General features: G+C 34.9%; 1 long non-coding RNA gene across 1 annotated transcript; it reads left to right on the forward strand.

Annotated features, from left to right (window-relative positions):
• The first annotated feature begins 20,033 nt into the window (after positions 1 to 20,033).
• Positions 20,034 to 33,244, forward strand: LOC124885585. The gene is made up of 2 exons (XR_007042768.1): positions 20,034 to 20,767; positions 32,941 to 33,244. It is a non-coding gene; the product is annotated as an uncharacterized LOC124885585 (long non-coding RNA).
• The last annotated feature ends 38,845 nt before the right edge of the window (positions 33,245 to 72,089 follow it).

A 72,089-nucleotide genomic window follows, 5' to 3' on the forward strand; every position in this document is an offset into this window, starting at 1 on the left:
AAAAGGTTCTTGTTAATAATGTTGTGGATGGATTCTTGTGATATTCGGTCAATGAGATCGTATTTTGAATTTTTGTGCAGTTTTATTATTGAAATTATAAAGGGATCCTTGTGAGGACTAGCTAAGTGACATTATCTTTGAGTTCCTTGTATGAATGAATTCTTAATGCTTGGCAAAATAATGAGTATTAAATAAAAGTGACAAAACTAGTAGAAGTTGTTGATACCTATAGAATTTGATCGATGACTTATCTAGAATGTGATATTAGTGATGAGACTGTCAATGACCTATGATCGATTTATTTTATTTGGCATTTCCTATGTGCTAGTGGTGTGAGGAGCACTCTTGAGGTAATTAAGAGTTAAGTAAAGCTGGTAATAAAAATATTGTCAGGTAGAAATAAGAATGAATCTATATATATTAAATTGGTGTTAGTGATATAAGAGAGGTTTGACTTGACCATGAAGTGATTGTCGTTGAAAAATATTTAGTTAGTGATTGTACGGACATAAATTGTAACTGTGGATTTATGCGTGAGGAAAAATTTTGAGAAGACAAATTATTATTGATTTGGCCTTGTGGTTGAATTATACCTTTGCATGTCCCACAAAGTTGGATGATATATGACACTTTTAAAGGATCGTAATTTCCATGATAGTGGTAATGCAAAATTAAATGGCTTAGTTACATTCATAAAATAATTAAGTATGATCCTGAATGGAAGAATAAATAAATTATTAAATGGCATGATTGATCTTTCCTTGAGTGATACTTGGTAGATATTTCTTGTCGACTGGTTAAGTTATGATGATTAGATAGATATTAACAATGTTGTAGAGGATAATGTGTTGTAGGCTCTAATTTTATGGGACCCGTAATATGGCGTGTTTATAGCCCTTTTTAATCCTATTGCTTTTCCTCTCTAGTTTAGATTAGTTGTAGCATGGTTATGATGTAAACTTATGTTTGGGATGTGGTTTGTATTTGAAGCATGATTTGTATATTTAGCTTTATTGGGCTAATGTGATTGTCTTGAAACTGTAACTTGGGTAGAGTTGACTTGAGTACCTTGTTTCTAGTCAAAGATGCTATCTTAGGCTTGAAAATGATTTACTTGACATCTAGAAGATGAACTAGATACCTTATCCTAGTTTGGGGCATTGTATACCTAATTATGGAAATTGAGGATTAAAAGTAGGATCGTTTGGCCCACTTAGGCCTAAACTTTTATTAAGTCTTGTGGACTTAGTTGCGGATGTTAGAAATATATTAGGCTAGAAAATATTAGAATAAGGTTACTTCATAACTTGGTAACTCGTATTGATGTTTTTAGATTATGGATTTTGAGTTATAGTTATGATACTTCCTATGGAAGTGATATTGGGCATTTAGAGATGATATTCCTCCTAGATACATTATGTGGCCTATAGAGATGCTATTTCCTCTTAAACTTGATAATTGGCCCATAGAGATGTTATTTCCTCTTATATATACAAATTGGCCTAGAAAGGTAATATTCCTCATAGTCATGATGTATGACCTATCGACATAAGATATTCTATAGATAATTATATGTTTATGTATGTTACGCCTCCAATATATGAGATACCTCTTATATATGAGACAATTAGAGATATGCTACGACTTACAAAAATAATTATCGATATGAGTTCCCGACATGATTATGGGCATAAGGCCATAAATATGATGATGTAAATAATTTGGATAAATTTATGGGCCTAGGGTTTTGTTATGATAATGATTGAATATCTGAGTAATGTTTGTCAATGTAAAGGATACGATTACAGTTTATGAATACATATAGGTTTGTATACATATCTCTCCTGTATGGCACGGAGAAAGATGTGGTATGTTGCTTACGACTTTATTGATTGGATATTGGTGATGGCTAGGAATCTAATGTATTAGTTAATGAATTTTGCTTAGTTGAAAACAGGTATTTAGCGATGGTTAATGCGTGACTTATGGTGAAGTTGGTTCTAGCATAGGTGAAATTAGATGGTATTGATGACTGAGTTGTGATATTGATTATTTGATAAACGAAGAGTTGTGTGTTAATGAGGCTAGATAATAAGAGATGTTGGTAATAAGAGGTGACTAGTTAATAACTTTGAATAGTTTCTAAATGGTTAACTAATGAATAGTTAAGCAAGGATTAGTTGATAAATGATGGCTAGATAATGAATGGTTTCAGTTAATAAAAGATGGTTAGGTAACAAGCTGTATTGTGTGTCTAGTAATGATTAACAGATATGGGATAATTAGTTCATAATAATGAATGGTGGATAAATGACGGTTTTGGTCTAGTGATGAACCTTAACTGATGTTAGATGTTGGTTGTTAAATAAATAGTAGTTAGTTTCTATCCTGTGAATAAGCATTATGTGAAGGATAATGTTTAGGCTAATAACTAGAGGTTATGTGACGACTAGCGAACTAGTGATTCTATTATAATAAATGTTGGTTAACTAATAACGAGTAGTTGGTAAGTATTGACTATATAGATATTCTATGGTGATATGATAATTTTTTTATAAATATTTTGGTGTATGTTATTCGGTAATAATTATTATGATGATATATTGATATCCAGCAAGGCCAAAGGTTGATTACGATGATAATGGTTTTGATGAGGACAGTTATGGTGAGTTGTGATATTGATTGTGTATTTTGCATTCATTCCTATATGTGCATCGTCTATCACTAGTATACACCTATATTTATCAATCGGTATAGGACGGTTGCATATATATGGGTGAAGAAAATTCTTTGTGTTGTTGTATACTGATTAAACCTTCCAAATCTGGGGCGATGGGGATACGCATAGGCTCGGCGAGGTATTTAGTTGTTTGTAAGTTGAGGACTAAGGAGATTGTGTCTGTGAAGGTCCAGTGAAAGATTCTTCCTTTTGAGGAGGCCACTTGGGAGATCGAAGCAGACATGCATAGTATGTATCCATATCTTTTTTACGATTCAGTTAATTCCTTGTTTTCCCTTCTTGTCTTGTGTTGTCGTTCGAGGACGAACGGTTGTTTAATTGGTATCTGATGTAACAACCCTCCCGGTCATTTGTAAAATCTTCTCACCTTTCTTATGTTAGTTCTACCCATAGTTTGTGTACATAAATTATGACTCAAAAAATGATTAGTATCATTCTCAAGGGTTCAAATAAATTTTGATGAGTTATTTGAAGTTTTGAGTGTTTTAAATAATTAGTTTGGTTAGTGATTTAATGAGTCAAAGTCTTAATTTATTTTCTTATAGGGTCAATACTAGAATAAATTAAGTAGAGGGTCGACAATAAATATAACAACATCAGTAAAGAACAAAAGTAGAGAGGAAAAGGGTTACGAGAATTACAGTTTCAATTGTGCCATCGTGGGAGAAAGCTGGTCGAAGGTTACAGGTGAGATTTAGTTGGTATATACGTGATATGAGTATATTCATTTATTTAAGTTGGCAGCTAACCTTAGACTGGCTTGAAAATTTGTGTAAGGGCAATGTTTTCTTAGGATAAATACTCATATATATAGATATAATAGGAGAAGAGAATAGAATCATGCTCTAATGATTGGAATTGATTAGATTATGTTTGTACAAATGGAATTAGGCCACTATTTCACTGGCTTCCAGCAAATGGAATTTGGCGCAGCCACTGTTCCTCGTACTTTAGATTGAATCATTCTTTTTTACGGAATTAGTTACCACTTTTGGATAGTTTAGGTTCCCGATCTAAATATTTAGAGTAAGAATTTATAAATGGGTGTTATTAAATTTTTATTCTTAAGAGGATTATATGTTAGGACAAATTGTGAACATTCCAAAAATTTGAGGAATGAAAAGAAGCTTGCGGACTAGCTACACTTAAATTTGTTGGTTGAGGTAGGTTACCGTTTAATTGGAGTTTAGTCTCGACTTAATTATGTGTATGCTCCTAAATTAGATACTTCAGGATTGGTATTCGGACATGCTTAAAATCGTTGATGTTTGGATTGTTGATTCGTATATAAATGTTTATTGAAAAATTGACTTGATGGAATTATCTTATGACTTTAAGTGTACTTGTAAACTTGGTACATTATGTTGTATGCTGTGAGGTTGTGGAAATTGATATTGATAATAGGTGTTTATGTTTATGTTGGATCAGGTATCACGTCGGTACGTTTATATTTATGTTGGATCGTGTACCACACTGGTACGGATATATTTATGTTGGATCAGGTACCACGCCGGTATGGATATGTATATGTTGGATTTGATACCACGCCGGTATGGATATATTTATTTTGGATCGGGTACCATGTCGGTATGGATATATTTATGTTGGATTGGATACCACGCCAGTAAGGATATATTTATGTTGGATCGGGTACCATGTCGGTACGGATATATTTATGTTGGATCGGGTACCATGCCGATATGGATATATTTATGTTGGATCGGGTACCACACCGGTACAAATATGTATATGTTGGATCGGGTACCACGCTGGTACGGATATATTTATGTTGGATCGGATACCACGCCGGTACGGATATATTTATGTTGGATCAGGTACCACGCCGGTATGGATATGTATATGTTAGATCGGGTACCATGCCGGTATAGTACATGAACATAGATCGTTTCCTGCAGGTCATGACTATTTGGTCAAAAATAAGTTCCATAGCATGTGTGTACATATTTGTGTTGATTATGTGGATGTTTATAGTATGGTTGATACTCTTGATGATTATGTGGCTTGTTGTGAGCATTGTTTGACCTGTTATTTTTGTATTGTTGATTCACTGAGTATTTATTATGTCATGATGTCTGTCTACTTATTATTTGATTTATGTTATGTACATGTTATTAAGTTAAGTTGGCCTATGATACCTACTAGTACATAGTGGTTTGTACTGATACTATCCTGTACTCTTCTTTTGTTGAGTGCAGAAAGGTTTCCAGAGGCTCAGACACAACCTCACCTTTAGAGTTTGATAGCAGATCTTGATCCAAGGGTGAGCACTCCGTCTCCACGCTGCCATGGGTCATCTTATTAGTTCTTGTCCATCTTTCGGACAATGAAATATTCTTTCTTTACTTTATTTTTAAATATTTCTTTAGACATGATCTTTGTTAGTAGTTCTTGTACAGTGACTTTTGGGTCTTGGAGATTTTAGTAAGTAATTTATCTCACTTCCATATTAATAATGATTAGCCTTGGATTATTGTTATTATGTTAATTTAATAATAATATCATCTTAATACCAACTAAGTGAATATGTAATGGTTCAATTTAGATGATTCTCCCACAGGAAGATTAGTGTGGGTGTCACTCATGGCCCTTTGGGTCATGACAAAACCTTTCGTAGAGGTGAGTTTTGTATTATTAAACCATACAAGAGCATCTTTTTGTTCAAAAAGTTTTATCACACATTCATTTTCAAGAAGGGCCGAACATATTTTATGCTTGCCGAAGCAAGTCTCATTCTCTTCAATAAATTAACTATAACTATATGTACATGCTTCATCGATCAATTCTCATTAGAAGCTTATTTTCATGCCTTGAAATTTACCATATTTATATGACCCACTTCAATATCACTTTGAAAAAATCAAGTGCATCTTCACTTTTTGTTCTTTTCTTTTTCATGGAGGATTATAAAACCTCTCAAATTAGGTTGCACAACAATTGTGAGCCCAATATCTTTCATACCAAATTAATGGTAAAAATAGCACTCACCTTTTGAAGGATCATTTCAAGAACCCATAATGTTCTTTATTTTATGATTATTATAATGATGATTATTGATATTTTGTTCCTCTACGCCCACATATATTTTTAACCACTTGTCTTCTTTCAGACTTATATGTACTACTATCACTTTCACATCAAAGAATGGAGCAAATCAATATGGTGGGTTCATTATTTTCACCAAAAGTACATTTACACTGGTCATCATTATCATCAATATATTATGTTGGGACTTGAACCTAATATATTACACTTAAAAAGACGTGTTAGGTCATAATTTGGTGGCACATGAACCTAGTATTATATTATCATAGTGTATCAGGATTTTAATCCTAATTCTTCTTTTGTTGGTGCGATGTGTCTTTAAAGTCTAAAGAGAAATGAAATTCTCCCAAAAGCCTTTGAAATGTTATCATTTTACAATTATATGCTAATTTAATTAGAACAGAACAAACAATATAACCATGCTATTAAATATAGGGTGAAAATCATTTACATCCCCTAACATTGCTTTAAAAATCAAATATCCTCTTTAACTTTGAACAATAATCAAGCTATCTCTTTTATCCTATATAATATCTATTTTACCCTTAACATTTTTAATCTTTCATTTGTTAATATATTTTTTATGTTATATATATTCACGTTTTGTAACCTATATATTTACCATTTTTATTTAAATTCATTAACATTACTAGCAAAATAATCTTTTAGAAATTAATCACAAATTCCAATGTAATTGTGCATATAGGTAACTGTTTTAATTCTCTCTTATTAATGATTCATAGAAAACGAGTTTTGATTGTGAATAATGAAAGATTTTCTAAAATTATAATTTAAAATTCATTAACAATAATCAATTAATTTGTTATAAATATATCTCTTTATTTTTATTAATTATTTTTGTTTTTCCTACATTGAAATATATTTATAAAGTTATAATTACCTTATATTTTCATTTAAATATATAGATATTAGATTTTTGGCTATTATTAATAAATTCATTATTTTTTATTTTTCTCGTTTCTTTCATTATAGAACGTCATTAACTTATATATTTAATTATTTTTTCTCACTTTTCTTTTAATCTAAAAGATACTCCCTCCTTTTTAATTGTCGTGTATACTAAAAATAGTTATTCCCAAATACTTATTAATTTGAAAATTCAATGGAGAATTAATTACTTTTTTTCCAACTTTGCTCTTGATATTAATTTTTCTAGAATCAAGAGGCGCGTAATATAAAAAAATTAAAGAACTTATAAAGGATATATTAGTCAAATTATATTCTTATTTAATTTTCTTGAAGGGTTGTGCAATAATCTTATCCTGGCAATTAAAAAAGAATGATGGAGTGATATTTATTTTTTCACAGAAAATATGTTATATAGATTTAAAAAGAAAAAATTGTAATTATAAAGAAGTTTTCTATATATATATATATATATATATATATATATATATATATATATAATTCATAATGTAAGGATAAAATAGATATTCCGAAAAATCAATTAGGATAAAAGGGGGGATATGATTAATGTTCAAAGTTGAGAAGGGTATTTGATTTTTAATGAAAAGTTGGGTAAAACTGATTTTCATCCATTAAATATAACATAAACATATCTGGTAAAAGACCTTCTACAGAGAAGCTTTTAGAAAAATTAAAGAATCTGTAATTAGTAATTATTCAAAATATATAAGTCTAAATAAAACAAAAGAAAATCCACAAAGATTAGCCTACCTAATTATCTTAATATCTAGTATTGAAGTGAAATTAATAATCCATTTAAAATCTAGAAGAATGAGACACATACCACCTAATTATGATAAAATTAGATTTAGATACCTACCAAGATATTATAAATAAGGTTTAAATGAATAAAGTGCAGAAATACAAAGAATTAAAATAAATTATTTCTGAAAAACGTAAAGAATTAAAAATAAGAATAGAAAGACTACATTATAATATATTTGCCGGAGTTAGTAAAAATTCAATAAATACACAAAAAGATGAAATATCAAAATTAGAATCACAAATAGATAGTTTAGAATATATATATCAACATGAACTATTCACAATAAAATGAACAAAGAAGAATTTATAATAGATGAAAAAATATATGAAAACCACGAAGGATTAAAAATAAAAATAGTATTTTCTAATCTAGGACGAAGATATAAGAAAATAGGTGAACATTTATATCTAATGTTAGAAAAAGAAGAATTGAAATTAGAAGATAAATTGACACCAATGGTAAGAATTGAAAGAGAAAATGAAGAAATAGATAGGAAAAAGGAAATAGAAAAAATAAGACAACAAACTACAGAAGAAATACGAAAAATAGAAGAAACTAAAAATAGTAGGATTGCTGAATTAGGAAAAGAACTACAAATGTTAAAAGAGCTGTATGAACAAAGACAAAAAAAAAAGAAGAAAAAGATAGAGAACAAAAATTACTGAACGAGATAAATCAATTTAAGGAAAAATTGGAAATAAAAAACAAAGAATTAGAAATAAATAATATAGATGTTGAAGAGACAGATAATTATGATTCAGAAGATAGTGAAACATATACAGAAATATTAACAAATACAAAAAATTTAGAAATCAATAAAAAACAAAAAGAAATTAATGAGGAAAACTTAGAAAGTACCCACACAGAAATAAATACTCTTGATAAAAAAAAAGATGAAAATATAATACCTAAAACAGCAGAAATAAGAAAACCTATATATTATAAGAGTAAGTTTAAAAAATATAATAAATATGACAAATGGACACCGAAACAAATAGTTAATAAAAATTATAACTTTTTAGACCTAGATTGTGTAATAGATACAGAAAAAACAATACAATTATGGATAGGATATATGACAAAACAATTATTAGATAATAATATAAACATAACAGATACACCAGAATATATAGAAAGAACACTAATAGGATAAGTAAAACTATGGTTTTCAAATTTAACTGAAAATAGCAAGAAAGTATTAAGAACTAATAAACCTATAAAAGGAACATCATCAACAACAACTAAACTAACGCCTATAGAATTATTAAAAAAATATGAAACAACTATAAAAGATGAATTTGGTAGTACGACAACAATCGAAGAAGAACAAGATGAAGAAAAAGATACAAATAGGAATTTAATGTTAAAATTAGCAATATGTAATATGTGTTATATAGATGAATATACTTGCGCATTTAAAGAATATTATTATAAAGGAGCATATAGTATAGAAGAAAGTAAAGAGATAAGAAAATTATATTTTAATAAATTACCCGAGCCATTTAGTTCAAAGATAATAAAAAGTTGGGAAGAAGTAAAATAGTAGATACGTTAGGAGCAAGAATAAAATTTTTACAACAATGGTATAGAAACTTATGTGAAAAATATAGAGAAGAATTAAAAATGGAAAAAATATTAATAAGAAATTTAGCATGTTGCAAAAATAAAATAGCACCCCAATTTGGATGTGAAGAAAGATATTATAAGAAAAGAAAAAGACATAAGAAATATAAAAAATATAAAAAATCAAAATATAAATATAAGAAACCGAGAAAAAGATATTATGTAAAAAATTATAAATACAAAAGACCATATAGAAAGAAGAAATCTATAAAAGAATGTACTTGTTATTATTGTGGAAAGATAGGTCATTTAGCTAGAGATTGTAAATTACCTAAAAATTCAAAAAATAAACAAATATCAGAAATAAAAATAGATAATATAGAATATATGCAGATAGATTATATAGATTATGAATTAGAAAGTGAGGATAGTATATATGAAACTTCAGAAAACGAAACAGATAATGAAATAGATAGTGAAATAGATGAATCAAATGACTGAAGAAGATATAAAAATAATAACAAAGGAAGAATATTTAAATGATGAAGGAACGGAACAAAAAATAATATTTGACAGTAACATATTTGATGAAATAAAAGGAAAAGAATTAGATTTAAGTATAGAAAAAATATTTAAAATACCAACAATAAAAAATATGTTTACTAGAAAAAAGGACGAATATTATGTAGTATGCCAAAAAGAACATGTAATAGACTGCAGATATGTAAAAGGCAAAGCTAGTATACCACTAGTAACAAAAAGAATAATTAATAAAGAGATAAATGATATAAAAAATAAAGGAGATCCAATAAAATATGTACACCTTGGAGGTACAGAGATACTAATAAAAGCATGTTTTAGAGAAGGAATAGATACACCAATAGAATTATATTTAGCAGATGATAGAATTATAAAACCTATAGAAAAAAGTATAATAACTGCCGTAAAAGGAAATTTAATATACCAAAAATTTAAATTTATAATAAGTGCAAATTATTCAATAGCAGTAACAGATAAAAATATAGATAAATCACTCGTATTATATTGGAAAATATCAGGAATAGAATTAACCACAGGAAGTAAAATATTTACAGCAAGATGCAAAAATCTATATGTATTAACAACAAAACATAAAATAACAGGAAAAAATAAGATTAACAAAATACGAATAGAAAGCCCATTCGAACAAATTGTAAAAACAATAGATTATAATGATTATAGCTATAGAGACATAGATATAGAAGAAAATTTAGAAATAGTAAATGATAGAATAAATACAACGAAAAGAATAGCTGATGAAAAACCAGAATCATCAAGCTCGTCAAAAAGAACAAGTTATGAAACAAATTCAATAAGTAATTTAAGCCAATATTACATAACAGGAAAAATAAATGAAAAAGAATATCTAATACTTTTGAATACGGGACAAGAAGAAAATTATATAGCAAAATATCTAGTAAAAAATGAAGAAATAAAAACTGATAATGATATGTGCCCAGATTTACCAAGAAGTTTAATAAATAGTAAAAATATAGCAGAAAAAGAAATAATAATAGGAGTTAGGAAAATAAAAATAGAATTCGAAGTAAAGGAAGAAATGCAAAAAGCAGATATAATATTAGGAATAAAATGGTTAGAACAAGTAAAACCATATAATATAGAACATACACAATTAACCTTAACATATAACAAAGAGAAGTTATTCTTAAGAAGAGCCTTAACATAAAATGAAAATACATGTTTTAATGAAAATAGTAGTAGAAGGATATTATAGTAGATATTATACGCCTATGATAGATACAGGAGCAGAAGCTAATTTATGTAGATATAATTGCTTACCAGAAAGTAAATGGGATAAATTAAAAACACCAATAATAGTTAAAGAATTTAATAATGAAGGAAGTTTAATTACTTATAAAGCTAGGAATGTAAAAATACAAGTATGGGATAAGATATTAACAATAGAAGAAATTTATAATTATGAACTAACATCAAAAGATATACTTTTAGGAATGCCGTTCTTAGATAAATTATACCCACATATAATAACTAGAACAGACTGATGGTTTACAACACCATGTAAACAGAAAGTAAGAGCAAAAAGAGTTACTAATAAAATAAGAAAGAAAACTGATTGGATAAAAGGAAGTGAAAAAATTACACAAAAGTTAGAAAATATAAAAAATACTGAAGATACAATAGAATTAGTAGTATTTTCGATAAATAAAACAGAAATAACTATATTTTCAATAAATAAAATAGAAATAATTAAGAAAAAATTAGAACAATTATATAGTGAAGATCCATTAAAAGGATGGGAAAAACATAAAACTACTATAAAAATTGAATTAATAGATAAAAATAGCATAATAACCAAGAAACCATTAACATATAATTTTGACGATTTAAAAGAATTTAAAATGCATATAGATGAATTATTAGAAAAACAATATATACAAAAAAGTAATAGTAAACATAATAATCCAACATTTATAGTAAATAAACATAGTGAACAAAAAAGAGGAAAAAGTAGGATGGTTATTGACTATAGAAATTTAAATGCAAAAACTATAACATATAATTATCCAATACCAAATAAGATATTAAAAATAAGGCAACTACAAGGATATAATTATTTTAGCAAATTCGATTGTAAATCAGGATTTTACCATCTAAAGTTAGAAGAAGAATCTAAAGAATTAACCGCATTTACGGTACCACAAGGATTTTATGAATGGCACGTACTACCATTTGGATATAAAAATGCACCAGGTAGATATCAACATTTTATGGATAGTTATTTTAAACAATTATCTAATTGTATAGTATACATAGATGATATATTATTATATACAAAAACCAAAGAAGAACATTTAAAATTATTGGAACAGTTTACAGATATAATAGAAAATTCGAGAATAAGTCTAAGCGAAAAGAAAGCTGAAATTATGAAAAATCAGATAGAATTTTTAGGAATACAAATAGATAAAAGTGGAGTAAAAATGCAACAACATATAGTACAAAAAATAATAAATTCGAAAGAAGAATTAGATAAAAAAAAGAAATTACAATCATTTTTAGGATTAGTACACCAAGTAAGAGAATATATTCCAAAATTAGCAGAAACCTTAAAACCACTATAGAAAAAATTGAAAAAGGATGTAGAATATAACTATAATGAAGAAGATAAAAAACAAGTTCAAAAAATAAAATTACTTTGTAAAGAATTACCAAAATTACAATTTTCAGATGAAAATAGAAAATTTATATATATAATAGAAGCAGATGCTAGTGAATATAGTTACGGAGGAGTACTTAAATATCGATATGAAGCAGAAAAAATAGAACACCATTGTAGATACTACTCAGGTACGTTCAATGAGACAGAAATAAAATGGGAAATAAATAGGAAGGAATTATGTTCATTATATAAATGTTTGTTAGCATTTGAGCCATATATTATATATAACAAATTTATTGTACGAACAGATAATACACAGGTACTCTGGTGGTTAACAAAGAAAATACAAAATTCAGTTACAACAAAAGAGATTCGAAGATTAGTCTTGAATATATTGAATTTCACATTTATAATTGAAGTAATCAGTACTAACAAAAATGTTATTGCAGATTACATATCAAGACAAAGCTACACAGACTGAAATAATAGAAGAAGATACTCTAGAAAAAATACTCAACACCCTAACTACGCTTTCAATGAAAGTGGACAGTATGGGTAATGAGATAGAAAAGCTAAAGACTAATGAAGATAAACTGAAGTCTATAGCTACAAATCAGCTAACTCAGCAGTGTGTAGAGCTATGTCGATCGAAAGACATTAAAGTTCCAGAGCTAGAAGGAGACGTTGGGACACTCCATAAAACCCATAACATTTATCAATCTACTTCTGCAGGTACAAGCAAAGGAGTTAGTCGACCAAGATACCAGAATATGAATATGAATAAAATATTTGAAAAACCATTTACACCAAAAACATAAAAAGACCACTTGTTCATACCCCCACAAGTTACCACATACCGAGATAGCCTAAACCAAGATAAAAAAGTTTACAACTACACAGCCCAGAAATACATAGAAAATATCTACAGAGTACAAACTTTTCTAAACCATAACCCCAGAGCTACAAACATCAAAGAACCAAACACCAACTATATAACCCAAAAATTATAAGGATATAACAAACTAATTGCACTACCCAAAACTAACCCAAGCCTAGTAAAAACTTGTTTGACTATGGACTATTAAACACCATATACACCCAAGACGGAGAAGAATTAATAGCTATGGAAGAATTACACAAGATATTCACCACCTACAAAAAGATAGCGAAAGGAAATCTATTTTACATAAAGTGTTATACTGCACCGGCAGAGATACTATATGACGAAATAAAACCAGTTATACAAGTTGTAAAAATAGGACTAACTAGAGATATGATCATACCAGAAGATATTACACAGCAACCGGAGATATCCAGAATTGAGATACCCGACTTCTACGCAAATAAACGACTTATTGGACTAGCTACGATTATCCAAGAACTAGCAAATAATTATACTAATGGAAACCCAATATGGAGCTATTATTCGAGAGATCATCAAATGATTTACTCTAATTCAAAAGAGCTACGACAAGCAGATATGGAAGATGTCAGACAATGGATAATGACATTACTTAACCCAGAAAAATAATCTACCGCAAGAGCAATCAAAAAAGGATTTATTTCAGACGGACTACTGACAAGATATTGTAAAATAATTGAACACAAATATCCAGATCATCAATGTTCAAGATGCAATGGAGAAGATAACATTATTCCAGAAGTACATCTAGAATAAAAGAAGACAAAACGCCAGCTGCAAAGATAAGATAAGAAGCAATAATGGAGATATAGCAGATACGACAACATCAATGGAATATAGCAGATACGACAACATCAATGGAAGACAAGATATTGGATCATTTATGAAGCATTGTATAGATTTTTACGTAGAATTGTTAAGATTGTAAATTATGTAGACTTATAGACTTGGACTTTTTTCTTTAGCCTTTAAAGGCTATGTATAGACTTTTTAGGTTTAGGTAACCTTTAGTAGCCTTTTTGACTTATAGGATAACATTTAAAAAACGTGTAAAGTTTGATGCTTGTAAAGTTTTTCGTTCTATAAATGAAGGCAACTGAAGGCATTGCAAAAAAAGCCTTTATGCGTTGAAGCAAATACTCTCTCCGTTCCACAACAAATATTTTACCCAGTTAATTAAAAAACAGACATATTTCAATGGAAAAAGCTATGGAGGAACAAACTTCAGAAATATCAAATCTACCCGAACAGGTATATTTATTTATGATTATGAATAGCTAAATTCATAATTCCCAACAATCATGATATGATAAAATGAATTCATATTAGTTACTTTATAGTAGAATTATTCGAAGAATAATATGTTAAGAAGTTTATTAACAAAGTGGAAACGGAGAAAGATCCCTAAGAACTATGACATCCTAAAGGTGAAACCAATGAGGCAAGAAGCCGTGGCGGGGAGTAACCAGAGTAGAGGCGCTGTTTAAGGGGAAAAATATCCGGATTACCATGTTAATAGTGACCGAAGAACATATTATTTAAGAATAATCTAGTATATAGTAATCTAAGATGACCATATTTTGTTATGTACATGGTTGAAGGGAATATTTTGAAAAAAGCAATTTTATGAAAATGAATAATTATTTATCTAATGTGATGGTAGATAAATTTAAAATACTTATTTTGTATGCACTTAAAGATATAAAAGTAGTAGATATAAGAAAAATCATATTAGAAAAAGCATTTGGTAAATATTACATGACTAGAGTAAATTATATACCATACCTACCTAACTACTCTTACAAATACTTACCATGATAAATTACATAGGATTTTTAGAAAAAGATATGCGAAACATACAGTTACTAGAAAAACAGATGAAAATAAATATAGACAAATACATGGAAAATAAAGATATAAAATACATAGAATTTCTTGATAAAAATATGCAAGAACTACTAAGGCTAAAACAAACAACTACAAAATATTATAATAAAACCAATTTTAAAAGATAGATCATCTAGATTATCTTAAAGTCTTAATCTTATATATACTTAAAGATATAGAAATTATAGATATTAAGAGAATAATATTAGAAAAAGTAATAGACTATGAAATTGAAACCATAAATTGGATAGAACAGTTATACCAAGAAATTTACCGAGAAGGATATTATTCAGATTAAGAGATGTTAGAATATATTAAAAAAACTAGAGAAAATAAGATAATCTAAATAAAGAAATTAATTATAAAAATCGAATTAGAAAAATAATGGAGAAGCTAAAAGAAAAATTAATATGGATAGAAGAAACCTTAGAAAATTTAGAAAAAAGCACATGTGATAGTTTATATAATTTTAAAAAACTCACTACGAGAAGAACAACACAAGATAATAAATAACATTGAAAATCTAGAATTAGATATACATTACAGTACAGTTACGATAAATTATTATACAAAAATCTGTAACTCTGCAATTACTACAGGATAAAATAATAAACCAAACAAATTAATGAATATATCTTACGAAAAAAGTAAATCATTAAAAGATATTGAAACAAAATTTAAGAAATATCCACGCACAAAGGAAAATAGATTCACTAGATACCTAATAAATCTATTTCACACGTCACGTATCCGCACCCTACAATCTTAACAATTCTACGTAAAAATCTATACAATGCTTCATAAATGATCCAATATTTTGTCTTCCATTGATGTTGTCGTATCTGTTATATCTCCATTTAGACCTCAACGCATAGATCACACTCTCTAATAAAACCTTACAAACTTTTATTGTGATCACATACATAACTGTGGGTATTAACACATGTAGAAACCTCATAAGGAAAAGCAGAAAGTGTGGTCTAAATGATTCATGAAACATATACGACTTAAGAAAATTAGAAGAATATAATTAATTAGATATACATCGGGATGACGAACCAATACAACAAAGCTAATTTGGAGCCTTGTAATTAGTATTATATCATACCTTATCACGGATTGAAAATAAAGTTGAAACTTAACTTTGGAAAGATTAAAGTTTGTGTTGATAATGTGTTAAAATTAATCTTAAAGAGTAGCAGCATGAAAGAAAAAAATAGATAATAAAATAAGGAGACAAGATGAGATGAGAGATTTTCATTCTTTCAAATCTCAAGCTACCAATCTTTCAAATCTATACAATATGAGATCATATGCCTCTATTTATAGTCTTCATAGAGGCATACAAAAGATTGTCATAACATCACATTAAATAAGAAGATTATGGGAAGGTTAAAGGATGAGAATTATAACCATAATAGTGGTTGTGGAATAGTAGAGGATTAACTATAAATTAAGAAGAAGAATGGTGGGAGCAACTTCTAAGGAGTTATGAACATCCATATAAATATTATTTTATAACAGAATGAATACCCATAATTTTTTTTTTATTTGCATTCAACTAAATTGAATAAAAATAAAATTCTTTTTTAAAATTTTCTAATAAAAAATAAGCTCTAAATTGGAGGCAACGAAATCATTTGCCTCCAAAAATTTCTACTACTTGAATTACTAAAGAAAAAAGACGGACGAACTACTCAATATAAAATGTGTGGATATCCATAAAACAATTACTTCTTTGAAGTTGGAACTTTATAGGCTATAATAATATGTTTGGGACTTTGGTTCGAACTATTGAAATTAATCATCAATTAATAAAGGTAATCTAATTAAATCATTATGTTAATTATTGATTTAATTTCTTAACGGATGTATTAAATTAAAAAGTGACATAATTTTTAATGGAGGAAGTACTTGTTTGATTTAATAATAAACTGTAAATATTATCATAAACGACAAAAGAACAATACACCTAAGGGGTGATTTGGTTGTGAAAAAAGTTATGCAGAGATTAATTATGCTGTGATTAGTTATACTGGAATTAGTTATTCTGATATTATTTTTTAATGGTTGTTTGATTTACGGTACTAGAAATAATAAACATAATTTTGAACGGAGGAAGTTATTGTTTCATTTCATAGTAAACTATAAATATTAACATAAACAATAAAAGAACAATACACCTAAAGGGTCGTTTGGTTGGGAAATAAATTATTCGGGATTAGTTATGTTGTGATTAGTTATATTGGGATTAGTTGTCCTGGAATTAGTTATTCCGATATTATTTTTTAGTGGTTGTTTGATTTGTGGTACTAAAAATAATATGCATTGCATTCTTTCTAAAAATAAATAGTTTGTTTACAAAAATACTCTTCACCTTATTTAGCTTAATTATTTTTGTTCATATTAAACCATACAAAAGAAATTGAAAAGTTACTAATTATTTTTTAACTTTATTTTTTTCTTTTTTCTAAAAATACATGTTAAGAAATTTATGTTGGTATTTCTTATATGCTATGAAGCTTTAATATTCCATGTTAAATTACCTAATTTGTCCTAAATTCTATAAAATGTTGATAATCCCATTTTTTGTTAAAAAAATTTCATCATCAAAAAAATGAAAAAAAATTACTTTCATTTTTCATTATTTAGTATGATTAATATTTGGAGAGTTAAATTATATTTTTTTTAAAATTAAATTTTAAAATATTTTTAACTGTATATATAAAATAATTTTTTATATAATAATTAAGCATGTACTAAGTTAGAAAGGGGATGTCAAAATACTTTAATTACTTGTCTATGATAAATTTGTTGGAAAAAATGAAAATTTGAAGTAAGATTACTAAACATTTCTATAAAATAAAAAGAAAATAAATTCTTGAATCAATTTTGAATTTGATTATGTAAATAGTTTTTATGGTGTCACTATCATTTTTCCATGACTCGCCACTTTTGTAGCATTTAATAAGTCCATATAATTGTTCAAATTTACCAAAATAGATGAAAATTTGTTGAATAATTAAAATTTAAATTAGTGATAAAATTGATTAAAAAAATGATTTGAGGACTACCAAAATCTTACATTTTCTCTTATATATAGTAGTAAAGTAATCTCTCTCTCTATGTATATGTATATGTATATGTATATGTATATGTATATGTATATGTATATGTATATATATATGTATATGAATATGTATAAAAAGATAATCAAAGAATATGGAGGGTGTTTTTATTTTTTTATAACTTTATTCCTAGGTAAATTATATTGAGATTATTTATACCACCCAAAGGATGAAATAACTTATTCCGGTACTATTTGTTAATCTCGAAATAAGTTATTCCTAACTTGACAACCAAACAAGGCACTAAAATTTTTATTCCGAAAGTATTATTTTATCCCAAGACTATGTATTTTAACACATTACACCAAACAACCCCTAAGAACACACAGATAATCCAGCCCCCACAAACTATATATTGCATCCTATTTATATATACTTCTATCATTTATTAACTGCATAAAACTATAAGCCTTTTTTTTATATTTCTAATTCCCTTATCTTTCCTAAACTTCCTTTTGAATCCGTTGCAGTGGCAGACCCAGAATTTAAGGATAATGGGTGCTTAAAAAATTAAAAAGCTGAGAAAAAAATAAAAAATGACCTCAACGAGGTTCGAACCCGAGTCAACACTTTCAGTGAAGCACATTAAGATCAACTTAAATATCAATGCACCCAACCAACTTTTTATTAGAGTGGGTGCTTTTATATGTTTTATACCTATTTTCGTATATTTTATATGTAATTATACCTATTTTGCGCCGAGTTTAGTGGGTGCCATAGCACCCCAAATTATAACGTAGGTCCGGCCCTGATCAGCTGCATAACTACTGCTGCTTGCAGCATAAAATTCTGAAATTGCATCAAGTTCCTGACCTTCCAGGTGTGGTTGATCAATGTTCCCAAAATAGCAACTGCAACCTCCTTATGAAACAACTTCCATTTCATCTTCCTGGTGATTCCAAAATCTGCTTAGTTGTGAGGTCTCTAAAGGCAATACTCAACCAACTATACAAGGCTTGTTGCACTTCTTTAGTCCATACACATTTGACAAACAGGTACATTTATTTTTTCATCCTATTTCTCTGCACAAAGATTGCATTTATTATCACCATGTAACATGTTAAGCTTCTGAAGTCTGGCCTTTATGAGTAGACTCGCTTAGTAGGCTAACCATACTATAAAGGCCTTTATGAGTATTCTCGCTTAGTAGGCTAACCATACTATAAACCAATGTCTAGGCATCATAAGTGAGTTCCCAACAGCCTAGCCGCCTTCATTATTTCCTGCCTAATTTGCAAGGCATCATAACTCTTTGTGATTGAATATTTACCCTTTCCTGTCAACAGATAAACTCTGTTGGTGTACCATTGTGCCATAGTACTTTTTATTTTATTGGATTTTGACTTTACATAAATTTAAGAAAATAGACAAGAATTTTCGATATTGTGATTTTAAAATAAATTATATAAAATATACTAAAACATTTTTTTAATCATGTGGACTTAAATATTTTATTTTCAAATTGAAATTAAAAAATTATCAAAAAAGAAATGAGATTAGATTTAAAAAAAATAAAAATCAATAAATTGAAATGATGGGAGTAATTTTTTGCAGGCAAAAATTTATATTTTGACATTTTAATAATCAATAAATTGATGAATTCAATTCCTAAACAACTTATGTTCTACTAATAATAAATATCAGTAGAAGGCAAAAATTAAATACCAACACATTTATTTATAGGACAAAAGTATAAAATCATCCGATATAAGGAGCAAAATACTTAATTTTATGATAAGTTTTTGAAAATGATTAATGACAGAGACCAATATTTTGGGAGGGGTATAAATGTAAACTGAAAAAGAAAATGATTGAAAGTTATCTGCTTTTCTTAGTATTATGATTTTTAATTTATGAAGCATTTATATTCTCTTCCTCCACTAAAAAATCAGGGAGGAGTGCTCTTCTTCTCTATAACGGAGAATCAGAAAAGTAAAGAGAGAATTTCTGCTTTGCTTTTCCCTTAATCCACTAAACCACAAAATCCCCTAAAAATTCAAATTTTTGTGTTTGGAAATGGGTGAAGTGAAGAGAAACAAGAAGAGACTGTCTATAAATCTTTCCCTTTTGCCCTCACTGATCATAGCAGCAACAACAATAAATTTCCTAAAAAGTTTAAGGACCCAAATGGTGCTGTTGTTGGGCTAGGAATTGTGGCATCTATGAATAAAAACAATGGAAATAGTAGAGCTGTAATTCTTGCAATATCTCCAAGATCAACTACTTCAAACCCAATTTTCACTAAGAAAAGTAGTAGTCCTAAGAAGAAGAAGCAGAGGCCTAGTATTCAAGAAATGGAGATGTGTGAAGAGTACACTTGTGTGATTTCTCATGTGGGTACTAATTTGATTAAGAAAAGGGAATATTTTGATGCTGAATTTATAGGAAACACCAACTCTGATAAACCTGCTATTCCTGCTGGGGTGATCAATCATGGTGGTGATACAGTAAAGTTTCGAATGGCTCATTTCCTGAATTCTTGCTTTCTTTGCAAGAAGCAGCTTTAGGGGTTGGACATTTTCATCTATAGGTTACAATTCCAAATTCTTGTTTTTACTTTTTTGGTTATTGAAATGATTATACGTTGCTGATTTCCTTGGTAATACTTTATTTAAAGTCTCTAACTGCTGATTAGTTTAAATTCTGGTTAAATTTCCATTTTATGTTTCATATCTATGTATGTTTCTAGAAAGGAGTCTTGCATTAACTGATAAAGTTGTTTTCATATGACTAGAAGATCACGGGTTCAAGCCGTGGGACAATCTCTTGGAAAAATTTAAGGTAAGGTTGCATAAAATATTCTTTTATGGTTTGACCCTTTCCCAAACCGTGCGCATTGCGGGAGCTTTAGTCAGCAAGGCAGCCTTTTCGTATTTAAGTATGCTACTACCTTTTTTGTATATAGGGCCGCTTGCAGCTGTAATTATTTTTGCATATAGGGCCACTTGCTGCTTTAACTTTGACGAGAGGATCTAATTAAGAGGCTTTACAGTCAATTTTTCTCTTAATGATTTAATCGTATTTATCAAAAGAATGAAATAGTAGTGATTTTATATTGTGTGATATAATACTTTAGATGCGGGTCGTATTCACTTTTGCCATCAGAAAGTGAATTGATACCATTTTTCATTCTGGAATATAAGAACAGTAGTTTGAAACAGAGTCTCAATGATCTTTTATTGGTTCTTGGTGTTTGAGCAAAATGGTTGAATGAACTAGTCATTTCATACAACAACAATAACAAACCCAGTGTATTCCCACCAAGTGGGGTCTGGGGAGGGTAAAATGTACGCAGTCCATACCGCTACTTCCGAAGAGGTAGAGAGGCTATTTCCGATAGATCCCCGGCTAAAGATAATGAATAGTCAACAAGGTCATAGTAATATATGACACGGAATGGGTGGCATAAACGAAATAAGAAATGAGAACTAATAACAGTACAGCTAAGCGAGCCATGAGAAAGAGCAATACAAAAATTAAAAAAAAACAGGAAATAAGAAATAAGAAAAGGGAAAGGAAGAGAAAAGAAGAAAAGGGCGCCCCCTAGTAGTAGCATACACTAGTGGCTCCTATCAATGTACACAGTCGTAGGCTTACTAACCCGGCTACATCAGAGCTTCCTAACTACTAGTTAGAACCCACCCACGCACTAGCCTTCTACCCTTATTCGCGACCTCCACACCTTCCTATCTCGGGTCATGTCTTCAGACAGCTGTAACAGCCCCATGTCCTGTCGAATCACTTCTCTTCAGTACTTCTTCGTCCTACCTCTACCTCTCCTAACACCATCCAAAGCTAGCCGCTCACACCTATGCACTGGGGCATCCGTGCCCCTCCTCATCACATGCCCAAACCATCTCAGCCTTCTTTCCCGCATCTTGTCCTCCACCGAAGCACTCCCACCTTCTCCCGAATAATCTCATTCTTAACTCTATCTCCTCTAGTAAGTCCACACATCCAACACAACATTCTCATTTTCTCTACCTTCAATTTTTAAATATGGGAGTTCTTTACTGGCCAATACTCCACACCATATAATATAGCCGGACGGACTGCCACTTTGTAGAACTTGCCTGCAAGCTTTAAGGGTACCTTTTTATCACACAGCACTCCCGAGGCGAGCTTCCACTTACAAACATAGACCTAAGATACTTAAAACTGTCCCTCTTACAAACATCCTGGGAATCCAACCTCACCACCACTCCGTCCTCTTGCTTCGATTTACTAAACTTGCATTCCAAATACTCCGTCTTGGATCTACTCAACCTAAACCCCTTAGATTCAAGGGTTTGCCTCCAAACCTCCAATTTATCATTGACACCCCTCCCCCCGGACGTCTCATCAATTAGCACCACGTCATCTGCAAATAACATACACCAAGGCACCTCATCTTGAATACTCTATATTAACACGTCCATCACCAGCCCAAACAAAAATAGGCTGAGTCGATCCCTGATGCAACCCTGTTTCAACCGGAAAATGATCTGAGTCTCCCACCACTGACCGCACCCGAGTCTTTCCTCCATCATACATGTCCTTAATAGCTCTGATGTACGCCGTCGGGACCCCTCTCACCTCCAAGCATCTCCAAACCACCTCCCTCGGGAATTTGTTATAAGCTTTCTCCAGGTCGATGAACACCATGTGTAAGTCCCTTTTCCTTTCCCTATACTTCTCCACCAATCTTCTCACCAGGTGGATTGCCTCTGTCGTCGAGCGACCAGGCATAAATCCAAACTGATTCTCCGAAATGGACACGACCCTCCTTAATCTTCGTTCAACCACCCTCTCCCAAATCTTCATAGTGTGACTCAACAGCTTAATGCCCCTATAGTTGTTGCAACTCTGAATGTCACCCTTGTTTTTATACAACGGAATCAGTGTATACCATCTCCATGCCTCAGGCATTTTCATAGTCTTGAAAATGCCGTTAAATAAATTTGTCGACTAGCTCAAACCCGCTTTACCAGTAAACTTCCAAAATCCACCAGAATTTCGTCGGGCGCTGTCGCCCTGCCCCTCCGTATCCTACGAATAGCCTTTCTGACCTCCTCTACCTTAAAACGTCTACAGTAATTGAAATCCTGATTCTTCTCCGAGTGCTCCAGCTCCCCTAGCTCAAAGCTTCTGTCCCCCTCCTCGTTCAATAAGCCACGAAAATAATCCTGCCATCTGTTTTTAATGTAGACATCCTTCACCAAAACTCTCTCGTCCTTCCCCTTTATGCATTTCACTTGGTCAAGGTCATGCCCTTTTTGCTTCCTAGCTTTAGCCAGTATATACAATCGTTTTTCCCCACCTTTTTTCTCTAACCTCGTATACAAGCTCTCAAACACTGCTGTCTTAGCAGCTATAACTGCTAACTTAGCCTCCTTTCTTGCTACTTTGTACGCCTCCCTATTCACCCATTTCTCCTCTTCATCCTTACTCTCAATTAACTTTACATACACCCCCTTCTTACTCTCCACTTTCTTTTTAACTTCTTCATTCCACCACCAGTCCCCCCTCGAAACACCCAACACTTCTCTTGCAGTCTTCGTGATGCAGCTAGCAGCCCTATCCCACATAATATCCATGTCCCCCTGCACTCCCACACCCCCATTTCCGCCACCTTCTGTCCTATCTCCAGCGCACTATGATAGCCTAAAGGACTATCAAACACGAAATGGACACTAAAGGAACAAAAATCAGCAAGTTCACGAAGAGAAAACAACACACTAGAAGGAGATGAAGAAGAAGAATTGCATGAAATTAAAGATAGATAGAGAGACCCTCACTTCCACCGATGAATAGCACTAGAAGGTGTATCAAACCTTCAAACACACATCACCAATGTAAGATCAATCACTTCCACCAATGAATAGCACTAGAAGGTGTATCAAACCTTCAAACACACATCACCAATGTAAGATCAAACCACACTCTTAGGTGACACAAAGGAAACACTCTTCCTCAAGCACACCTTTCTTGCCAAATTTCCCAATACAAGTGAAACCCTAACTTCAAATGTATTCAAGGAACCAATTTTGGGTTTGAGAGCTAAAACTACAACACTAAGGCTACAATCTATTAATAATACCAATTTCTTCAAAGTCTAATGAAAAATAAGCCTAAGGAGTCTATTTATACTTATTACATTAAATACCAAAATACTCTTAATGAAAAGGGGCTCCTATGGAGTGTAAAAAAAAAACATAAAAAGACCATTACATCCTTAATGAATGGGTGATCATGTAGTGTTTTGATGTGGTCTTCTTCACACTTCAACATATGACTTTCCTTGAGTCTTTTTGGTCTTCACAATTATTCTTCAACACTTGGACCTCTAGGCATCTCATCAAGGCAAGCTTCCAAGCAATCTTCCATACACAGGATTGTTCTATTGTGGGCTTAAAATGGGTCTCCCATGCGTGCTCCCGTGCCCTCAATATGACCACAATTGGGTTCTTCTTGTGTTGGCCTCGCAGGATGTCTTCAAAAGATAAGGTGGCCATTTGACTTGTATTATCCTCCCCTTCTTATAAAGGATTCAACCTCGAATCCAAACCTAGCAAAACCAAAGAGAGGGCAAACAAATAAGAACTCCTCATGGCATGAGGGTTAGGGTTAGAACAACAAATCATTTCAACATGCCAAGGTTGCACATATTTGCAATATAACCAAGAATTCTTTAAATTAATTATTAAAAGTTCAATGAAAGATGCACAAAGGATTTGGTTATGGAATTTGCCAAAACTAATACTTTGCTTGTCATGTAGACCAAGAAACAAGTTGGGCGCATCAACATCATCAATTCTATATTTGACGTCGGGGTCAAACGGGAAGAGTGGCCATAGACACGGGTCTAGACAACACTCCCATTTCCCATAGGCTTTACTCAAACTACACGACATACTTTCTATAATGGCATACATGTTATCAAAAGTAAGGAGAGAGTAAAGAAAGGTATCACTCAAGTCAACTTCTACTAAGGTATCTTCATGTGCGTACTCACCACTAGTTTCAACATCATCGCCATAAGTACTCTCAACAATAAGATCACACGTAGTAGAAGAAGAAGTAATTTCAAAGAAATGGACACCTTCCCTTTCTATAGAAGTACCCTCAAGTATACACATACCACCACCAAAGTCAAAGAAATTATTACTTAAGTCTTCACAAGAAGCAAGTAATTCATCCTCATAATCATCAAACATGGGTGGGGTGTCATACAAAGGATCACAACCACAATCAATTTTCAAGGAACAATCACTTATTGGGTTTTTTAAGAATTCAAGAAAGTCAAAATTATCATCACCCAATTGATCATTCCTTTCCAAGACCTCACATTCCATTCCCTTAAGAGTACTCTCATCTTCCAAGAAGAGATTGTCATTTTTAAGAGGAATGTTGTCACACCATAGTGGGTTGGCATATAGGCTATAGCTTTCAAGACAAGCTATACCTTCAACTTCATTCTCACCACTAGGTTCATTAGGACTGAACTCATCATCTCCAAACAAGATATTATCCTTAAAGAGAGAAGGATCTATCCATAAGAGGATATATAATATGCAAATCCATTCTCTAAAAGATCGTTATCAAGCATCAAAGATATTTCAAGCAAATGGTTATCCCTATGAGCAAAATCGAGAGTAGAACATTTACTAGTGGTTATGCTAAAAAGGTTACTCCTATTTATTTGATCAATATTTTCAACATCATCACTCACTTGAGATCCATTAAACATATCACATACATCCTTAAGTGGTGGACAAATTTCACACATAAGTTGATCAACACAATTCCCACAAGATGATGTACTATCATTCAACACATTAGCTTCAACACTAGGTGGACATAAATTGATCTTACAAGAAGAGTCAATTCGGTCATCAATAGGATCAACTAGTGTATCCACATTCACAATCTGTACATTATCATCAAGGGGCAAAGAATCAATAGATAATGTATTATCATTCAACACAATGGCTTCAACACTAGGTGGACTTAAATTGATCTTGGAAGAAGAGTCAATTCGGTCATCAATAGGATCAAATAGTGTATCCATACTCATAATAAGTACATCATCAACAAGAGCCAAAGAATCAATAGACTCACAAATAGATAAGCTACCACTCATGCTCAATGGGCTACTATCCACACAATCATCATCCACATGTACAAAAGTGTATGAGTTTGCTATTTTACCTTTATGTTCTTGAGTACATTCTTCTTTGCCTTGGTTCGGATCATGGAAGCCCACTTTTTTCTTTGAGAATCTCACATCACAAGGGAGTTTGTCAAGTCTTCTCCCTTGTTTCACCTCTTCATCTCTTTTTCCCAAATTGGGATTTAGTGTACTAAGCATTTGGCGCATATCTTCAACGAAGCTATTAATATTGTCATTGATACGATCAAACGTGGCATCAAAACTATAGGCATCCATGGAACCTCTACCATAATCCTCAATTTGGATGGGTGGGTTTCGGATTTGAGGTCTTTGGGGAGGTGGGTTTGGCCTTTGGTTATTTGGTACTTGAACTTGTGGTATTGGAGGTGGTTGATGGTACGGTATTTGGTCCATGGGATTTGGAATTTGGTAAGTGGTATGTTGCGGGGGTATTAGGTTCGGATTTGGTGGTGGAGTTTGAGTTCCAAGTCCCTCTTATTGGACATGATGTAACAGTCTTTGTAGGGTCCGGTTAGGGGATGTTTGGGGTGGGTTTAGTGGCTGGTTTTGTGAAGTATAGGATCCTTGGACTTGAGGTGTTTGGAATTGTGGAGATTTTGGTGGACATAGTCTATCAACCCTCGCTCTAATTCTAATCATGTCACCCCTCATTGAATCTGTATCACTCCTTATAGCATCATTTCCGCTCTTCATTTCTCGACTCAAGGCCTCCATTTGGGCCATCAAAGCTCCCATAACATCATTTCCCAAAGGTTGGGAAGTAGTACCTTTGGTTTCCATGAAAAATGTACCTACGAAGTGTAAAAAAAGCAAGCAACATAACCTACAAAACGAGCAAACGAGTTAGTTCAAAAGCCTCACTTCACTCACACTCAACCTCACCTCACACTTGGCTTCACAAGTGTTGGAGAACCGACAATACTTGGCAAGTTACTTGAGAGGTGAGAAGCTTTGAATCGGAATGGATCTTCGTTTGAAACGACTCAAAATAAGTGATGCACGAACTTGAACCAACAAAAATACTCCGACTTGAAAACGAGAAAAGCACACAAAAATCGAAGACGCGAAACAACGGACTCTAATCTAATTACCAAACTAGTAGGTAATTACTAGCTTACTAATTAGGGATAGAATTGACTTATAAGAAACTAAAATAATAAAAAAAAAAACTAGAAACTAGAAAAATCTAATTTTAGGGTTGAACTTTGGTTGAGCACAAGTGATGACGTGGCACTACGTGGTTGGTTGTCACCATTCGAAATTTCAACTTTTCCAAAAATTATTTTCGGCCAAACACCCTTAGGAAAGAAGAGAATTCAGTTTTGGGAGGGAAAATGTTCAAGTTTGAAGCCCTCTCAAGCTTTAAAATGGATGAGAAATGAATTGGTCCCCTCCTAATAAATGCACTTGTACTTTGTTTGTCCTCTTGTCCCCTCCTCTTTTTGGAAGATTGAAATATTCTTTGAATATGTTTTTGGACAAACAACTTTTTCACACTTTTTCTTCCTTTTTTTGGATCAAACAAGAACCTTGAATACTCTTCTTCACTAAGTTATGAAGATCATGGATGAACAAGATGAATATTCAAGCATTGACCAAGTTTGACCACCTAGCAAATGAGCTCCAAATCTGATTTTTTTTGTACCCCTAGGTTCCTTATGTCAAAACAACTTAAACCAACCAAAAATCAGCTACAAATCAAGCCTAAATCACCAAGACAAAAACGTGTATAGCACAAAAAGCTTCGGAACTCCATAGCCATGGTGGATCTAAGCTCAAACTCAACCAAACTTCAATCTAAAAGTAGATCTAGACTCCCTAGGTGTTAGAGAACAAGAATCTGTTAGAGAACAAGAATCTAACACAAGAAACCTTCAAAACAAAGTAAAAATTTGTAGATCTAAGACGCTAAATTCGGATCTAACACAAGACAACACAACACCCTTTTTTTTGTATTTTTGACTTTTTGACTCTTTTTTGATAAGATTTTCTATATAAGAACACTAAAACCAAGATTTAGGGATGTTGGAACAACCCTAACCAAGGATTTGATACCAAATGATAGCCTAAAGGACTATCAAACACGAAATGGACACTAAAGGAACAAAAAAATCAGCAAGTTCACAAAGAGAAAAACAACACAAAGAAAGGGGATGAAGAAGAAGAATTGCATGAAATTAATAATAGATAGAGAGACCCTCACTTCCACCAATGAATAGCACTAGAAAGTGTATCAAACCTTCAAACACACATCAGCAATGTAAGATCAAACCACTCTTTTAGGTGACCCAAAGGAAACACTCTTCCTCAAGCACACCTTTCTTGCCAAATTTCCCAATACAAGTGAAACCCTAACTTCAAATGTATTCAAGGAACCAAATTCGGGTTTGAGAGCTAAAACTACAACACTAAAGCTACAATCTAAGAATAATATCCAATTTCATCAAAGTCTAATGAAAAATAAGCCTAAGGAGTCTATTTATACTTATTACATTAAAGACCAAAATACCCTTAATGAAAAGAGGCTCTTATGGAGTGTAAAGAAAAGGCATAAAAAGACCATTACACCCTTAATGAATGGGTGATCCTGTAGTGTTTTAATGTGGTCTTCTTCACACTTCAACATATGACTTTCCTTGAGTCTTTTTGGTCTTCACAATTATTCTTCAACACTTGGACCTCTCGGGCATCTCATCAAGGCAAGCTTCCAAGCAATCTTCCATACACGGGATTGTTCTATTGTGGGCTTAAAATGGGTCCCCCATGCGTGCTCCCTTGCCCTTAATGTGACCACAATTGGGTTCTTCTTGTGTTGGCCTCGCAGGATGTCTTCAAAAGATAAGGTGGCCATTTGACTTGTATCACAGGCGTCAAGCATCCCCACTTAATGCTAGGGCGGCCTTCCACGGCCCTACTCTTCTTGATTATCAAGTCCAACACCAGAAGCCTGTGCTGGGTCGAAAGATGTTCACTCGGGATGACTTTACAGTCCTTACAAAGGGCCTTATCCCCTTTCCTTAGCAGCAAAAAGTCAATCTGGGTCTTGGTGATCGCGCTTCGAAAAGAAATCAAGTGATCCTCTTTCTTCGCGAAACTCGAGTTCACAACCACCAGCCCAAAGCCCTCGCAAACTCCAACAGAGAAGCTCCTTCCCCATTTCTATCACCGAAACCAAACCCTCTGTGCACATCGTCATAGCCTTCCGGTAAGAACCCAATATGCCCATTGAAGTCCCCTGCAATAATAATTTTCTCCGAGCTAGGCACGCTTCTTACCATTTCGTCTAAAGCCTCCCAAAAACTCGCTTTCACCTCTACATCCAAGCCCGCCTGCGGTGCATAAACACTACACATCTGCAGTGCAAACCCCCCAATGACCAACTTAATCGTCATCAGCCTATCACTGACCCTCCTGACCTCCACCACTTTCCCTCTAAGCTCCTCGTCCACTAAGATGCCCACTCCATTCTAGTGCTTGTCACTCCCTGAGTACCATAGCTTGTACCCATCTACACCCCTGGCCTTAGACCCTACCCACTTAGTCTCCTGAACGCACGCAATATTAATTCTCCTCTTCTTAAAGATCTTCACCAGCTCCATGGCCTAACCCTGGAGGGTCCTATATTCCAAGACTCAACCCTGAACCTATCCTCTCTCGCCTCTCGCCTACTTCTACCATCCCTCACCAAACCAGCCCTATCGCCCGGCCTCGACCCTACACCCACCCCTGACCTTCCTTAATCACCTCCTCCCAAAATGACCCCCCGCTCCAGCCCCCTCGGACATGACCCTATTCCACCATCAACCCCCAAAGCCACTACACACAAGCCAAAAATAGAGCCCCAAACAGACAAACAAACAAACAAGGCACTAGCAAGACAAAAAGCAGTCACGCACAAAACACCCTAACCGCTCTAGCAGCTTGAGCAACACACAATATCCAACAAAGCAAAACAACCAGTCACAGTTCTAGTCACCGTAGAGAATAATACGCAATAAAAGGATAATATATAAACTAAATTTTAGGCAGTAACTAAAAGTCAAGTTTAGATATCACCCGCTACTGCTGCGTGTTGCTGGTTCCGACAAATTCAGTTGACGAAAATTGGTTGCCGGAGAAGTGTCACTGGATCAGACCCGCCGGAGCTTCGCCTGAAATAATGCTGGCGCCTCCCGTGAAAACTTTTTGAAAGCTGTACGTTGGGTTGCACTCGTACCGACCTTCTCCGACCAGTGAGCCGCCCGTACCCGTCACCCCAAAACAAATCATGCCGGTGAGACCCTAAACCTGCCGGTGATAGCCGCAGATAGGTGGGGACAGTGGGGAAGGGAGAGGAGAAGGGGTAGAAAGGGGGGCGGAAAGAACTGGGGAGAGAGAAAGACGAGGGAGAGAGAGCCCACTTACCTTATTCCGGCGTTATCTACGTCGTCGCCGGCGTCCTGACAAAGGTGGTCAGTGACCGTTAAATAAAGGTGAGCTTTTGAGAGAGGAGCGTTTTCCCACAAAGTTGAGGCTGATACTCAAAGTGATTCCAGCTTTTCCCAAGTCATTTCATAAATTGCCTGTATTCTAATAAGAAAAATGTTTCTTTTATTGTGGACCTGCAGAGCCTTTATATTTGAATATCTTATCTTGTTTAATTTTTCATTTGTTATCATTGATCTATGCAAGGAGGAACATGTAGAAGAACTTAGTCTTTTGATTTCTCTTTACTTTTAATTGTAGTTTTGCCCTCGTGAATCTGTTCTGAAATTTGTGGTCGTACAAATTTGATTTCAGCAAGCCTCTAGTGGTGGAAGATAATGTTATTTCTTTATGGAATTGTACAGTTTGTAGAAAAGATGCTCTGGTATTAATGAGTTCATTGGTTAAGAGAATTCTCTTCATTTTGGAGGAGTTAGCTTGGGGTGGCGTGCATAATAGTTTCAAAATAGAGATCTTAGGCATGAAAAGATAATCAAGTATTTGAGAACTGAGCTTGGGAAATTAAAAGTTTAAGATTGTGTGAGGCATCTCATCTAAACTTTAAATTGTTAAGAGACAAGATACACCTAATCAATTATTTGTAGATCCGCAACACGTTCTTCATGTCAAGAATGGACCTTGGGCCTAACTCAACCTTGCAACACATTCTTCATGTCAAGAATAGACCTTGGGCCTAACTCACCCTCAAAAGTTAGTTCAAGAGCTGAGGATTACCCAAGTCCATATAAGCAAACCAGTAGTCCATTCCCCAACCAATGTGGGACTTTTACCCACTCTAACACCCCCACTCACGCCCAGGCCCAACCGGCACTGGCGCGTGGACCGGGAGCCCAAAACGGGGATGGACCTGAATCTGATACCATGTCAAGAATGAACCTTGGGCCTAACTCAACCTCAAAAGCTAGCTCAAGAGGTGAGGATTACCCAAGTCTATATAAGCAAACCACTAGTCCATTCCCCAACCAATGTGGAACTTTTACCCACTCTAACACTTCATGGGGTTCTTAAACACAAAGAAATATTTGTCATTTCTTTTAGGCCTTCTGGTAAGACCCAAAAACTATTAATATCCATTATTCTGTACTTGTGGGTGCTGAATAGCTCTGCTAAATGTGCTAAGTTCTTGATATCTCTCTATAACAGGGATATTCAGGATTTGTGTCTAATTTTTCCACCGCCACCTTAAGTGATAAACCTATATGTGTACTTCTTGCAGCTGTTTCTTTCTTGATCAATCATAAATCTTGCTGCTGTTTATGCATCAGTTGCAAATTCTGTAATATTGATGACAAACTCTAACATCCCATAGTAAATTGGATCCTTATCTACCTCCCATCCTGCTTTCTAGTTTCTATTGTGTTGTTTATCTTTATTAATCAGCAGTTGTCTTGGTCTGTTGGATTCTTTTTCCAACATGCATAATGTTGTACATCATCTTTTCATACTTAATATTATAACAAGAAGAATCTTTCTCGTACGTTTTGGATTAGGGCATGTTTGCTTGAATTACACACTCAAGTCATGTCTCTCTGATAGTTAGCTGATTAATAATATTAGTGTTTAAATTACTAGTAACAATATTTTAATAGCCGAAATAAACCAATTGCACCAGCGCCTTATATTATATTCAGGAGTCTCCTTTGTTGCTTCCTGTGAGGAGCCACAGAGTTTGCATTACTTAATTTGCTAGGAGAAGTTGATTCTAAGTTTTACATATTAGATCATCATTCCTATAATCTTAAGCAACTTCTGTTGAATTGTGACCACCAGATGGTTTTGCGGGCAACATATTGATTACGTTCACGTAATGTAAGCTGGGTATTTTAGTTAACTGTGTCTTTGTTTGCAATTAATTCTCCCACCTTATATTTTCCTTGCTAGTTGTAGACTTGTTGCTGTATTACTAAGTTGGCCTTGCTGGAAATCTTTTAGTTAGCTTTCTTTGTCAACACAATTTGTAAAATGTTTTTAATGTGTGACACTTTTAGTTAGGAAAATTCCATATGATTTTTGTTTGTTCACTAAATTTGGGCAGTTTCCTCCAGGTAATATGTGGCAGGAATCTGTAATACATCTTGTTTCTGCATATGGTCAGTATTACCTTATGTAAGGAATATCTTAGCTAAAATCCATCTTTCTCTTTTAACCTGTTGTAGGAAAAATCTTTCTTGTATGAACAAAGATCTATTTTTTTCTTTCGAGCTTGAAATAAGTTATTCCGTGTACCATTCACAGACGGGAGAAGGCATTTTGTAGTGCAGAGTGTCATTGCACACAGATAGCCATAGATGAACACAAACAGAAATGTGGTTCTGGAGCCATGAAATCGCTTAGCGACTATTCTGTTTCTCCTTGCTCGGGTACCATGCAGTTTTTCCTTGGCGTAGCTGTGGCATAACTCAATCCCGTGTGATGTACATCCAACATTGCATAATACATAAATAAAAAGGAATGATATGTATAGGTTTTGAAAGGTAGCCGAATAATAATTAGTACGCACGGCTTAGGAAAGATTCTTGATATTTATGTTAAGGACATCCTAAGTAGGCAATCTTTGCAACTCAAAAATAGTATGAACGAACATTCTGGGAAAATATGAACGAACATTCTGGGAAAACATGTAATGAAGTTTTTTATAAACTAGTAAAAGAGGGTAATCTGTCAAAAGGTCCATGGAAACATTAGTTGGAAATCAATAACACACTTTTTTGAGTATTAAGTTTTCTTATTCACCTTAGTGCATCGAAATTTTACTGCTCTTTTCACATGACCTACTTACAGCAGCAGGTAACTCTGTATTTGGTAACCTAATAACGCAGTTAAACATGACTTATAGCTAAGTGTTTATTGTTATTCTAATTTGGTAACCTAATAATGAAGTAAATAACTTGCTATAATCGATTAAAATATATTAATAAGTAAAAATATTTTTATACGTGTATATTCGCTAATAATTCTTTCTTTTGAAATTGTTTTGCTAAATTTATTACTCGCTCCGTCCCAAATTACCCGTCACAAATTGAGATGAGACATTGCTTAAGAAAAATAATTAATAATATGGCTAGTTTACCATAGTGTCCCTATTAAATGACGTTTATATTTTAATTTGAAGAAAAAGTAATTAATGCAAAGGGTAAACATGACAAAAAAAATTTCTCTCTTCTTGATTAATGAAAAAAGACAACTAAATGGGAAATCAAATTAGAAAATTTGAGACAGGAAATTTGGAACGGGTAATTTGGGACGGAGGAAGTAGTACATTGGGGGTTTTATTTAGCAAAGATGTGATTTAGCACCTATATGTCACATAGCATATAGTGTTCACTACTTCTGCCGAATAGTTTTTGCACAAGCCACTCACAATCGCATGGTCCTCGTAATATCTTCAAGAGTCCTATTCTTTATTTCCATAACTCTATTCTGCTGAGGAGTTCGAGGAGATGAGAAATTATGACTGATATCATTTTCAGCAGAAAACTGTTCAGATTTGGCATTCTCATATTCAGCCCCATGATCAGATCATATGCTTCCTATCTTGTTGCCCATCATGACTTGCACTTGTTTAGTAAAGACAATGACACCTGAAGTGTCTCATCATTACTTCTTAGGAACAAAAATATATTTGTTTCCTTCTCGACTAGCATTTCTCATAGTTCCACAAAGATATATGTAATGAAATAATCTTTGGTGATTTTTGTAAATTATTTATTTTTTTGTGATTTGATCATTTTATTCCTCTTCGTGATTGCTTTGTGATATTTCTATGGTGTGTGGATGAGTATCATGGTTTTCAATGTATTTCAGTGTGATTTGTGTGAGTTTATGGTTTTTATAGGTTAAAAAGTATTTGTAGGTGAGTTAGGTCAATATTTATTTATCTATGTGTCGGATGAAAAAATAGATCATGCCAACATATCCAAACATCGATTTCAGGTTGGTAATATGGTTGGTGTGATTTTATGTCTTTTACATCTCATTTCGGTCCTTGATTTAGAAAGTGATGAAATTGGGTCTAGAGGGCCAATTTGGTGAAAATGATGTTTTTTTCAAAAAAGCTGATATCGAGTCTGGAGCGTCAAATTTGGTACGGTAGCATAGTTTATTTGCGTTCACAGGATTTCATATGAATCTCGAGGGGTCCACGATAACTTGAAATTCTACAAGTCTCGAGCTGATGCACCACTCAGCTGGTGCATCCACTTAAGCAACACTTGGATCAATTAAGCGGCCAGTTGGTCTCTTAAGCTACCTGGCTTAACTAGCTGAGTGTCACTTAAGTGAGACCAGCTCGCTTAAATAAGTATCTCTTAAGTGGCATTAGGTCTGCTTAAGCGATGCGTACAAATGGGGGCGGTGTCGCAAAAGCGACCCTTGGCCGCTTAAGAGATGGCTACTTAAGAGACACCTGGGTAATATATATACCCTGTTCTCGATTTTTTTTCCACCATTCTTGATACTTTGAACTTTGGATTTTAGAGTTTTTGGGCAATTTCTTCGATTTTCAATCTTGGGTATGTTCCAAATTTCTATTTCAATTATTTTTCTCCGATTCTTGTCATTTAAAGCTTGTTAAAACTCAATTTCAAAAGTGAAATTTGGGGATTTTGACCAAAAAGGTCTAAATCAGTATTTTTTTCAATTTAAACCCAAGTTTTAATTTGTTTTCACTTGGATTTTGTTCTATCAGTTCCTTCAATCATGGGTAATATATTTTTGAACTGAAATTTCAATTTTACCCTTCTTTTTAGAAGAGATGTTTTAGGGTCCATTTTGTCTCCGACACGAAAATAGGTAATATGAGCATCGTTGGTTTTATTTTGACAGATAGATTCCATATTATTATGTTTTAGTTGATTCTGCACCATTCGTGAGGTGAAGACTTTGTTACTGGAGCTTTTTGGATCGAGTTTTATTTATTTGAGATACGTTATGGCTTAACTTACTTCAGGTTGAGCTGAGTAGTTTATACTAATATAAAAGCATGTAATGGGTGTGGAAACTAATCATGAAAATAATTTTATTATTGTTTTGTACTCGTGTGGGGGCCTATGCTATTGTTATTTAGTGGTTTTGAGACATTATTTGCTATGTAGGACCGTGTGGTGTATTATATGATGTTGTTGGCCTGGTATTTATGTAATTGATTGTTTTGTTCTTGGTGAAAATTGTGTAAGTTGGGATTTATGTGGTATCGATAGCATATTCTGATATATCTTACTCTATTGGTACATGGACTATGTTGGATCATGGATGGTTGACTTATTGAGTGAATTTTGGCTCACGTACTTAGTATATTGTTTGGAATTGAAAATTCTCATTCTGGTTGGTTGTGTGCATAAATCCTCATATCATATTCCTTCATGAAATATTAGTACTACTGTGGAAATACTGGTTTTCAGACAGAAAATATGACATCTTTAAAAATTCTCTGCTAATTTTAAGTAAACAGGCTTCCCTAAGCTTGAAGCCTCCTTTCTTAGAAAAAGGGCCTTTAACCAAAGTAAAAGTATGTGCCAGAGAAGAGTTATGGATATTGGATTGTTATTGATTATTGGATTGTATATGGGTTGACGAACTCCCCATGGTCCCTACCTCGAGATCACAACTTAGAAGGTGTATATAGAGGTTGTTCGACAATCTCAGACATATCACTTCATCATCATATCTACATCTTCATTGCATTTCATACATTATCTACATTCTATTTGTATTTTCGTGCTTGATTTGTTGTAATGACCCTCTAGGTGTCATGACCTGAACCAGGGCTTGGCCGTGAAGGACATCTCAAGTCTGCCGAGGACCGAAGACCACCCCCATTTCCTAGTCAACAGAACAACACTATCATAGACTAAAGTCCAAACATATAACAAGATAGAGTAACATAAGTTCAAAGATTCTAAGTTATATCAATAACCACCAATCGATACCGATAACTAATACCAACTACTAACACAACACGCAAGTCCATATTACCTATAAAGCCTCTAACAAAATCGAATACCAATAAAGTGTTGGGACATGCCCCCAACCATAACCAAAAATAAGTCCAAAACAAAGTCTAAGTTATAAGAAACCCAAACATGAAATGAAATCTTTCGAAAGATGGAATCTCACTATTTCAAGTCAACTCACTAACTATCTATGACTACCTGACCACTGCATAGAAAAGATAGAAGAATTTGCAGCGCTTGCATCGCATGATGATACAACCTCCAGAGATGGTTAGCAGTTGGAGCGCTAGCATGCAACTCAAGGATAAGGGATAAAATAATGCCATGAGCAATAATTTAAAACCAGCCAAATCCAATGCACATCATCCAATATAAATGCATATATATATATATATTACATGTCGCGATGGGAAACACGGCTTAGCATGAACTTTTAAAATCTTAACCTAGATTATGAATGATAACCATCATAGTCAAGGCACCTACGGGCTATATGAGCCTAGCTCTCCCTAGTTGGAAGGACCCCAGTGCATGTAGCCACACAAACAAAGGATAATCATATGTCATATGCCTGATGGGGGACTCGAATCTCCCGGCATAAATCAAAGGTGACCTAAGCACCAATTTATATAACATAGGGGACTCAAACCTCCTAATCATATAATAATAATAAGGAGAACTCGAACCTTCCGTTCATTTAGAGCCCCGCATCGGCTTGTGTGGTTTCTGGTGTTGGTCCCTTAGGACCTCCACTTTCATGGCCCGGCTACACAACCTGCTTTTATGCCCGATTAAAATATTTAACACATATTCCTTATTTATTGAATCAATTATGCATTTAGGCATCCCATTGGTATCGTGATACCAACCCACTTGTAAGTTCATTATCATGCCACAATCCATCAACCATCACACATTAAAAATTCATTACCCCTTAGGTTCAATAAACATTCACAAGAGGAATCCACATACCCCAAAGTTCAACAAAATAATACTATGGTTCATTAACCTCTTATGCCAATGCATTAATTCACGTGAGCAAGTCAAAACATGTGACAATGCCGTGTGTCATTATCATTTCACATTTAGGCTGAGGGAACTCAATTTCCAAAAAAATATATCAAAGCAAAATTCATCACAATTGGGAAAAACATAGCCCCTTTGATTATTCACAAATCCCATGCACCTCACAAGTTCAAAATTATTAACAAAGCATGAATAATCCATAATAAACCAAGGGAAATCAATTTAAGAACCATTCATGTCAAAGCCCTCAACCATATCAAAACCCTTATTTCAAATCCATATAATTAACCATATAAATTCATGCATTAGATAAATGAGTTTAAGGGTAGAGTTATATGCCCGAAATACCCTAGATTATGGAAAGAATTCAACCCTTGAAGCTATACTTGACTCATTTCTTGAAAACCATAAGTATTGATGCTTGAGATGATTTGACAGAGAAGAAAGTGTATTTGATGTGTATTATGGATAAAAATAGAGTACCAAGTATGTTTATAGGTCGTGGGTTATTATTAGAATAAGAGAGAAATGTCTAAAATACCCTCATTATATAAATCTGGAAAATAAGCCACCAATCGTTACAGGTGACCTCACGACTCGTAGGGTCAACCAACAAATCGTTTCCCCTCAGTTATATTCTGGACAATGCCCCAATCCACCAACATTGGTATGGTTACAGATAGGATCTTACGACTCGTAATAAGTCCATACAACTTGTTACATCCTATTCGTACTCAGGACATAATACTTTGGGCATCACACTGGTTTCCTTATGGAAAGGACTACACGAGTTGTTTAGAGTCCTTATGACTCGTAACATGGTAGTCATAGTCAAAATAGTGACTTAGACAAATCTCACTTGGCATGTTGCGACTGGGACTATGACCCGCAATGACTCCCTATGACTCGTAAGGAGAGTCGTAGTCAGGGCAGTAAGCTCAGAACTCAAAATTTTCCAGGGACCAATACATGGGGTGTTTCATTCTCCTCCTTAGAATCATTCGTCCTCGATGATGGATCAACCCATATATTACCAAAATTTAATATAGAAACACAGCCACACTTACCTTTAACAAAGTTAGAAAACAAAGAAGTCAAGGAATCTATAATTTTCTTTAACAAAGCCAAAAAAACAAAGATGTTAAGATCATACATACCTTAAGCATGATTTTTAGGAATATGGAATAGGAACGAATACTTGAACTTCATGTCTTTCTCGGCTTCCTAAGTAGCTTCCTCAAACTTTTGGTTATGGAAGCAACGTCCTTCGTCCATAACCGATGGACTTACCGATTCAAGATCTCCACTGAAACTTCCTCATAAGACAAGGAATTGAAAATGCCCACACCTTCCAAAGGAACAACCAACGAAGGAACTTCCTCAACATCGAGACATGGATGACCGAATGAATAGAGCCCAAGCTAGAAGTCAACTCCAATTCATACGCAACATTTCCAACCCTCCTCAAAACAAAATACGAACTAACATAACGAGGACTAAGATTTACCTTCTTCCCAAACTGCATCACTTATTTCATGGGAAACACCTTTAAGAATACTTAGTCACCAATATTAAACTCGAACTCCTTTCATCTCACATTTGCGTAGGACTTTTGGCGAATTTTGGCAGTCTTAATCCTATCCTAAATCACCTTCACCTTCTCCATGGCTTGGTGAACCAAATTAGGACCAAATAACTCAGCCTCACCAACTTTGAACCACCCACTAAGAGAACGACACCTCCTACTAGACAAATCCTCAGATGGAGCCATACCAATGCTAGAGTGATAGCTGTTGTTGTAGGTAAATTCTATGAGAGGAAAGTGGTCAAACCAACTACCGCCAAAGTCAATCACATAAGATCTAAGCATATCCTCCAATATCTGAATTGTTCTCACTGCTTGCCCATATGTCTGTGGGTGGAAGGTAGTACTAAGGCTTACTTAGTCCCTAAACCTCTCTGAAATGTGCGCCAAAATACGATGAGAACTGAGTACCTCGATCAAAGATAATAGAAACAAGAACACCATGCAACTTAATGATTTCTTTAATAAATAATTTCACATAGTCTTTGCCAAAGTAATTAGTTCTTATCGACAAAAAGTGAGTAGACTTAGTCATCCTATCCACGATGACCCAAATAGAATCAAACTGATTTTGAGATCGCAGTATATCGATAGCAAAATCCATATTAATAATTTTGTATTTCCACACAAATAGCTCAATTTCTTGATTCACTGGGCCTCAAGTGCTCCACCTTTACTTGCTGACACACCATGCACTTATCCATGAAATTGGCCATATCTCTTTTCGTGTTATTCTACCAATATATCTCCTTAAGATCATGATACATCTTTGTTGAACTAGGATGAACTGTATAACGCGACTCATGAGCTTCAGCCAAAATTCTTCCTCGCAACTCATAAATGTCGGGAACACAATCTCCTTTGGTACCTCAAGATACCATCACCACCAATCTCCAAATACATCACTTTCTGCCAACCTACATCCTCCTTAATTTGCATCAAGATATGGTCCAACACCTATTTCTCCTTTACCTCAGTACCAAGAGATAATTTTGCTACCTCATGCACCAACACACCACCATCCTCATAATCTAAGAGATGAACTCCAAGACTAGCCAAATGGTGAATATCCTTTACCAAGTCATGCTTTTTCTTAGCCATATGAGATAAGCTTCTCATGGATAACCTGTAAAGAGCATCAACAACCACGTTAGCTTTACCTGGGTGATAGTGTGAGACTCATGTCATAGTTCTTTAGCAACTCAAGCCACCTTCTTTGCCTGAGATTTAGCTCCTTCTGAGAACACGTATTGCAGGATCTTATGATCTAAATAAATATCTATATGGATCCCATACAAATAATGTCTCTCGATCTTCAAAGCGAACACCATAACTAAAAATTCTAAATCACGAGTCAGATAATTATTTTCATGATCAACTATCTAGAAGCAATGCCACAACTCTACCATGCTGCATCAAGAGACAACCAAGTCCCACTTGGGATGCATCAAAATAGACAACAAAGCCATAAGCACCCTTGAGCAGAGTCAAAATCGAAGCAGAAGTCAACCTATTTTTTAGCTTCTCAAAACTCCCCTCACAAGCATCTGACCACAGAAATTTCACCATTTTCTAGGTTATCTTAGTCAACGAAGCCACAATAGATAAGAAGCCCTACAAAAACCCTCTATAATAATCAGCTAAGCCTAAGAAGTTCTTAATATCAGTTGGAGTCGTGGGTCTAGGCCACTTCTTAACCACCCCCGCCTTCAGTGGATCTACCATGATCCCTTCACTAGATAAAACATGACCCAGAAAAGTAACAACGTTTAACCAAAATTCACACTTTAAAAACTTAGCATACAAATATTGATCCTTTTGGATCTACAACACAATACGTAGGTGATCAACATGATCCGTCTTACTCTTTTAATAAACCAGAATATCATCAATAAACACAATGACAAACAAATCTAGAAACTAACGGAATAACTGATTCATGAGATCCATAAATCCCATCGAAGAATTGGTTAATCCAAAAGACATGACCAGGAACTCAAAATAACCATAACGGGTACAAAAGGCAGTCTTAGGGATATCCTCCTCCTTAATCTTTAGTTGATGATAGCTCGAACAAATATCAATCTTGGAGAAATACTTAGCACCCTGAAGCTGGTCAAACAAGTTATCTATCTCAGGAAGAGAGTACTTATTCTTCACTGTCATCTTATTCAACTAGCGGAAATCAATGCACATCTTAAGGGAACCATCCTTCTTATGCACAAAAAGAATAGGATCACTCCATGGAGATACACTAGGTTGAATGAAACCATTATTAAGGAGATCTTTCAACTACTCCTTAAGCTCCTTCAACTCAGTTAAAGCCATCCTTTATAGAGGGATAAAGATGGGATGATTGTATGGAAAAAGATCTATCCCAAAATCAATTTCCCTATCGGGAGGAACACTAGGAAGATCATCAGGGAAAACCTCAAAAAATTCACTAACCATGAGTACAGACTGTAAGGAAGGACCCTTCAAGTTAGAATCTTTAACTCAGAACAAATGATAAAGACACCCCTTAGAAATCAATTTCTGGGTTCTAAGATATGATATGAACCTCTCTTTAGGAACTAGGGAACTCCCTTCCCACTTAATAACCAGCCCATTTGGAAATTTAAAAATAACCTTACGGGTCCAACAGTCCGAAGAGGCATAGCACGAGTGCAATCAATCCATTCCCAAGATGACATCAAAATCAACAATGTTTAATTTAATTAAATCTACCAAAGTTTCCCGACCACAAACATATACCACACAACCCATATATACTCTTCTAGCAACCACAGAGTCACCCCTTAGGGTAGAAACAACAAAGGAGTTTGAAATACATGCACGACTAAAACCAAAATGCATAGTCACAAATGGGGTCACATAAGAAAGAGTAGACCCCAGATCAAGCAAGCAATAAACATCATGAGAGAAGAGTTTCAACATACCAGTAATGACTTCATGAGATGCCTCAGACTCCTAACGGGTAGTAAGAGCATAAAGATGATTTCAACCAATATCGGAGCTAGAAGTGGCACTCTTTGGTGCAGTTACTAATGAAGTAGCAATAGGAACCTTGTTGGCCCCAAAAGCAAACCTTTGAAGGACAATCCCGCTGCATATGACCAATCTGGCCACAACTAAATCACCGGTTCTTTCCCTTCTCACACGGACTACAGTGCAATGACTACAAAATCTGCAAGAAAGATATATTGGTGCTAACTAGGCCCCACTGGCCCCTGAGATTAGGCACCTTGTGCCCTAGAACCATCACCACTCTACAAATTTCAATAACCAAACGACTTTGGGTAAGGAGCACTAGCCATCGAATAGGAGTTAGGACTCCCACAATTCTTTTTTTAAGACCATTTCCCACATCTCTACCACTCTACTGCTGGCATCCACCCTAATCTAAATGTCTAAATCTTTTATTCTATCTTTTCTCTATCTCAACTTGCTTCTTCTTTTCCTCTTTGACTTATTACATATATGCCAAAAGTCTAGAAATGTCCATATCCTTGATCAACAAGGTAGCCTTACTATCCAGAATCAAATCATGGGATAATCCAGAAACAAATTTCCTTCTTCTAGCCCTCATACTAGGCACTAACGCAGGAGCATATCATGACAACTTATGGAATTTCAAGGCATACTCCTTTACCGTCATTCTTTCTTGTTTTAGATTTATGAGCTTCTTAGCTTTTGCCTCCCTAAATCCTAAGGAAAGAAGCAATAAAAAAAGGCACCCAAAAAATCATCCCTCAAAGCTGACTTAGCATCATCACCCCTAGAATGATCCCACTCTTCATACCACTAATATGCCACATCATTTAACTTATAAGTGGTGAACTCCACACCCTCTACATCAGTAGCATGTATCACTCAAAATATCTTTTATATTTCATCTATAAACCCTTAAGAATCCTCCTCAATTTTAGTACCAGTGAAAGTCGGAGGGTGAAACCTTATAAATTGGCCAACTCTAGTTTCCTCAGAAGAACTCACAATAATACCAATAGAATTCAACTGTTGTGACTGAGTTGAATTGGGTCAAAAAAATAAATTGAGCGGTGGAACTCAGCACTGGTAATATTATCCTATGGTGATTGAGCATGAGTGTCACCCTCTAGAGTAGGATCAGCATAGACCGATGGGACTCTACAGGGGTAATCAGAAAAAGCATCCCTATATCAGGTTTGTACCCCAAAAGTAGGATAAGCTCTATCCATATCATCCTCAGACGAGATAAAAGGGTTTCCATGAATATCAGATCTTCATAGAGGCATGATCTAAAAGGCGAGCAAATTGGAATTAGAGAGATTCAAGTCCTTCGACTCTATATCCCAAAAATAAGATAATAAGAAAGAGAAACATTATTGAATGCCTCATAGCCTTTCCCTAATAAGTGTGGTACACTACAGACCCATAAAAGAGATTCTACTTAACATGGCTTTGTGGACACCTAATTGACCATGAACCTAAGCTCTGATACCAACTTTGCCATGACCCAAACCAGGTTCTAGCCATGATGGGCAACTAAAGTCCATCGAGGATTGAAGACCACCCCCATTTTCTAGTCAATAGAACACAACACACACTAACGTAGACTGAAGTACTCCATACATATAATAAGATATAGTAACGTAAGTGCCAAGATTCTAAGTTATATCAGTATCCACCAACCAATATCAATAACCAATACCAATTTCTAAAACAACACCTAAGTACACAGTACCCATAAAGCCTCTAACAAAACTGAATACCAATAAAGTGACAGTACATGCCCTGGACCATAGCCAAAACAAGTCTGAAACAAAGTCTAAGACATAAGTAACCAAAATATGAAATGAAGTCTTCTGAAGAAAGGAAGCTCTCCACTTTAAGTCAACTCGTGAGCTATCCATGAACACCTGATCACTGCATAGGAAAGATAGATGAATTTTTGGTGCCTACATCTCATGGGGATACAACGTCCGAAGACAGTTGGCAGTTGGAGCGTTAGCATGTAACTCAGGAATAAGTGATAAAATAATGCCATGAGTAATAATTTAAAACCAGTCAAATCCAATGATACGCCCAAATTACACCTCTCTTACGAGAGAGTAAGCGGTCATTGTCAAATATATAACCCAACTAGGTTGGGATCGAATCACACAGAAAATATTGTTTTCACTAAGTATTGTGGTTGTTACTAGACTATTGATCAAAGGTTCCAAATTAAAGGGGGGATTTGATTTGTAAATTTTATCTCGTTATTTGTAACAGAAAGTGTTCCAGTCGGTGTTTCTTATTGCAAATAATAATTCAATGAGAGTAGACAAACTAGAGTTATGGTTACCGAGATGTTCAAGCAGCTAGGGTTGTGACTTATTTTGAATTTCCAATTAAGCACTTCAATTGTAAGAGTTATTGAATCCTATAATTTACCCATTTGTCTCTCAACCTAAATGAGTAGATTATCCTTCAATTCTCTCAAACTTAAAGGATGCGTTAATTTATTCAACTATTCTCTCATGTGGGTTGATCCCATTAAGACATCAACCCTTAACCCAAAGGTTAAAGCCCTTAGATCCTATGTAAACCTCTTCTTTTCCCAACAATCACTTTTCTATTTCAACAAATGATATTCTTGGGCTCACCCTTCAAGTTTGCAACCAAGAAAGGTCATTATTGTGAAAAAAGGGTATTATACAACTTCAGTTAATCATAGAAATCAAATATTTTCACAACCCCAATCAGCTATTCACACCAAGGCTCCTATAACCCTAGTTATGGGAGCTTAACCACACATATCCATAGAAGAATAAGAAGAAGTCATTATGATCTTCATAAATAAATTTAGAAATTACTTACCAAAGTTACAAGAATTGTTCTTGATCTTCAGTAGCAATGAGAATAAAAATGGTTAGATCCACAAGTCTAGCTTGAATCTCAGAGAATACTACGTTACAATCAGTCTCAAATATGATTACAACTATTCACTTGCCATCTTACTTATAAGAGCTCAACACATCAGGATTTATAACCGATATTATTTATAATTCATCAATCCATACAAACATGGATATAATATCCCACAGAGATCAGTAGAACTAAGTGTAACTCCGGTTGCCCTCACATTTAATGATATCAACCACTCATGATATTTTGTGGACACAAATCAAGACTCTTACACTCATCAAAGAAGTTACAAACATAGCATACACACCCATAGGCTTGCCCTTATCATCTACTGCTCTGTTATGGTTGATTCACAAAGATCAAGCAGGTCTTTTTAGTCTTGTAATGAGGCTTCGGGGTTAGGTGAGGACAATTTTAGAAAAAGTAAATCAACATTTAGACTTAACTCTCTTTGCCCTTGAGTTCTACTCACCCTTGAGTTCTACTCACCAAGGCTACTACGTTACCAACTCACCTACAATTCTATCATTTATTCACTCTTCACCATAACACCCTTTTTTTAAGCAGCATCAACCACCCTCAACTTATGCTGATGCATTCAGTAGAGGTGTATAATATCTTAGATAGATTAGGGCCAAATGCTTCCTTTTAGCTCTAAATTAGTTTTTTGTTAAACTGCTAACATCTTGATAGTATCCACTCTCAACTTAGGTGTTTTGTCTAAGCTAAGGTGCACAATGTCCAATGTTGGACCAGGGCCAAAGTTCGATGTCAACAACCTAAAGAAAGTTAATTTAGAGTTATTGGGAATGAAAAAAAACTAACATAATCTCAAAAAGGATTCAAAAATGGTAAAATCTTTTTGGTGGGTCAATTATTTTGGCTAAGTGGACTAAAGATTGAAGGAGGCCTACTATCTTATTCTATTGAATCAACCCCAAAACAACATCAATGAACTAGGCCATTTCTAGGTATTCCACTATGCAAGAACTAACACAAATACTCGCACACACAAGCAACTAAGTCAAACTCATTCTACCGCTTTTAAGATTTCCATCACATGATTATGCATACTTTACATGTTAATGCCAACTACAGAATCACCAAAGGTTATTCAACATATGCTAACTGATAAGAGAAAATAGCCATACAAATCATGTTCATAGTCTTATCCCACAGTCATAATAATCCATATATACAAAAAGATGCTAAGGAAAAAACACTTCTATAAATAGATAACATTAACAAATGGATATTTACATCACAACCTAAGAAAAGAAAATACAATCCTAGATATGCCGATTCTACTAGATAACACACGGGAGGAAAAGAACATCGGTAATAAAAACCACTGTGGTACAAGTACACCCACCCCCATATAAAATAAATATGTTGTCCTCAATGTATAAAAGTAAAATATAGAGGATGGGAAATACTTGTAAAGCCTCTTATTCAGATGAGGCATCAGTGAAATATGGTGAGGCTCCAGTGGCCTCACCTGCAGCAACGTTAACCTCTATGGTGGTAGGGGTACTCTCAATCTCTTCCTCTGAAATTGGAGTATCACATCCTGAGCTAGGTCTAAACTAGGAGCCTTGCTTGGGTGGAACTGGTAGACATTCCAGAAAATTCATCTTTTGCTTTCTTCCTTCTTTTCTCTTTATCTCTCCTCAATCTCTTTGCAGTTTTTCTGATATCATAATTTTCTTTCTCTTCCATTATCATTGCTTCTCTTATTCTCTTTCTGGAAGCTTTTCTATCTGTGTTTTTACCTGTACTTTTATCCCCTTTCTTGCCTTTATCTTTCACTGGCTTCCCCATCAAGTTAGCAATACCTTCAGCTTATCACCAAAGTAGGATCAAAGACCGGCTGCTGTGATTGCTTGCTCTTCAACTCTGCTATGTCCTCCTGTGCTTGTTTAAATTCTGCCATTAACTTAGCAAGATCTGGAATAGAAATCACATCCAGCCTTTTGTTGATTCTCTCTTCCATTTTTTCCATCCTTATTTGAATGTTTTGAAATTGATGGATTGCCTCAGCCACAATTTGATCAATAAAAGGCTTGAATTGTGAAGCTCATGTGTCTAGCTGCTTCTTAAACTTCTTTTGCAGCTTAATCAACTTGGCAAAATTTTCCTGCGTCAACTTGTACTCTGAATAATTCGTCCCATCCATTAATGGCATAGACTCTGACCCTACAGATGTACTAGATGTCACATAGTCAGGCGGCACATAAGTAGTTATAGACAAGGGGATACCTGAAGGAATTTTAGAAGTATCGGGGGATGGCGTTGACTGTGTATATTAGGATAGAGGTTTGGTGACTCGTATCTCAAAATTCAAGTCATTTTTTGATTTCTCAATGTCTTGCCTATGTGTATCCCAAACTGCATTATTGACTCCTCGAATCAGAGGTATATTAGCCTGCCTGAATAGCTCCATGATTACACATGGGAACGGTAGTGCACTTGCTACTTTATGTTCCCTCACAAACCTTTCATCAGTGATGATTTGGCCAAAATTGATCTTCAGCCTTGTAATCAAACTAGCGACTAGCACGGCTCTGTGACTATCCAAATTAGCATCCCCTCCTGTTGGCATCAAACTTAACCAAACAATGGCCCACCAGAACTTAGCTCAGAAGCTAAGAGAGGACTTAGCAATGCGCTCTCGAGGGTTTGTTGCCTAGGCGAGGTTGCCATCATTAGTCAGTAGCCCATACAACCATGGCCTTTGAGTTAATGCCGAAGTCAGACGATACTCAAGATCAGATACCATAGTCGGTGCCTCATAGTCGAGCCTAAACAACATCCTGCTGATTATTCAAGATGATATATGAATGTTAATTCCTCTCACCGGTACTGATTCCCTATTTGGCAAGTCAGAGATCTTTTGGCATTTGGGACAATCTTTCTCTATCAGTGTTAAATAGTTACCGAAGAACTCTCTTACTAGATTCGGTTGATAAGAACCAAATGGCTTGCTCATCCAGGCTAATTCATACTCGTTGAACCTTTACTCTAGTTCTTGATATTCATGCAACTCACTCGTCACTATTTGGTACTCTTCAAATATTGGTATACTCACCATCAGTTCCAATCCATCAAGGAACTTGTCCTTCGATCCCTTAATCTGCAACCTGAGTGCCTCCCTCATTTGAGGGTCTTTGCTCTTGACCGCAGTTTTCTCCTTAGTTTCTGTCTTAGCATGGCTAGATTCCAGCTCAATGGGGTTGGAGTTAGATGTGTTGACCCCTTCCTCATCTGGGGTCAAACTAGTACTACTAGTGTTGCTCTTACTCTCCTCTTCATCCTGGGAGAGTGTGGGGATTGCCTTGTTCCATTATCGAGTATTAAAGGCAGGTGACTCCTTACTCCTAGCCGACTCGTGTTCTACCACCACATCTGGTTAAAGGAAGATTTCATGCCATATTTCCTGAAAAAGGAACAAAAGATTAATTTGCAATTCAAAATAGATTAAAAAAGTGAAAATATGGCTTGACGGTAGGTCTGACGGTCCATCGAGACGGGTCTAGCTTGAGGGAATCCACGATCTCCAAACTCCACTATCCATCAACTTGGGGAATCCACGACCCCCATGCAATTAATCAAAAATCATATCATGCCGACTAGGGCCTTTCAAAGCCATTTATAGTCCTTTAAACTTTTATGCAATGCATTAGTTTAGAAAAATGGGCAAAACTATATTTCGAGCCAATTATGCAAGTGGATTGAGGTAATTACCAATTCCAAAAAAAACAATCCATTTATTTGGAGTAATCGATGATCCCCGTCCCATTCATCATACCCATGCATCCATTGAGTTCACAAAACATCAATTCAAATCATGAATAATTCATAAAAACTTTGGGAGAAGCATTTAAACAATTACCATCCAAAACCCTTAACCTATCTTTCAAAACCAAATATTAAAACCATAAAAATATCAAGATGGTACATCCCTTAATGAAAATACAAGTTTAGGGAAAGAGATACATGCCTAAGACACCAAAAATCTTGAAGAAGAAATCACCCTTAGAGCCTAAGATGAGTAATCTCTTAGAAAACCCTAATTGTTCTTGCTTAGGGATTTGAGAGAGATAAGAGGTGCATTTGATGTGTCTTGGGATAATAATGAGGCCCCAATGATGTTTTATGAATGTAGTTCTTAACTGGAGAAAGAGGGAAATGATCGAAGTGCCCTGAAATAAAATGCTAAAAATGAGCTCCAGTCATTACGGGTCACGTTATGACTCGTGACGACTGGGTATGAGTCATTGCCTAGACTCGTTGTCTGGGTAGTAACTCATGGCATCCTTACTAGTACATTCACTGGTCACACCCTACAACTTGTGACCAGACCTTACGGATCGTAGGGTCCTAGTCGTTACCGAGACAACAACCTTGGGCGATCTCACTGGTTTGGTCATGAGTCCAACCCTACGAATCGTGACCTCACCTTATGACTTATGAGGTCTAATTTGTGACCTTAGAATAAACCATGGACAACTTACAGGCTAGAAAATGATTAAAACCATATGACTTGTGAGGATTCTTCGTAACTCGTCACCTAAATCGTACCCTGGTCAGTGAGCTTAAAACTCAAAAAATTTTAGTGTCCAAAGCCTGGGGTATTATATTGCCCCCCCTGCCACTTAGGATCATTCATCCTCGAATGATGAGTTAGGGAACCTTTGGATTGAATACAAGATAGAGCACAACCACAAAACCAAAGAGAAATTCAAAGAGTAACAAGATCGAAAGGGAACCCATACCTCAAATGTAATTACCAACTCGGTGATCAAAAATGGATATTTCGACTTCATGTCCTCTTCATCTTCCCAAGTAGCTTCTTCCACCTTTTGATTCCTCCAAAGTACTTTCACTAAAGCCACATCCTTAGTCCTTAATCTACTGACTTACGTATCCAAAATCCTAACCAGGAATTCTTCGTAAGATAAGGAATCTGAAATATCAACATTCTCAATAGGTACATTCAAGGAAGGGTCACCCACACACTTATTCAACATCGACACATAGAAGACCTGATGAATAGAACCAAAGCTCACAGGCAATTCCAATTCATATGCAACATTTCCCACTCTTCTTAAAATCTTATATGGACCCATATACTGGGGACTGAGCTTTCCCTTCTTTCCAAATTACATCACTCTCTTCATTGGAGAAACGTTCAAGAATACCCAATCACCTATATCAACATCCAACTCCCATCTCCTTACATCTACATAGGACTTTTGGCGACTCTGGGCGGTCTCAAGCCTTTCCCTAATCACCTTCACCTTCTCTATGTCTTGATTAACCAAGCCAGAGCCAAATAATCGAGTTTCACCAACCTCAAACCACCCTATAGAAAACCTATATCTTCTACCATAAAGAGTCTTAAAAGGAGCTATTTTGATGCTAGAGTGATAACTAGTATTATTCGCAAACTCAATGAGAGGTAGTGATCAACCCAACTTCCCTTAAAGTTGATCACACTAGCCCTTAGTATATTTTCTAAAGTCTGAATAGTCTGCTCCACTTATCCATCGATCTAAGGGTGGAAAGCATTGCTAAAGCTCACCGTAGTCCCTAGACCCTTCTGAAATAAATACCAAAAATGAGAGGACAATTATGTAGCTCGATCCAAAATAATAGACACTGGCGTACCATGCAATCTAACTATCTCCTCAATAAATAACTTAGCATAATCCTCCTAAAAATAGTTATTCCTCATAGGCAAGAAGTGAGCGGACTTAGTCATCCTATCCACAATGACCCAAGTCGAATCATACTTATTATGACACCACAAAAGCCCTATAGAAAAATCCATATTGATCACTTCCTATTTCTACATGGGTAACTCTATCTCTTGAGATAAACAACCCGGCCTCAATTGCTCAACCTTGACTTGTTGACAAACCATATAATAGGCAACAAAATTTGCCATATCCTTCTTTATTTTATTCCACCAATAAATTTCCTTTAACTCATGGTACATCTTTGTCGAACTAGGATGAACAGTATATCTAGTCTCATGAGTCTCAGTCAAAATCCTTTCTCGCAGTCAATCAATATTAAGGACACACAACCTAGCTTGATATCTTAAGATACCATCACTACTAATCTCAAACACCATAACCTTTTACTGACCGACATCATTCTCTATCTACATGAGAATAGGGTCCAAAACCCGTTTCTCCTTTACCTCTACACTAAGATATTACTTAACCACCTCTTGAACAATAACTTCTTCATCCTTGAAATTTAATAGACAAATACCCAAGTTAGCCAATTGGTGAATATGCTTTACCAAATCCCTTTTCCTTTTACGTGAGATAAGCTCCCTATAGATAACCTCCTAAAAGCATCAAAAACTACATTAGCTTTACCTGAATGGTAGTGAAGTCTCATATCATAAAAGTAGTTAGTGCCACCGCCTCTACCTAAGATTCAAATCCTTATAAGTGAGCACATACTGCAAGCTCTTATGATCTGAATAAATATCTACATGCACCCCATAAAGATTATTATGCCAAATCTTCAAAGCAAACACCACAGCTGCCAACTCCAAATCATGGGTCGGGTAATTCTTCTCATGAACCTTAAGCTATCGAGAAGTGTAAGCTACAACCTTACCATGTTACATCAACAGACAACCCAGTCCCATATGGATGCATCACAATAAACAAAAAAATCATCAGTACCCTCGGGTAGGGTCAAGACTAGAGCCGAAGTCAACTTATCCTTCAACTTCTCAAAGCTACCCTCACAAGTGTCACACTATAAAAAATTAATTTTCTTCTAAGTCAACTTTATCAATGGAGAAGTAATAAAAGTGAAAATCTGTACAAACCTCCTATAATACCTTGCCAAGCCCAAGAAACTCCGAATGTCGATTAGAGTCATGGTTTTAAGCCACTTTTTAACCATCTCAACCCTCTGTGGATCCACTTTGATACCCTCATTAGACATAACATGCTTGAGAAAGGTAGCAACATTCATCCAGAACTCACATTCAAAAATTTCATATACAACCGTTGATCCTTAAAGGTATGTAATACAATTTAGAGGCGATTGCCATGATCCCCCTTATTGTTAGAATACACCAATATGTCATCTATAAACACTATCACAAACAGATCGAGAAACTGCCTAAACACCTGGTTCATTAGATCCATAAATAATGTCAGAGCATTAGTTAATCCAAATGACATAACTAGAAACTCATAGTGACCATACTGAGTATAGAAGGCAGTCTTGGGAACATCCGCCTCCCTAATCTGCAAATGATGGTATACTGAGTTAAGATCAATCATATAGAAGCATCTAGCACTCTAGATCTGGTTAAAAAGATCATCAATCCTAGGAAAAGGGTACTTATTATTCACGGTCACCTTATTCAACTGACAATATTCCATACACATCTGAAGAGACCTATCTTTCTTATGCACGAAAAACATGGGAGCACCCCATGGAGAAATACTAGGATGAATAAAGCCCTTATAAAGAAGATCTTTTAGTTTCTCCTTAAACTCCTTTAATTTAGCCAGAGCTATTTTGTAAGAAGGAATAGAGATAGAAGGATTAATTGATAGAAGATCAATCTTAAAATCTATTTACCCATCTAGAGGACTACTAGGAAGATCATTAGGAAAGATCTCAGGAAATTCATTAACTGTAGGGATAGATTGCAAAGAGGGACCATCCGAGTTAGAATATTTAACCCAGACCAAATGCTAAAGACACTCCTTGGAAATCAGCTTTTAGGATATAAGATAAGAGATGAACCTTCCTTTAGGTACTGAGGAACTCCCTTCCCATTTTATGATCGGCTTAGTAGGAAATTGGAAGTTGACCTTATGGGTCTGATAATATAGAGAAACATAGCATGAACAGAGCCAATCCATCCCTAGGATCACATCAAAATCCACCATATCCAACTCTATCAAGTCCACCAAGGTCACCCTATGAAAAATGGACACCACACATCCCCTATAGAATTTTTTAACCCCAACAGAATCACCCACTGGCATTGACATAGAGAAAGGATCAGAAATTATCTCAAGACTAAAACCAAAATGCACAGCCACATAAGGGGCCACATAGGAAAGGGTAGGACCCGAATCTAGCAGATAACATAAATTATGAAAGAAGAGCTTTAACATGCCAATGAAAATATCAGAAGATGCCTAAGACTTTTGATGGGTTGAAAGAACATCGAGATGATTCTGACCAGTGCCAGTACCAGAAAAAGTACCCTTTAGTATAAGAGTTGATGAAGTAGCAATCGGGACCTTATTATCTCCTATAGCAATCCTTGCTAAAGGGCAGTGTCACTGTATATGCCTTTGCTAACCATAATTATAACACTGATTCCTCCCCCCATCACACTAACAAAATGCAGCTGACCATAAAACTAACAAGAAGAACAGAGTTGGCCTGACTAAGCTCTACTAGCTTGAGACTGGGCACTCTATTCCTTAGGTCCATCACCTTGTTGTAAACTATAATCACCAGATGTCTTTGGATAAGGAGCACTATCTATAGAATAGGAGTTCAAATTCCCCCAATTCTTCTTCTTAGGCCACTGTCTCTTATCTCTCCTACTATTCTACTAATTCATTGCCTGCACTAAATATGTGAACTTCTTATTCATAATCTCTTCTATCTCTACTTTCTTATTTTTCTCATCCTCAACCTACTGCATGTACACCTCCAATTTAGAGATATCAATATTATATTTAGCATCGTAACCTTTCACTCTAGAAATAAGTCATGAGACAGACCCAAAGCAAACTTTCTTATCCTATCCCTCATGCTAGACACTAACTCCGGAGCATAGCAAGACAACTGATGAAATTTCAAAGCATACTCTTTCACACTCATCCTCCCTTGCTTTGGATTCACAAACTCCTCTGCCTTGGCTTCCCTCAACTACTTTGGAAAGAAACAATTGAGGAAGGCACCTAAAAACTCCCTCCATGTTTCTTTCTCTACATCATCACCCCTTAACTACCTCCACTCCTCATAACACTAACACGCTATATCCTTCAATCGGTATACAACAAACTCTACACCCTCATAATTAGTAGCATACATAACCCAAAATATCTTCTCCTTGTCATCCATAAACCCTTTATGATCCTCCTCAAATGTAGAACCAGTAAAGGTTGGGGGATTCAATCTCATAAACTGTGCAACTTGGGTGACCTCAAAAGAAGGAAAAACCGAACCCACATGCTCAGACTGGAGAGACTAGGATGTTACCAACCGAGTCAACAAATGAATAGAATAGCAAAACTTTGCATTAGAAATGTCTCCTTATGGTAACTGAGCATGAGTTTCACCAAACTTAGAAGAATTAGTGGGGACCAGTGGAACCCTAGGTGGAGCAGCATAATCAAAAGAGAGGACCCTAAATTGGGTCTATACTCCATAGGCAGGGCGAGTCCCCTCCATATTCCCCTTAGGTGGAGCAGAAGTGCCAGGAGATTTTCTACGAATATCAGATCTGTAAGGAGGCATGATCTGTTATGCAAGTAAATTAGGAGTTAGAGAGAGTTTATGACACTAGACTATAGCTTGAAATGGAACATAAGAAAAGCAAAATATTCCTAAATGCCTTATAGCCTTCACTTTATAAGTGTTGTGTGCTACACACCCATAAAAAGAATTCTACACGATACGGATTTATGGTCATCCATAAACGCTAAACCTACACTCTAATACAAAGATTTTGACGACCTGACCCCAGTCCTAGTCGTGACGGGTATCTCAAGCCTACCGAGGGTTGAAGACCACCCCTAAAAGCCTATCCAAAATATAATTCAAACATATAATGAAAGATAACCAAGCTTAATAAGATAGGTAATATAACTTTGAAAAACAAGCTCTAAGAGTTGACATCAACCACAGCCACACTCTTGTCCACAAATGACTCTAAAGAAAGCCAAACATTAATCTAAGTTAGGACATGCCCCCGATGATAGCCAAAAAAAAAAGAATCTATAAATAACAGACTAAGATAACAATGGAAACTATACTTTGAAATAATATGCCTTCCATAGAATGGAAGCTCACCACTTTAAGCTGAATAATGGACAAGAATGAATCACCTAACACTATGCAAAGAAGCAAAAGTTTCCTTAGACCCTACATTATGAAATAGTGTAGCATTCTAGGACAGTTAGTGGGGTGAGCTCTAGATAGGGGATAAAATAATAATGTTATTTCAAACCATCCAAAACCAATGTCAATGTACATGTTCACATACATGCATTTACATATACATAAGATGTCGGGATAGTGAATAAGGCTTAGCATGAGATTAAAATAATTATCCTGCATTGTACAGCTCTGCCATCATAAAAACACCCATAGGCTATATGGGTTCAGCTTCCTCCACTAAAAGGGCCCAGTGCATATAGCCATATGAATTAGAGATATCCAAGAAAGGCTGAGGGATTCATGACCCTATGCTATTACAGATACAAATATATGTAGTGTGAAGTATACACATGATCATCAAGTGTCACGACCCAATTTAGTAGGTCATGATAGGGCCTACTATAACACACCACTAGGTAAGCCAAACCCATAGTCAAAAATGGCTAGTAACAGACTACCAAATATATAAAGAAAAGTATTGTGGAAAAGATGAAATAAAGAAGCAATTACATAATATAATCCTAAAACCTAGTGGTATCAGTACAAGAGTTGTTAATAATATAAGAGTATAAATTAAATTTCAACTGAATACACTGATATAACTTATCTCTAAAAACAACTTAAAGACTAGTCTAATACATAAGAGAGAGATAGGTAATACTCCAAACATCAAGAGCTCGCTCCAAGTATCCAAACCATGGATAATATATATGATACACACATAAATAAATATAACACGTATTATGGTCTGCAGGCTGTAAAAGTGTAGTATAAGTACCAAACAAATGATACTCAGTAGGCAACTGCCAACTAAGCTCCAAAGATAAAACAAATATATATGACATATAAATAGAATGGAAACTACACCCAAGCATTAAAAATCCACATAAAATAGACAATGAAATAGTAAGAATAGCCTATCCTATTCATGTCCAAGGACTAGCATAATAAGGCTACGAAAGCATCACGGATGAACTATTTTGTTTTAGCCATACTCAAAAATCTCAACACTATACCCTATATACTTGGCCAATATATGAATGAAGGATGAAAGAAGATCATATAGCAATATACAAGGCCAAGGAATGAATATACAACACGAACAAAGAAAGGAACGGCCATATAGTGATACCATAGTTGCATATAGCTAGATATACTTATATATAGTTATAAGGTCAACTCAAGATACAACTTAGATAATTATATATTCATTCAAGGGCTCATTATAATCCTATTATGATTTAGTGCTAACATGCTCAGGGTTTTTAATACATATATCTCATCTTGAATTAATCATGTATAACAATAAAGTTGTAAGATAGAAGAGGCCAAAATTATACTTCTATCTCGATATTGAATCATTGACCAATCTATCATCAGATAGACATAACAATGATCATAATAATGATAATAACAATATCAATAATAATGCAAGTAATTGGCTATTTCAAATAACCAAACACCTAAACGATCCTATGCGTGCCTTCACCACCCTAGGATCAAAAGGTTCAATTAGCATACAATAATACATGGCATAGTCATCACCTATATCTATGCAATCATTCCATACCAACTGATAGACATAAGCGTATACTGGTGATAGGCAATGCGCATGCAAGAATGAATGTAAGATACATAATTAATATAATCATCCACTGGCCTTACTGGGTATCAATATCATCATCATAGTATACCCCAGCCTTGATGGGCATCAACACATCTTTATATCATCTGGCCTTGTCGGGCATCATCACACCATCATATTATCCTCCATCCTTGTTGGTCATCATTATACCATCATAATATCCTCCTTCCTTGCCGAGTATTATCACATCATAATAATATCCTCTGGCCTTGCTGAGAATCATCATATCATTATCATATCTAAGTCAATGTAAATAATAGAGAGCGAGCCCTATGAGGGGTAAAGTAAAGTGCAAGACCCATGAAGGCTAAAGTAAAGAACAAGCCCCATGAGGGCTAAAGTAAATTACAAGCCCTATGAGGGCTAAAGTAAATAATCATGAAAAAGGGAGAAAAGTAAATTATATTTCCATAATTCATCGTTCGTCATCAATATCACATTATCAAAAAGAATATATATACATATATATATATATATATATATATATATATTTAATGGATGCATCGACTCAAGGCGTAGCTAAAAAGGTGTAAATCCACAAGTCCATTGCCCGAAGTAATCTTTAAGACTATATCATCATAAAAGTGTAGAAAGAGTTAAAATATCTCACGACCCTATTAAATAATAGTATCAAGTCATGGACCAAAATTTGTCTCGGTCAAATCCTTAGAACATTATTATCAACCTCTTTTATGTATATAAATTATCCATTTAATTAGACAGTTATTATTGTATAGAAGTTTGTGTTTAAGATGAAAAGTGGGTTTTAATCTCTTATTTAGGAAGAATAGTCATAAGATCATAGTTTGACTAGAATCACATCATTTATAGATATAATGATCATGAATGTACCAAATCTATGCATGTAATCACCAGTATCCAAATAAATAAAACCACAAGCATCATACTACACCTTTCTCCATCCCATACCAGATATATATATATATATATAAACATATATAAAAATATATGTATTCATAGACTACAATCATATCATTTACAAGGGTAATTACTTCTCGGATACCCAACCAATACTATAATATGGCCTTGGGCCCAATAAGTTCTTGAAATAATCATAATATTGTAATCACGTCCGTAGGCCCACATACATATCCAGAACTCATATCAATAATCATATAAGTAAGCCATATCATATTTATTAGTCATAGCCTAACTATGAGGCATAATATAAGTAAGGAATCTCATATCTAAGAGATATAACATATCCTAGGCCAAAAGTCATAACTAGGAGGCACATCAGACCTATAAGGCATCTCGTATCTATAGGTCATATATTATGACTATAAGGAATATCATCTCTATATAGGACAATTATCATAGCTAAGAGGAATAACATCTCTAAAGGCCCAATATCACATCTAAGAGAAAATAAAATCTCTAAAGGCCCAATATCACATCTATAAGGAAATAGCATCTTTAAAGGTTCAATATTGCATGTAAGAGGAAATAACATCTCTAAAAACCCAATATCACATCTATAAGGAGTGTTATGGCTATAAGTCATTAATTATAATCCAATGAAAGTTATCACAATTTAACAAGTCGCAAAGTATACATATTCTAAAGGCTCAATAGTCTCAATTATGCCTAGCATCCGCAACTAAGTCCACAATGGCTAACATAATTCTCGGGCTAAGTGGGTTGACGAACCTACTTCTAATCCTCAATTTCCATATTTAGGCAATCTACACCCTAATCTAGGCTAAGTTATCTAGTTCAACTTCTAAATGTCAAGAAAGCCATAACCAATCCTATGATAGGGCATTTACATCAACTTTACCTAATCTAAGGTTTTAAGATTACAACAATATCCCAAATAAGGTGAAACATACTAATCATACTTCAAATTATAAAACCACATCTCAAACCTAGCATTATATCGTATTAATTCTACAAATTAGTTCAATCTAGGGAGAAGGCAATAGGATTCAAAAAGGTACTAAGCATTTCATCTTACAGGTCCAAAACCCTCATCTAATGTCCTAACTTTAATAGTCAAGGCTAAGCCATTCTACTCATAATTTAACTTAACATTCATATTCACATAATATATATCACACATCATCTACGAAGAAGAGTAGATTGAAGCCTACCTCAAAGTCGAATCACAAAAATTTACATCATTCACCACATGTCCATCTTCACTTCATAATTCCAAAAATTCCATCACACTATCAAAATAGTAATCTACCCATCAATAAGAGTCTAACAGTACCCGTATTGCATATTGTGCTTCGGGTCCAAAAATGATACCAACACCCCCAAGTAGGCCCCACTTACAAAAAATGCATTTCCAAGGTTAATCCCACATTCATACATCATCAAGGAATTATAATTCCTAATAAATAGCTGAAAACCAAGCTAACTTTGGGCCAAAATCAAGCCCTAAGTAAATTTGGGGTTTTAGGTCAAAACTAAGAAATTCAAGCATGAATTTGAAGGACTCTTACCTTAAATCCGGAGATATTTGGGTTAAAAGATGTTAATCAAGCTTCCAAGTCATAACCAAGACTCAATTTTGAGTTATCATACCCATTCAGGGTTCTTGGCTCCCAAGGGTGAAGAGAAAATAACCTAAATTGCGACCATGAGGTCTCTTTATAGAACCCCCAGGCAAGGAAAAACAGAGATCACCCTTAATGGGCTGCGAACATAAAAGGGTGATCGCCATAGGGTGCACCGCTATTGTGCTATCCTCTATTATCACTGATAATAGGTAAAACTTGGAATTTTTCCAAGTTTTGCTAAATGCCTCAAGTCTCGTTCAAAATATAATTTTTGTAAATGAACTATGTAACCATACTAAATTCAATGTTCCAGATGCATTGGCAAATTTTGATTTTCAATACGAGGTATTTTTGACCAAATATGGATCCCACACCCATATTTTTAAATTTTCAACTTTCTGACCAATAGTTCAAAATGAGATCGAGTGAATTGGGATCCTAACCAAAGGTCTACCTAGCCTAAAACTAATATTCTAGAGTTTTTGGAACAGTCATAATTTTCATTCGAGATCATTTTACTGAATGTGTTTTCCGTGTGGCCATTTGGAACTAGCAAAGAGTTCAAAATAGGGAATTAGTTCTAAAAATCAAACAAACTTCCAGGTAATTAATCGATGTGTCCCAGCAAGTTATAAACAAATACAACTTAGGGTAGCTATGCAGAGTAAAGATAAGCAAAAATATGAAAAATAACGGTAGGGTCATTACATCAAGACCCCCACGCTAGCAAATGTGGTTTCCAGTATTAGTCCCCTCGAGACCTCCACCTTCACGATGATTTGCACAGCACTCTATAATCCTAATTAAAACATTGGCACATAACCTAACCATTTAATTAAGGAGTCATTCATTAATTCATTATCAATTGGTATTGCCATACCAATTCAAGCTTGCAAGCAATTTCATTATGCCATCATCTTAGGGGAATCCAGGATCCCAAAACTCCACTATCCATCAACTTGGGAGAATTCACGTAACCCAAGAATTTAATTAAAAAATCATTTCATGGCCACTTGGGCCTTTCAAAGCCATTTATAGTCCTTTAACCTTTTATGCAATGCATTAGTTTAGAAAAGTGGACAAAATCATATTTCAAGCTACTTATGCAAATAGATTGAGGTGATTACCAATTCCAAGAAAACAAATCTATTTACTTGGAGAAATCCATGATCCCTATCCCATTCACCATACCTATGCACCAAATGAGTTCATAAACTATCAATTCAAAGTATGAATAATCCACAAAAACCATAGGAGAATTATTTAAAAAATTACCATCCAAAACCCTTAACCCATCTTTCAAAACCAAACATTAAACCATTTAAATATCAAGCCGGTTCATCTCATAATGAAAATCCAAGTTTATGGAAAGAGATACATGTTTGAGACACCAAGAATCTTGAAGAAGAAATCACCCTTTGAGCCCTAGATGACCATTCCTTATAAAACCCTAATATATCTTACTTAGGGATTTAAGAGAGATGGGAGGTGTATTTGATGTGTGTTGGTGTTATAATGAGGCCCAATGGTGTTTTATGGATGAGGGTTTTAATTGGAGAAAGATGAAAATAACTGAAGTGTCCTTAAATAAGATGCAAAAAATTATCCCCAGTCGTTACGGTTCATGTCATGATTCATGATAGATGGGTATGAGTCATTTCCCAAACTCATGGTCTGGGAAGTAACTCAGAGAACCATGCTGGTACAGTCACTAGTCATACCCTACAACACATGACCATACCTTATGGCTTGTAGGGTCCTAGTCATTACCGAGATAGCAACCTTGGGCCATCTCACTGCTTTGGTTATGAGTCCTTCCCTATGACTTATGACCTCACCTTACAACTTATGAGGTCTAAGTCATGACCTCAGCAAAATACATGGACAACTTACTAGTCAGACAATGATTGGAACTATACAACTCATGAAAAGTCTTCATGGCTCATCACCTAAGTCATAACCTGAACAGTAAGCTCAAAACTTAGAAATTTTCAAGGTCTAAAGCCTGGGTATTACACCCCGCCATAGGATTACTAGTCATTCAGCTCATTCGATTAGTCTCGTGATTGTGGGACGTTCAGTCAAAGATAGTGCACTTGGTGCCATGATTGATAGTTCAGTCGATATTCCTGAGTTTGGACCAGTTTAAATTTATTCTTCCTTAGATTTGGTAGGTATAAGGTTGCAGATTTCACCATGATTGGTGTTGTTAATTATTTTATCCTATTTTTTTCATTGTGTGTATTGGGGTCTTCGTACCCATTGATGATTATATGCCTTGATGTGTTTATATTAGTTACTGTGTGTCATGTTATTGAATTCATTATTATATGATTAACCTAGTGGTTTATTTCTTTTAGTAGTGGATAGAGTAGATCTGTATTGATATTTTCTCCCTATGGGTATAGCATTTGAGTTCGTGTCCCATTTATATATGGCACATTGGCCTTATTGTAGCCTTAGAGTAGTGCTCTGTTGATTTTCATTTTTGGACCGCATGTTTATTATATTGATAATTATATTGTAATTTCTATTATTATTGATATTATTTGATGTAATTGATCCTCGTAGGTAGCTATTTAAACTAGTGTTATCTAGTTAGAATTTTCCTTTCTATGTAGTTCTTATTCAGTGGCTTGAGTAGCTATAGCTTGATTGGATGATTTCTTTCCTATGGTGAGGAAGGTTCATCATTTTTCTCTTGGTTAATTAAGCTAGATTGATCAAAAATGAATAATGGTATCAAATGTAAGGTGACCTTCTATGGATCTGTTATGGTTCTTGAGTTGACAATTAGTTAGATTGTCATTCTTGAGTTTGAGATTCTTATACTTGCCTCATGGGTTGTAAAGGTTATTAAATTGGCTATCCCTTTTATATAGCCCATTTTGAGATTGACCGATTTTAGATCCATTCTTCGCTTGTGACTATTTTATCGTCTGATAGCAATTTTAATATTAATGCCGAGAGGTCCTGAATTCATCTCTTAGACTCATTGGATTCATCTCCTAGTGAAGGTTTGCTCTTGGTACTAGTGTGGAGATTAGATGCTCCTTTATTGTTGTGATATGGTTTTTATCTAAAGTAGAGTTAGAGATTTAGAGGTAGGTGGTCTTTCTTATGATCGCTTCTTGAGTTGGCAAATAGAAATTCTTCATCTTCAGTTGCTTCATTTATTTTTTGATAGTGATCTTGACCTTGACATAAGTATCAGTCTTAGTATTTCTTTCCTTCCCTAGCGAGGTGATTCATGGGTTGTTTGAATTATCCTTGTGGTGATTCTGTTTTTTAGCTATGCTTTAATTTTAGCTCAATATAATTTAGTTTGGATATGTCAGATTTGGATACTAAGGTCGAGTTGAGTAGTTGACATTAATATAGACTTATTGTCTTTGTTTTTGACTTGACATGTTATGATAGATTTAGAGTATGACTGCCTACCTATCTTCAGGTTTGGTTTGGGTAGTTGACATCAAGTAATTCATCCTTGGTGTTGAAATTTTATCTTGGAGTTGTAGAGATTGAGTGAAGCCTTTGTTTTAGATTTGTCTTAGTTTAGATTTCATTTATAGGCTGGTTGTGCCTACTAGCTGGTTACTTATTTGGTCATCTTGACTTCGGATGGATTATAATTGATAAGTGTTCATATAATAACCCATGGACCTAGTATTGGTTCCTTCAGCTTTGACCTTGGGTTTTTAGTTTTGATTGATATTTTTGGATGATATACTTAGCACGAGTAACATGTTTGAGTTGGATTCAGCATGGCTTCATTCTCAATTGATGAGACATCCTCGAGCGGATCATCCAGTGATGAAAAGTTATGCTTTCGACTTCTGAATTTCAATTTTATTACCATTCGAACTAGTTGTAGCATTAGCATAGATTGCATTCCTTAATTATCTCCATTTGTGTGCCCAGATAGCGCCTTATGTGCTTATTCTCCTGATTGCCATATGGAATTCTCGCGTATCAACTTTAATTTTTTGAGTTCTTTGTGATGAGGTTGTGCGGATAGAACTCAGTTAATTTTCCTCCTGGTTTGGAGTGGATAACAGGTGTGGAATGGTAAAAGAAGGCTATATTTGGATTTGGAGTCAGTTGTATGACTCATGCCTTGGATTGGATGAGCCTTTGTTGATTTTGTATGGGTATCAAAATGGTATTCGTATGTCGTAGTTTCTATTTACGTGCATCAGCCTTTTTTAATTTAGTTAGAGGTCAGTTGGTGGTTGAATTTGAGTTTTAGTTGTTTGGAAGTGAAGTGAGAGAGGTGGTTAAAAAAGGGATACTTGTGGCAAAATCCCTTGGAAATGTTCTCTCTTCGTAGAGGTTAACTAGGAAGTCATGCTCAGGGTATGCGGGCCCAGTACCTCATCCTTTTGAGCTTTTGATATCTTTCTATCCATTAACTTTAGTGGACGAAAGTCATTTTAGTAATGTTTATTGTAATGACCCTCTAGTCATTCCTTGATTCATATGCATTTCCAGTGTTTTGAACCTTCCCACGGCGGCTATAGGTCATTTATGAATTTTCAAAACTGTCAGTTCGGTGATCGAACAATTCATTTGGATTTTAGGTCCATTTTCATATTTTATAGCTTTTGCTGTTTAGGATTTGGTCTCAAACCAAAAATCCTAGTAGATAACCTCGGATGAGAATTTTGACAATGCCATCAGCTTCAAAATATCAATTTAGTCTAGGTAGACCTTTGGTTGGGGTCCTAGCTCACCCGGACTCATTTTAACCTATTGGTCAAAACGTTAAGAAATTGGAAATTTGTGTGTGGGACCCATATTTGATCGAAATTGGATGGAAAATCCAATTTCTCTATTGAGTCCAGAACATTGAATTTAGTGTGGTACATAGTTTGTTTGCATATACAGGGTTCTAAATTAATCCCAAGGGCTTGGTGGGGACTTGGAATTTCTAAGTCCACTAGTGTCAGCTGGTGCACGATGATCGCCAGCCATGGGTCGCGATCGCTGGTAGGGAAGATAATGCGATCACGAAGAGGGGAGGCGATCGCGACTCAATGTACAGTCACCAAGTTGGTTCGGTTGCACACCTGCTGTCGCGATAATGACTTCAGATTACATTTTCTAGGTATAATTATACCCCTTATGTTGCAAATAAGCCCATTTTTATCCATATTTTGAGAGCCAAAACCCTAAAAGAAAGACAAAGCTTGGGATTAAGCTTGTATATGATTTGGGGAGCTTGGTTATCGATTATTTCGTGATTTCCCTTTGAATTCATGGTAAGTTTCCTTTAATTTCTTGATAAATTCCTAAAAATAGGACTTTGAATTCTTAAATTTAAGGGTTGATTTGAGACCTGAGTTGTGTTCTATTTGTGCTCAACTTTTGAGCACAACATCCTTGTCCTTTGAGGGACCTCATGATGATTTCAATTTTAAATTCCATTAGCAGGCCCTGCAGGCTCGTTCTTGACCCAAAATTTGACCCGAGTTGTTATATAGAAATATGGGTCTTATTTTACTCCTAGTAACATATAGATTGATTTTAATAGTATAGTGGTATTTTGAGATCGTGGAGTGAAGATGAAAGATTTAGGATTGATTCAGGGATTTGCGATTTGAAATAGAGGTAGGCTTCAGTCTACTCTTCTTTGTAAGATGATGTATTTTATATATCGCATGTGAATGTGAATGTTAAGACTGATTATGGGTAGAATACCATAATTTAGTCTTGACTATTAGAGCTGGGGAATTAGATGAATGATTTGACCCATAAAGTGAAATACTTGTTATAGTTCTAGGATCCTATTGCTATCTTCATAGAATAATTATGACTTTACACTAGATTTGAGATGTGGTCTAGGTGTTAAAAGCGTGATTGGTGTGATTAGCCTTATTTAGACTATTTAGCTACCTTGAAACGACAATGTAGGTGAAGTTTGACTTAATTGATCATGTTTCTAGGTGGAATTCCTATCTTAGGATTGTTTATGGATTATATTCCATCAAGAAGTGAATTTAGATACCTTAGCCTTTTTCAGGGTATAAATTGCCTAATTGTGGAATTAAGGGATTAGAAGTGGATTCCTCTGTTCCACCTTAGGCCAACACTTGAGTTAGCCTTTGTAGACTTAGTTATGATGTTAGGCATAGTTGAGACTATTGAACCTTTAGTATAAGGTTACTTCGTGACATCATGAATGTTGATGGTTTTCCTGAATTGTGACTAATGGCTCATCGCCATGATAGAGCTTTTGGATTTGATTAGTGTTATGGCTTCCTATATGTAAGATGCCTTATTGATATATTATGCCTCCTAGATGTGAGACGCCTTATTGATATGTTGTGCCTCCTAGATATGAGATGCCTTAGTAATATATTATGCCTCATAGATATGAGATGCTTATTCATATATGATGCTTTCTTGATGTTAGATGCCTTATAGCTTTGATTCATAATCTATAGATATGATATGCCTCATAGATACAATATATGTCCTGTAGCTATGATATGCCTCATAGATAGGATATGTAACTTATAGATTTGAGATTCCTCATAGATGTGAGATGCCTTCAAGATGTGAGATGATTATAGATATGCTTTAGCGCTTATAAATATGTTATGCCTCATAAATATGTTATAGATATGAGATAAATTTCAAATATGACTAGTGATATGTGTTTCGGATACATATGTGGGCCTAAGTTTGTGATTATGATGTTGTAACTATTTCAGACACATTAATGGGCCCAAGGTCGTGCTATGATATAAGTTGGACATCCGGGAAGTGTTTATCCTTGTAAAGGATGCAATGTAGTTTATGGATATATGATGCTTATGGTTCCATTGTTTGAATAATGGTGATGACATGCATAGATTTGGTACATTCATGATCATTTAATTGGTAAATGATGCGATTCTAGCTAAAATATGATCTTATTACTATTCTTCCTAAATAAGGATTAAAGCCCAGTTTTCACCTTAAAACGGATTTCTTCATAACAATAACTGCTTATTTTAAAGAATAACTTATGTGTAAGAGAGATTAATAATGATGTTCTAAAGATTTGACTAAGACAGATTCTGGTCTATGATTTGATACTACTAATCAATTCAGTCGTGAGAGATTCTGACACTTTCTACACCTTTATAATGAGTTAGTCTTGAAGTTCACTCCGGGTAATGGATTTACAAATGTATACACTATTTACCCATGGCTTAAGTCCGTGCACCTATTATATATCTACATGCATATCTCTCCGGTATAGGACTGGAGAAGATGGTGTATTAATGCTATAAATTTTGGGTAAAACGCAATGACAGATTATAGTATTGACGTTATATGTATGTGTTGATGATTATGATGATATGTTTACATACATGGAAAGGACAAAGGATGATTATGTTGATATGCTTATATACCCGACAAGGCCGAAGGATAATTACGACGATATGCCTATATACCCGACAAGGCTAAAGGGTGATTATGATGATATGCTTATATACTCGGCAAGGCCAGAGGATGATTGTGATAATGATTATAAACCTGGTTTGAGTTTGGAAGATAATATAATTTTGATATTTATTATATATTTTGCATTCATTCTTGCATGTGCATTGCCTATCACCAGTATGTGCCCATATGTCACGACCCGAATCAGGGCCTGGCTGTGATGGGTATCCCAAGTCCACAGAGGATCGGATACCACCCCCTTTACCTAGTCAACCAGAACATAATATATTTTAATAACAATGGAAGCAAGCCAATAAACATAAGTAAGATGAGTGAATACCTCAAAAAAATAGGAATCCCACACAATCCCAATCCACAGTAATCCACAAAGCCTCTATGAAACCAATATCGATCTAGATTGGGACATGCCCCCGACGATAGCCAAAAAGAAAAAAAACAGTAGTCTGTGATACAAAGAAATATGACTTTAAATGATAAACCTTCCGGAGAATGAAAGCTCACCACTTTAAAGCCGATGGCTGACAACCCAAAAATCTATCACTGCGTAGGAAAATAGAAGTGTCGTCGAACCCTGCATCAAATGGGGATACAATGTTTGGAGACGGTTAATGGCCTGAGAACTAGCACGTAACTCAGGGATAAGGGAACAAAATAATGCCATGATCAATAATTCAAAATCAGTCAAAATCCAATGCAGATAACCATATGCAAATACATACATATATATATATATATATCATATGTCAGGATAGGGAAGAAGGCTTAGAACGAACTTTAAACCTTAGCTTAGGTTGTGTATCTTGACCGTCATGAACCATCCCACGGGCTATATGGATCCAGTGTCTCTCCCTGGTTGAGCCCCAGTGCATGTTAGCCGCATAAATTGGAGATATCATAGAAAGCCGAGGAATCCTTGTACCCTATGCCAACCATGATACAATTTTATATATATATATGTATATTGTAACATAAGAACATGGTCATCTATACCAACCCTAACGTTAGGAATGTAAGTTTTCAGTATCAGTCCTTCAGGACTCACACCTTCACGGCTAGCTTTTAGAATCCCCATTAAGCCCAATTAAAATATTTAGCACATTACCCTTCCATTTGTTCAAGGATTCATCAATTAGGGAATCATCAAGTGGTATCATCATGCCGATTATAGCTTGCAATCAAATTTCATTAATCCAACACTTTGGGGAATCCTCATACCCCGCAAACTCCATTAAATCACTTAAGGGATTCCTTGTACCCCACAAGGTTTTGAGATTATTCTTATACGTTAATCAAGTATGCAATGCATTAATTTTAAGAAAGTAGACCAAACAAGTGATTAACCATATTCCAAAATCAATTATGCAAATGAGTTGGGGTTCTTATAAATTTCAAGACCAAAATTCAATTATTTGGGGAATCCTTGTACCCCTATTTACATTGTTCACAAGTTTGGGGAATCCTTATACCCCTAAATTCATTCACCATTCCCATGCACCCCAATGGTGTACAAATCCACAATTCAATGCATAATAAATCAATAGCAATCATAGAAAAAACATTTAAACAATTTTTATCCAAAACCCTCAACCCATCATTCAAAACCCAACACCAAAACCATGTGAAAAATAAACCAATTTCATGCCATTAAGAAAAACCTATGTAGGGATAAAGATACATGCCTTAATCACCAAGAAATTTGGAAGCAATTTAGAACTTGGAACCGAAAAGATGAACTTACGGTGAAACCCTTAAGCTTCTCTTGGGTTTTATGTTTGAGAGTGAAATAATAGCTTTTGTTCCTTAAAAATTGATAAAAATAGGATTATATAATATTTAAAGGTCGTACATAGGTGAAAAGACCTTATTACCCCTTATCCTAAGGGAAATTAAATAAGACAACACGATTTTTACATAGTGGTGTGGAACGGCCTTATCGCAGAGGCTAACCTCCGTGCCATACTTCTTATTGCAGAGATTATCCTTCATGACATGGTGTTATCGTGGAGGCACACTTCCTCCATTCCACGTAAAAATTGCGGAGGCTCACCTCTGTGGCATTCCAAAAACACGGAGGCTCACTGCCTTGGAATCCTAAAATAATCCCAAACCTCTTCCAAAAATTCTGAAACTCACCCAGATTACCCTTTAAACTTCCCTAAGCATATCTTAGGTTAAAAAATCATTGTTTGAGACATGGAAAGGTGAAAATAAAATGGATAAATTTAAAGGGCGTTACATTAACCCCCCCCCCCCCCCAGGATCATTCATCCCCCAATGATGAACTGGCACACTTATAGCATGAGAAATAGCAAGAATATACCAGAATTAAACGACAAACCAAAGCAGTAAAAAGTGGAAAATGAAACTCATACGTTAAGTACCTTCATCCAACATGTGGAACGAGAATGGGTACTTAGGCTTCATATCATTTCCAGCTTACCAAGTAGCTTTTTCCACCTTTTGGTTTCTCCAAAGGACGTTTACTAAAGCTATGTCTTTTGTCCTCAATCTATAAACTTATCTATTCAAAATCTTAACCGGGACTTCTTCATAAGACAAAGAATCCATCACACCAACACTCTCCATAGGGACAACCAAAGAAGGATCACCCACACACTTCTTCAACATTGACACATAAAATACGAGGTAAATGGAACCCAAACTTGAGGGTAATTCCAACTCATAAGCCATGCTTCTAACTCTCCTCAGAATATGATATGGACCAATATAACAGGGACTTATCTTTCCTTTATTCTCAAACTGTATGACTCCCATCATAGGAGACACTTTCAAGGACACCCAATCATTTGCATCAAACTCCAAGCTCCTTCGTCTCAAATCCGCATAGAATTTTGGCGACTTTGGGTGGTTCTAAGCCTATCCTGAATCACCTTCACCTTCTCCCTAGCTTGTGGAACTAAATCCAGGCCAAACAATCTAGTCTCACCAACTTTGAAGCACCCAATAGGAGAATGATATCTCCTACCATACAAAACCTTGAATAGAGCCATCTGAATACTAGAATGATAGCTGTTATTATAAGGAAACTCGATAAGAAACAACTAATAAACCCAATTAACACCAAAGTCAATCATACAAGACCTTAGAATATCCTCCAAAGTCTGAATAGTCCGCTCTACTTGTCCATCTACCTGAGGATAGAAGGCAGTGCTAAGGTTCACCTTAGTCCCTAAACCTCTCTGAAATGAATTCTAAAAGTGATATGAAAACTGCATACCCCTACCAAGAATAATAAAAACAAGCGCACCATGCAATTTAAGTATCTACTCAATGAACAACTTAGCATAGTCCTCATCGGAGTAGCTAGTCCTCACTTCCAATAAGTGAGAAGACTTAGTCATCTAATCCACAATGACCTAAATTGAATCAAACTAATTACAAGACCGCGAAAGACTAGTAACCAAGTCCATATTAATCATCTCCCACTTCCACACAGGCAACTCAATCTCTTAAGACATACAATTGGGACTTAAGTGCTCCACCTTTACTTCCTGACAAACCATGCACTTAGCCATAAAATTTACCATATCCTTCTTCATATTATTCCACACATAAATCTTCTTCAAATACTGATATATATTCGTCAATCCTAGATGAAAAGTATACCTTGACTCATGAGCCTCAGCTAAGATCTTTTCTCGAAGCCCATCAACATCAGGAACCCATAAGCTGCCTTGGTATCTCAAGATACCATCACCACTAATCTCAAAATCCATAACTTTCTATTAACCTGAACCAAGGCCTATTCCTGATGGGTATCCCAAGTCCATAAAAGACCTGAGACTCCCAATTCACCTATTCAACCAGAACACAAAATATTCTAACAACAGTGAAAGCTAGCAAATAAACATAAGTAAGATGAGTGAACAACTCAAAAGAAAATAGGAATCCAAAATAATCCCAATCTACAGTAATCCATAAAGCCTCGATGAAACCAATATCAATCTTAGTCGGGACATGACCCCAGCGATAGCTTAGAAGAAACCAAATAGTAGTCTATGAAAAAAATATGACTTTAAAATGATAACCCTTCTAAATAATGGAAGCTCACCACTTCAAAGTTGATGACTAACAACCCAACAATATATTACTACGCAGGAAAAACAAAAGTACCTTCAGACCCTATATTGCATGGGGATACAACATCTGAAGACGGTTTGTGGGGTGAGCACTAGCATGTAACTCAGGGATTAGAGAACAATAATGACATGATCAACAATTCAAAATCAGTCAAAATCCAATGCACATAACTATATACAAATATATCTATATATATATCATATGTCGGGATAGAGAACAAGGCTTAGAATAAATTTTATACCATATCCTGGGTTGTGTAGCTTGACTATCATGAACCATCACACAGTCTATATTGGTCCAGTGTCTCCTTCTAGTCAGGACCAGTACTTGTTATCCACATGAACTGAAGATATCAAAGAAGGCTGGGAGTCCTTGTATCCTACACCAACCATAGTACAATTATATATATAGTGTAACATAAGTGCACAGTCATCTAGACCAACCCTCATACTGGTAAATATAAGTTTCCAGTATCAGTCCTTTGTGACTCACACCTTCATGACTAGTTATCACAACCCCCATTAAGCCCAATTAAAATATTTAGCATATAACCCATACATTTATTCAAGAAGTAATCAATTAAGGCATCATTAAGTGGTATCGTCATACTAACTATAGAATGCAAGCGAATGCCATTAAGCCAATAATTTGGGAAAACCTCATATCCCACAGACTCCATTAAATTACTTAGGGGATTCTTTGTACCCCACAAGGTTTTTAAGATTATTTTTATATGTTAATCAAGTATGATATACATTAATTTTGTAATACCCCACAAAATCCTAAGCTTGATTCAGTCCTGTAAGGGCTAGTAAGGTGTTCCAGACTTGGAAAAAAATTC

The sequence above is a fragment of the Capsicum annuum genome, chromosome 7 (genome assembly GCF_002878395.1).
Source record: "Capsicum annuum cultivar UCD-10X-F1 chromosome 7, UCD10Xv1.1, whole genome shotgun sequence".
Taxonomy (NCBI): domain Eukaryota; kingdom Viridiplantae; phylum Streptophyta; class Magnoliopsida; order Solanales; family Solanaceae; genus Capsicum; species Capsicum annuum.